The sequence below is a fragment of the Camelina sativa genome, chromosome 15, assembly GCF_030686135.1.
Source record: "Camelina sativa cultivar CO46 ecotype springtype chromosome 15, ASM3068613v1".
NCBI classification, from domain to species: Eukaryota; Viridiplantae; Streptophyta; class Magnoliopsida; order Brassicales; family Brassicaceae; genus Camelina; species Camelina sativa.
This window is the reverse complement of record NC_141894.1, coordinates 32223793-32291093: the sequence shown is the minus strand read 5'-3', so window position 1 is coordinate 32291093 and position 67301 is coordinate 32223793. Positions and strand designations below refer to the sequence as shown.

At 39.3% G+C, this 67301-nt stretch overlaps 9 protein-coding genes, 1 long non-coding RNA gene, 2 other non-coding genes and 2 pseudogenes across 20 annotated transcripts; 8 read left to right on the top strand and 6 right to left on the bottom strand.

Annotated features, from left to right (window-relative positions):
• Positions 1–5930: 5930 nt before the first annotated feature.
• Positions 5931–6037, top strand: LOC147927445 (small nucleolar RNA R71). Its single transcript, XR_015583051.1, has one exon. It is a non-coding gene; the product is annotated as a small nucleolar RNA R71 (small nucleolar RNA).
• Positions 6038–7890: 1853 nt separating this feature from the next.
• On the top strand, positions 7891–21713 carry LOC109129239 (uncharacterized). 2 transcript variants are annotated; one of them, XR_015582929.1, is made up of 7 exons: positions 7891–7954; positions 8047–8087; positions 8204–8257; positions 20002–20168; positions 20671–20725; positions 21301–21339; positions 21454–21713. It is a non-coding gene; the product is annotated as an uncharacterized LOC109129239 (long non-coding RNA). The 2 variants fall into 2 exon arrangements; XR_002035425.2 differs by lacking the exon at positions 7891–7954 and having other exon boundaries at positions 7966–8087.
• On the bottom strand, positions 14392–18893 carry LOC147927444 (uncharacterized; annotated as a pseudogene). The gene is made up of 2 exons (XR_015582928.1): positions 15362–18893; positions 14392–14857 (listed from the first exon to the last, which is right to left on the bottom strand). The product of XR_015582928.1 is annotated as an uncharacterized LOC147927444 (transcript).
• Positions 21714–26745: 5032 nt separating the features above from the next.
• LOC104747778 (clathrin light chain 1) lies at positions 26746–29402 on the top strand. The gene is made up of 3 exons (XM_010469467.3): positions 26746–27524; positions 28339–28492; positions 28589–29402. Exons 1-3 carry the CDS (start codon positions 27154–27156, stop codon positions 29069–29071), a joined length of 1008 nt encoding a protein of 335 aa, XP_010467769.2. The 5' UTR covers positions 26746–27153; the 3' UTR covers positions 29072–29402.
• A 268-nt stretch (positions 29403–29670) lies between these two features.
• On the bottom strand, positions 29671–31657 carry LOC104766751 (expansin-B1). 2 transcript variants are annotated; one of them, XM_010490693.2, is made up of 4 exons: positions 31138–31657; positions 30695–31004; positions 30303–30432; positions 29671–30196 (listed from the first exon to the last, which is right to left on the bottom strand). In XM_010490693.2, the coding sequence occupies exons 1-4, from the start codon at positions 31310–31312 to the stop codon at positions 29993–29995; spliced, it is 819 nt and encodes a 272-aa protein (XP_010488995.2). In that variant the 5' UTR covers positions 31313–31657; the 3' UTR covers positions 29671–29992. The 2 variants fall into 2 exon arrangements, with proteins under 2 accessions (XP_010488995.2, XP_087344632.1); XM_087488506.1 differs by having other exon boundaries at positions 29671–30220; positions 31138–31421.
• Positions 31658–45006: 13349 nt separating this feature from the next.
• Positions 45007–46295, top strand: LOC147927443 (putative transcription factor At1g61730). The gene has a single exon (XM_087486780.1). The coding sequence runs from the start codon at positions 45164–45166 to the stop codon at positions 46037–46039; it is 876 nt and encodes a 291-aa protein (XP_087342906.1). The 5' UTR covers positions 45007–45163; the 3' UTR covers positions 46040–46295.
• Positions 46296–46494: 199 nt separating this feature from the next.
• Positions 46495–47749, bottom strand: LOC104747781 (tetraspanin-19-like; annotated as a pseudogene). Its single transcript, XR_015582637.1, has 4 exons — positions 47433–47749; positions 47130–47294; positions 46954–47058; positions 46495–46864 (listed from the first exon to the last, which is right to left on the bottom strand). The product of XR_015582637.1 is annotated as a tetraspanin-19-like (transcript).
• LOC104748907 (uncharacterized) lies at positions 47677–49657 on the top strand. Of its 3 annotated transcripts, none has more exons than XM_087489258.1 (4): positions 47868–48140; positions 48258–48443; positions 48835–49056; positions 49153–49657. In XM_087489258.1, the coding sequence occupies exons 1-4, from the start codon at positions 47979–47981 to the stop codon at positions 49504–49506; spliced, it is 924 nt and encodes a 307-aa protein (XP_087345384.1). In that variant the 5' UTR covers positions 47868–47978; the 3' UTR covers positions 49507–49657. The 3 variants fall into 3 exon arrangements, with proteins under 3 accessions (XP_087345383.1, XP_087345384.1, XP_087345385.1); XM_087489259.1 differs by having other exon boundaries at positions 47876–48140; positions 49131–49657; XM_087489257.1 differs by having other exon boundaries at positions 47677–48140; positions 48835–49657.
• A 3959-nt stretch (positions 49658–53616) lies between these two features.
• Positions 53617–53703, top strand: LOC147927442 (small nucleolar RNA SNORD34). Its single transcript, XR_015583046.1, has one exon. It is a non-coding gene; the product is annotated as a small nucleolar RNA SNORD34 (small nucleolar RNA).
• Positions 53704–54165: 462 nt separating this feature from the next.
• On the top strand, positions 54166–57418 carry LOC104747784 (pentatricopeptide repeat-containing protein At2g20710, mitochondrial). The gene is made up of 2 exons (XM_010469476.3): positions 54166–55957; positions 56080–57418. Exons 1-2 carry the CDS (start codon positions 55697–55699, stop codon positions 57250–57252), a joined length of 1434 nt encoding a protein of 477 aa, XP_010467778.1. The 5' UTR covers positions 54166–55696; the 3' UTR covers positions 57253–57418.
• Positions 57419–57448: 30 nt separating this feature from the next.
• Positions 57449–59465, bottom strand: LOC147927441 (pentatricopeptide repeat-containing protein At2g20710, mitochondrial). Its single transcript, XM_087489131.1, has 2 exons — positions 58956–59465; positions 57449–58778 (listed from the first exon to the last, which is right to left on the bottom strand). The coding sequence occupies exons 1-2, from the start codon at positions 59229–59231 to the stop codon at positions 57600–57602; spliced, it is 1455 nt and encodes a 484-aa protein (XP_087345257.1). The 5' UTR covers positions 59232–59465; the 3' UTR covers positions 57449–57599.
• A 155-nt stretch (positions 59466–59620) lies between these two features.
• On the top strand, positions 59621–60560 carry LOC104747786 (GPI-anchored protein LLG2). Its single transcript, XM_010469479.2, has 3 exons — positions 59621–59771; positions 59915–59971; positions 60068–60560. Exons 1-3 carry the CDS (start codon positions 59702–59704, stop codon positions 60433–60435), a joined length of 495 nt encoding a protein of 164 aa, XP_010467781.2. The 5' UTR covers positions 59621–59701; the 3' UTR covers positions 60436–60560.
• Positions 60531–62184, bottom strand: LOC104747785 (riboflavin synthase). Its single transcript, XM_010469478.3, has 2 exons — positions 61075–62184; positions 60531–60884 (listed from the first exon to the last, which is right to left on the bottom strand). The coding sequence occupies exons 1-2, from the start codon at positions 61873–61875 to the stop codon at positions 60870–60872; spliced, it is 816 nt and encodes a 271-aa protein (XP_010467780.2). The 5' UTR covers positions 61876–62184; the 3' UTR covers positions 60531–60869.
• LOC104748908 (mannan endo-1,4-beta-mannosidase 2) lies at positions 62065–64940 on the bottom strand. Of its 3 annotated transcripts, none has more exons than XR_015582578.1 (5): positions 64063–64940; positions 63367–63564; positions 63035–63157; positions 62680–62827; positions 62065–62599 (listed from the first exon to the last, which is right to left on the bottom strand). XR_015582578.1 is itself a non-coding variant. In XM_087489133.1 (5 exons), the coding sequence occupies exons 1-5, from the start codon at positions 64426–64428 to the stop codon at positions 62191–62193; spliced, it is 1308 nt and encodes a 435-aa protein (XP_087345259.1). In that variant the 5' UTR covers positions 64429–64940; the 3' UTR covers positions 62065–62190. The 3 variants fall into 3 exon arrangements, 1 of the variants encoding a protein (XP_087345259.1); XR_015582579.1 differs by having other exon boundaries at positions 62680–62854; positions 64063–64937; XM_087489133.1 differs by having other exon boundaries at positions 62680–62891.
• Between the last annotated feature and the right edge of the window lie 2361 nt (positions 64941–67301).

Here is a 67301-nt window from a genome sequence, read left to right as displayed (position 1 = left end):
CATATCGTCAATGTAGACTTCCATCATTTTCCCTAAGAGGTCGGCGAACATCGTGTTGACCACGCATTGGTAAGTCGCCCCCGCGTTTTTCAGGCCGAATGGCATCACCTTGTAGCAATAGGTCCCTCTATCCGTGATGAACGCGGTTTTTTCGCGATCGGCCGGGCTCATTGCGATCTGGTTGTAGCCGGAGAACACGTCCATGAACGAGAGGAGTTGGTTACCTGCTGTGGCTTCTACGAGTCGGTCGATGTGAGGTAGCGGGAAACAGTCTTTGGGGCATGCCTTATTGAGGTCGGTGAAATCGACGCATACTCACCATTTGCCGTTCTTTTTCTTGACCACCACCGGATTTGCCAGCCAGTCGGGGTATTGCACTTCCATTATTTGTTCGGCTTTCAGGAGTCGCTCGACTTTGTCTTGTATCGCCTTTGCTCGATCGATGCCGAGACGCCGACGTTTCTGCCGAACTGGTTTGAAAGTGATGTAGTCACTTTCAGTATCAATTATTATCAATCCACAATTTGCATTAACCAACACACCAAGAATACACAAAGATGCTTAATCTATTCTTAATCAAGGAAAAGTTCTTTTATCACAATCTTAGCTAACAAAATGACTCAGACAAATGAAAACAAGACAATGCAAACTCAAGGCAATAGAACACAACTAGCAACAATACTGAAAATCAAGAATTAACAAGAGAACCTTGGGCAAGGTAATTGACTTGGGAGATAGCTAATCAATCCTAGATGTCTAAGTAACAATCAAGAACAATCCTATGGCTAGAACACTTATGCAAATCAATTCATTTCCATGATAGAGATCCTATGCTAATCAAGTGATAATCAACAATTTCCAAAGGATCACAAGAAAAACATGCATTAAGAACAAGTTCATATACCACTAAGCACCCTACTCATCAATTTCCATTGGCTAGGAATGCAAAGCTCTTGAAAAGATTGGTTCAGGAATTTCATCAAACACCTTGTGGCCATGGAAATCCTAAAGTCTAGATTTAAGCTTGATCAAGGCTATCTAGCATTATTATCACTAATCAAGATAGGAAATGCATAAATAAAGCCCTAGACATCAAAGATCAACCATCTATCTCCCTAATCTACCAAGCCCAAAGTTCTTAAAAGATCTACTCACTAATCATCATGATCACACAAAGGGAAGAGTTTTATCTTTGTGAAATCATAACAAAAGCTTGTAGATTAAGATATTTGAAAGACAAACTGATATTAAAACTGGAAAATCCACCAAAGATTCAACAAAACCAAGTATGGAAAATCTTAAGAACCCTAGGTGGCTACTTAACAAAAGCTAATACAAGAGATAATAGATAAGATAAGAGATAAGAGATCTGAGATAAGTCTCCACAATTAGGGTTGGAGTATTTATAGGAAAACATATACTAAACCGGAACAAACCGGATTAAAATTAAACAATTCAGAGAAAACCGGAACAAACCGGGTTTTGGTCTCAAAATGGCACACGATCGACCACTTGATCGACCATTTGGTCGATTGGTCCTCCTTCGTGATCGACCATTTGGTCGATCGGTTGGTCGATCGGCTGAAGTCCCGAAGTCTCGCACCTTGAAGTCTGAAGTCTCGCATGTGTCTCGATCGACCATTTGGTCGATTGCTCGATCGATCGTTCTGGTCTTCGAAGTCTCGGCTCGCGTCACGATCGACCATTTGGTCGATCGCATTGGTCGATCGTTTTGTCCTGTGTCATGTCCGAAGGATCCGATAGAGTTTTGATCGACCAAATGGTCGATCGGTTGCTCGATTGTTTGGCCTTCTTGCCTTCATTTCCATTTCCTTGCAAATCCTTGACTTATTTGGCTCCAAAGCACACTTTCCTTGCATATCTCCATTCCAATACCTGAAATACCAACTTGATGCACAATGCAGCCTAAACAACCTAAATGCTCATGAATATGCACAAAACAATGAAGAATTAAGCTTTAAAAACTCATAAAAACACAAGATATCAACTCCCCCAAACTTATACTTTGCTAGTCCTTTAGCAAAAACCAAGTGAAAAACAAGGGAGAGAGGATTAAAGATGGGACTCAGAGCCACAAGGCATGAGACAAAGGATTCAAACCAAAGTCCTAAGATGTAATTCAATGGTGCTAAAATTTATCAAAGTCCTTACAAATATTTTTCTATGCTTAAAACAATGCATCACTCTAGTTCATCTTCTATCTATTGGCAAAGACTTGCAATCCTATTGAACATCTCTTTCACATCCATTAAAGTGTTTGGTGTGATCTTGCAAATAGAAAATAAATCAAGCTCAATTGGTTTAAGGGAAAGGCTGTTTATAAAGTGGTTGGATAATGGTGTTTTTGGGTGGTTAACTCTCAAACAAAGAGGAATGCTAGACAGTCATGAAATCTATCTAAGACCAAGAATAATTTGGGCATACAAAGCTTAGCTCTTGATGTTCTACCCACCTAAAAGCTTTTCTACCCCTTATTCTCATCTTTCTTATCTTCCTTTAAAACCCAAAACTCAACCTTATTCAACTTAACCCTTTTTTCTTCTTTACTTATGGTCTTATTCCTTTATTTTTATTGAATCTCTAAGGCTATTCTTGCTTTAAACACTAGCTCTTTTTCTTTCTTATTCAATTTTTTACTATACTCCCAATCTTGTTTGATTTTTATTTACTCTTTTTATTTTGATTCTAGGAGACTATAACAATACTTTCTATCCTTTTTCTTTGAGACTTAGAGCTTATAATTAACTCAACCTTAGAGATTTTTCTTTTCTTTTGACCAAGTAAACCTTTATTCCCCTTCTTATTCTCTCTTGTTCCCAAACTTGAACCCAAATCATCATTCTAACCATCTATTTCTTTCAAAACCAGTCCTATTAGCTAGCTATAAAGATTCCAAGCCTAGCTAAAACAAGAGACAGTTCTTTGTCATTCTCAATACTCTCAAGATTTCACAACCTATAGCATTATCAAGAAGAGGCCTCACTCAACAAATCAATACAAGGCTTGAAAGAAAAGGCTGGGGTTCAAAGGTGTGGCAAGAGATTGGGTTAAACGAAATAGAGTGGCAAAAAGAGATAGTTAACCCAAATGAAAGTTCCATGAGCAAGCATTCATAGTCCATATGCAAGATGATTTTAAGATCAAATTAAAGTCCAAATAATATAGAGATGTAACAATTATCAAGCAAGCTTTACACTAGATGAAAATGCTTTCAAGTGACACAATGCTTTTAAGCCTAGATTCTTCATTTTTTCCCAAAGATTAAACAAGCACCAATGAACTATAAATGAGGGCTTTGGGTTCAATCCTAAAACTCAACCTTTACAAGGAAATTTCATTATTATCCCAAATGCAGATGAAAATGCATACTAAATGCTTCTAGACTCAATCATAAACACAAGAATGAATATGCAAAGCTACATGCATTTGTTTTTGGTTTTTTTAAATTTTCAAAAAAAATTTTGATTTTTCTCAAAACATAGCTATTAACAATGCATCACACAAAACATGAAAATCAAAACAGAACACAATGTTAGATGGCTAGTCTCTCCCCCAAACTTAATTCACACAGTCCCTGTGTGAGAAAAGTCCAAGAGAAAGACTAATAAATAAAGAAAACAAGACTCAAATGATATATACAATGGGAAGTGAGGACCATACCTTGGCCCTAGTTGTGAACTTTAGGGAATGGAGTTATAGGAGGAGCTTTAGTGCTCCCTTGAGATCTTGTTGAATTGGTGGAAGGAGATTGGAGGTTGAAAGTAATGTCACTTGAGAGAAGTTCATGAAGCTTATCCTTGTCATAATGATAGTTGGGAGCTAGCTTGGCTTTGACACTTGCAAAGGGTGAAGAAGAACCTTTGTGCTTCACTTTGTACTCTATTGCTCCATCAACAAGCCCCAAGGGATGCAAACACAAAGTCAATGGAGAAGAAACAATGGTGGGAAGGTGGTTTTGTTTCTTCTTCCTCTTCTTCTTGTCAACAACTTTATGTGCTTGACCCAAATCCCCTTCTCTTGAATCTCATTTGAGGTCATCAAATAAAGAGTCTAAACACTCACCATCCAAAATGTCATCATCAAGCGTTGTAGTCTCTTTAATCCCCACTTTATCAACTTGGAGCTCTTGATGTTGATCATTCAAGTCTCTATGCTCTTCCTTAGTTGCCACTTCTTCACTAGTGATTGTTCCACAAAACATTGTAGAGGAAGGCTTGATAGGATATGATAGGTTGGGGTTCACATGAATAAGAGTTACTCTCTTATTTGGGAAATCAATGCTTGCACCCACAGTGTTGAGAAATGGAATTCCTAGTATGAGAGGGAGCATGTTGGTTTCTTTCATCTTAACTACCATGAAGTCTGTTGGAATTGTGCAATCACCAACCTTGAGTGGATAGTTCTCAATCAAACCAAGTGGAGATTTTGAGGAGGCATCTCCAAATGTGATGGAAGAAGAGGGTTGCTTTATATCTTTGATCCCAAGACTCTTTACCATCTCAAGTGACATCACATTAACACTTGCTCCTGAATCACACAAGGCATCATCAAGTTGTAAAGCACCAAGTGAGCAAGGTATAGTGAATCTGCCTGGATCTTCAAGTTTGGAAAGTGTTTTTGGACTTGGTTGTTCTTCACTTGGTGAATCAAAAATTCCCATGATCTCTTCCACCTTCTCTCTGTTTGCTAGAATAGCTTTGATGAACCCTATATGGCTAGGAACTTGAGACAAGCTATCCACATGAGGCAAAGGTGCTCCAACTCTATTCATATTAGCTTTGAAACTTGAGAGAACTTTCTTTTTGGCCTTTGTAAGAACCCTTTGGGGAAATAGAATTGGAGGACTATAAAGAGGAAGAGCAACACTTGGTTCATCTTTTTTTTTAACCTTCTTGGCAACTATCTCCTTACCCCTTGATCCCTTCTCAGATTTTTCAACTTTAGCAACCACCAAACTCTCAGCAGCAGAACCATATAGGAGAGAAGAGATCTCTTCAATAGACCTTTCATTCTCATCAGCATGGCTATCCATTTTTGATTTTTCGAAACTCATACTACTAACCCTGTTCACTTCTTCCTTGAAGATGGCATTGCAAAACGCCTTTGGGTTTTGTTCTGATTTTCCCGGTAGATAACCCATTTGTTTTGTTGAAGAGGAAGAAGCTTGTCCCTGGACCTGTGTTTGCAACCTTTCAAACTTATCATTTAACTCACCATAGACATTGTCAACCTTGTTGTGTATGGCTTTCATTTGTGTAGCAAGTTCAATGGCTCCTCTTCCTTGTCCTTCTAGGAGTTGTCTAAGTAGAGCATTTGTGTCATCTACTTGACCTTGAGGATGTGGTGCAGTCAATTGTTGTTGAGGTTGGGAATAGCTTTGAGGCTTGGCTTGGTAGTTTCCTTGAGGTTGAGGCTGATAGTTGGGTTGGGAAGGGAAACCAGGTGGTTTTTTGGGTGGATAAGACTGATCTTGTGGGTTCTCCACATTGGTGCTGCGGTAAGAGAGGTTAGGGTGGTTGCGGTAATTAGGATTGAACTTGTTATAGCCTTGGCCACCAACATAATTGACCTCTTCTTGTCTCTCAACACAAGCTGCCATACCTTCTTGATAAAGTTCACATTCATTGACAAAGTGGACTGGCTTTTGAGTGGCAAGAAGCATCTTATCCATCTTTTCATTCAATGCTTTGATCTCCTTGCGGTGATGCTCATTCATATCAGAATGATCTCTTGTAGTTCGATCATAATCCTCCCCATAGTTACCATCACTTTGAGCAAGATTCTCCACCAAAGTCATACCAATATCAACATCTTGGCCAAGAAAGTTTCCATTACTTGCTGTGTCAAGCAACATCCTTATCTTTGGTAGCACTCCTCTATACAATATGCTAAGAAGAGACTCCTTGGAGAAACCATGATGAGGACATTGCATAGTATAGCCCTTGAATCTCTCCCATGCTTCACAAAAACTCTCATTTCCTTTTTGTGCAAAGCTTGATATCTCATTTCTCAATCTTGCTGTTCTTGTAGTTGAGAAGAACTTGGAGAGGAAGGCTCTCTTGCATTGATCCCACGAAGTAATGGATCCAACTGGTAGGTTCTTCTCCCATGTCCTAGCTCTATCTCCAAGAGAAAACGGAAAGAGGCGGAGTTTGAATGCATCGTCCGAGATACCATTGATTTTAACTGTCCCACACATTATGTCAAACTGATCCAAGTGGTCAAGAGGGTCTTCCATAGGCAGACCATGAAACTTTGAGCTTTGCACCATGTTGATAAGACTGACTTGATTTCGTAGTTGTTGTTCTCAACAGCGGGTGCTCTGATTCCTTGGCGGTTCCCATGAATGTTCGGTTGATCAAAGGCTCCAATGACTCGAGGTTGTCTTGGAGGATGGATAGGAGCTTGGTTTTGGTTGGGCTGCTCATTTCCATTATGAGCAGCGGCTGGAGGAGGGTTGTTCTCCATGGCTTGGCGGGCTAAACGGCGGTTCTCTCGTTCAAGTAAGTGAATGTCGTCCACAGGCTGAAACAAGTTGGCTAGGCCGTGGCTTCTCAAGTTCATACAACCTGAAAATCAAAGACAACCCACCAATCCAATCCAAGTAACAAACAGTGCAAAGTAAATGAATAGTCTCAAGCAAAGTTGAAATCCTAATGGTCAATTCAAATGCAAACGGGCAACGGCGCCAAATTGATGTAGTATCTTTCAGTATCAATTATTTATCAATCCACAATTTGCAATCAACCAACACACCAAGAATACACAAATATGCTTAATCTATTCTTAACAAGGAAAAGTTCTTTTGTCATTACTTAACTATCAAAATGACTCAAATAAAGCAAACACTAGTAAAACATGTTCATATAGCTACAGGTTCTTGCTACAGAAAGAGTAGTAGTAAATTATAACCACAGATAATTACAAATTAGTGACAAAGTATTAATTAATATAATTTGTAGCTAATTAGTTACTAAGTGTAACTATATAGTAACAAATAACAACATATATAATTTGTAGAAAAATGCTACATACGTAGTGACATTAAATATTGTAACACTATGATACACAACACTAAATGTAGCAAGTTTGTAGGATTTTCCTCTTGAAACATTTTTTTTTCTTTAAGCATTAGTGACCTAAATTTTTTTCTTACCCCAAATTAAAATTAGAAGAGTAGCGAAGAATTGGAAGAGGTGGATCTGGATGAGATGATGGTCTGGAACTCCTATGCAAAAATTCGTTCAACAACGGAGTGGAAGAGGCGGATCTGGATGAACACGACGGTCCGTCCTACTGCAATCCCGCCGGTCTCCATCGTTCTTCGTCACGTGCCAAAGTTCTCTCCATCGCTCGGGGCCGTGTCTCGTGCTCCGTCATCGTAACACCAGACATAGACGTAATCTTCTTCTTCTTCTCTCTGGTTTTCAATTAATTAAAAAATATGGGTTTCGTAAAGTCTTGATCTTTCATTTGTAAATTTTCTTTGATGGGTTACATGGAGGAGCAGTCACATCAATTGCAGAGAGATTATCGATTAGGTTAATTTACTTAAGCCATATCTTTCTCTTTCTTTCTTCTTCTTCTCCGACTTGAGTATATCGGCGATGGAGACGAGAACCCGGCGATTGCAGTGGCCAATCGTGAAAGAGATCGAGAGCTTTTGACTCCCGTCGCTGATTTCGGCTACAAAGACGATGGTTTTTCTTCAAGCCTTCTTCGTCTACGCATCAATCCAGCCACAAGGTGAAGTTTTTCTTTTCACCTGATCTATATGAAGTATTGTTATATGTTTTCTCATCTCAAGTTTCATGTGAAATTAAAAGTAGAACCGGATTGATATTAAGCTCTTAGTTCCTTTGAAGATTAGGATACCAAACCAATCGATTCTAGAAAACAGCTTGAGAAGGGGTATATTGACCTCGAAGCTAAGGTAAATGGCTTTTAAAAAAAAGAGACATCTAGACAACTTTTCTGAGTTTGCATAATAAAACAGAACATTCCTAAGCTTGATTCCAACTGCAGAGCCAAAAGCCATTCTATTCACAGACATAAGGTATCTCCAGGTAAAGTTACAAAATGCATGCCTGTTCGCTTTTAGAAGTTGAAGTTGAGATTATAAATGCACTTTTATTATGAGTAACACTTATTTACTCTGTCCTTGTTTGGTGTTCGGATCCAGGAAAGACGATAAAAGAGTGAAAGAACTATTTGAGGCATTGGACAAATAGGCATTGTGGATGATAGACTCCTGGTAAGGAATCTGCTCCCAAGAACACACTCGCACGGCTTTGAAGGAGATGGATCAGATAGATGAAGATCAAGAGACCGAAGATGCAATGGATCAACGAAATGGAAGGTGAAAGGGTGGTTTATGCAGCGGATTGAAGATGATGAAATGGGGGGGGGGGGGGAAATGATGCAGCGGGTAGAAAGGTGGATTGAAGTGAACTTCCAAGAGAGATGAAAATCTCTTAGACTTCAGGCTCGAGTTCAACTTAGATATGACTCACTAAGAAGAAAACAAGTTGAGAAGATATTACACACTTCTCAGATCAAACAAGTAAAAGAAAGGTTTTTGATTAAAATGTTTGATGAGAAATAAAAGAGAGATACATGGTCTTTAAATAGGAGAAGGGGAACGAAGGAGAAGAGTCTAGAAGGAGAAGAGGTCGAGCTCATGCAAGAGTCCACACTCATGCAAGCTCATGCACAAAGTCTTGGAAATTACAAAGCAATAAATGCAAAGAGATAGAAAGAAAATAGGCCAAGGCCTTTGTGGGGAACCTTGGACCACGAATTGGGCTGGCAAAGGGGCTTGAAAATGTTACTTAGGCCTCATTAAAATCCTTGTCAAGAAAACCCAATGGGACAAAACTTGACCAAGGGAAAAAGAGCACCAAAGCAACATTTTACCCTTTACCGAGCACCTTGAGCTGTGAGCAACGTCCGAGTGGTTTGAGTCACGTCTTCTAGCTTCTTGTCCAGCTCCTTGAGTAGTCCAGTGATGGCTTGGTTGAACCTCTTGGACCGTGACCTTGTTATAGGACCCGTCGGAACGGTTAATGCTTCCTTCGCTGCTTCCGCTAGTACAAGCTGTTCCTCTGGTGCTTCCTCTGGTTCAAGCTGGTCCTCCGGTGCTTCCTCAGGTTCGAGCTGCTCCTTAGGTTCGTGTGGTTTGGTTGAGCCGTCCATGATCTCATCATCCTCTCCCACTTGAAAAGGATTTGACCTCAAATCCGAATTATCTGCACAATAAGGAAGAAGATCAGAAACGTTGAAACTGCCACTAACTTTGTACTTACCTTGGAGGTCGAGTTGGTAGGCATTGTTGTTGATTCTTTTGAGCACGGTGAATGGTCCATCAATCCTTGGCATTAGCTTGGATGCTCGCTCCTCCGGGAAACGCTCCTTCCGAAGATGAACCCACACTTGATCACCCTCATTGAAGATGACCTCTCTACGCCCTTTGTTTGCATATTTCTCATACAGCTTCGTCCGGGCCTCCAAATTCTCCTTAGCCTTTTTGTGAACCTGTTTAACTAAATCGGTCTTTTTCTTGCCATCAAGACTTGTTCTCACACTCAAAGGTAAAGGCATTAGATCCAAAGGAGAAGTGGGGTTGAACCCATAAAAAATTTCAAATGGAGAAAACTTAGTCGCAGAATGCATAGAATGATTATAAGCAAATTCTACATGCGGCAAGCAATCCTCCCAAGTCTTAAGGTTCTTCTTGATAAGCACACGCAACAATGTGGACAAGGTTCTATTGACAACCTCAGTTTGACCATCTGTTTGCGGATGACATGTAGTAGAGAAAAGCAATCTAGTTCCTAGCTTAGACCACAAAGTCTTCCAAAAATAACTAAGGAACTTAGTGTCACGATCAGAAACTATGGTCTTAGGAATGCCATGCAAACGAACAACTTCCTTAAAGAACAAGCTAGCAACATGAGATGCATCATCAGTTTTATGACAATGAATGAAATGCGCCATTTTAGAAAAGCGATCAACCACCACAAAAATAGAATCCTTACCAGCCCTAGTCCTAGGTAATCCAACCACAAAATCCATAGATATATCAGTCCAAGGATGCAAAGGAATAGGTAAAGGGGTATACAAACCATGGGATTGAACCTTAGCCTTAGCTTGCTTACAAGTCGCACACCGTTCGCAAAGTCGTTCAACATCTCGTTTCATGTGCGGCCAGTGGAAATGTTCTTGCATTACCTTATAAGTCTTAGCAACTCCAAAGTGTCCCATTAGACCACCTCCATGTGCTTCCCTTAGAAACAATTCTCTCAAAGAAGAGTGAGGCACACAAAGTTTATTTTCAAAGAACAGATAACCCTCATGGCGATAATATTTTCCAAAGGCAAACTTCTCACAAGATTGAAATATTTTGCTAAAATCAGAATCATTAGCATGCAAGTCTTTTATCTGCTCAAAACCTAGCAATCTTGCATCCAAAGAAGTAAGCAAAACATACCTCCGAGATAATGCGTCGGCAACGACATTATCCTTACCTTTTTTGTACTTGATCACATATGGAAAAGTTTCTATGAATTCGACCCACCGCGCATGACGTTTGTTGAGCTTTTGTTGACCCTTGAGGTGCTTAAGAGACTCGTGGTCAGTATGAATGACAAACTCCTTCGGCCAGAGATAGTGTTGCCATGTTTGTAGGGCTCGGACCAAAGCATAAAGCTCTTTGTCGTAGGTCGGATAATTGAGTGTAGCTCCTCCAAGTTTCTCACTGAAGAAAGCTATGGGCTTATGATCCTGCATTAAAACAGCTCCAATACCTATCCCTGAGGCATCACACTCAATCTCAAAAGTTTTCATAAAATTTGGAAGAATTAAAACAGGGGAATTAGTAAGCTTCTCTTTCAAAGCCTGGAAGGCATTTTCTTGTGCAGCTTCCCATTTGAAACCAACGTCCTTTTTAATCACTTCCGTAAGTGGGGCGGCAATAGTGCTGAAGTCCTTGACAAACCGTCGGTAGAACCCTGCTAGGCCATGAAAACTCCTCACCTCGCTCACATTTGTAGGACTCGGCCAATCTCTGATTGCCTTGACTTTTTCCTCATCAACCTTGATTCCATCTGCACTCACAACAAAGCCTAGGAAAACAAGATTATATGTGCAAAAGGTGCACTTCTTATAGTTCGCATAAAGCTTTTCCTTGCGAAGCAAATCCAAAACAAGTCTAAGATGCATGACATGATCTTCTAAGTTCTTGCTATAAACCAAAATGTCATCAAAATATACCACAACAAATACACCAATATGCTTCCTAAGGACATGATTCATCAATATCATGAAAGTGCTAGGCGCATTAGTTAACCCAAACGGCATGACTAACCATTCATATAACCCTTGTTTGGTTTTACAAGCCGTTTTCCACTCATCACCTTCTTTCATACGGATTTGATGATATCCACTTTTAAGATCAATCTTAGAAAAGATGCTAGAGCCATGCAATTCATCAAGCATATCATCTAATCTAGGGATAGGATGGCGATACTTAACCGTTATGTTGTTAATGGCTCGACAGTCCACACACATACGCCAACTCCCATCTTTCTTTGGTACTAGCAACACTGGAACGGCACATGGACTCATGCTTTCTCGAATATGTCCTTTGTCCATCAGCTCGTTCACTTGTCTTTCAACCTCCTTGCTTTCAGTTGGGTTGGTGCGATAAGCTGGTCGGTTTGGTAAAGCGGCTCCTAGTACAAAGTCGATTTGATGCTCGATCCCTCGGATTGGTGGCAGACCAATGGGATTATCCTCCGGAAATACATCACTATATTCTTGCAAAACCAACTCAACTTTACTCGGTAGCACCGGTTCGGGGTTAGTAGAACAAGCAAGAGTTTCTTTATAAACAAATAGCAAACTATTGTGACTTACCTTGCTCTTACCCTTGTTATCGGTTGGTTCAGTTTGTTTGGCGGTTCGCTGTTTCATGCTAAGCTGATCAAGATAGACCTCATGCGGCGTCATGGGAATGAGAGTCGTCTTGCGGCCATTGTGTTCAAAGGTGTGTCGGTTGGAGAAGCCATCATGGTGAACTTGTCGGTCTGACTGCCATGGACGTCCAAGAAGAATGTGGCTAGCGTCCATCGGAAGTATGCCACACATGATTTCGTCCTGATACTTACCAATTGAAAGTGGCACCTTGACTTGCTCCTTGACGGACATCTCACCTTTTTCGTTGAGCCATTGAAGCGCATATGGTTTTGGATGTTTGAGAACTTCTAAGCCAAGCTTTTCCACCATAGTCCTTCTTGCAACATTAGTACAACTACCACCATCGATAATCAAACTACATACCTTGTCTTTGACAACACATCGCGTGTGGAACAAGTTTTCTCTTTGCGCTTGCTCCTCTGACTTGGTTAGAACACTCAACGATCTCCTAGCAACAAGCAGCTCTCCTTTAGCTGGGGCTTCCAAACCCTCTTCCACAGAGTCGTTTTCCGAACGCTCTTCTTCAGATTCTACCTCGCCATTTTCTTTTAGGACCATGATCCTTTTGTTGACACATTCGCTTGCGTAATGTCCAAGTCCTTGACACTTAAAGCAACAAATATCCCTTGTCCTCGTGATCACTTCCTTACCCTTACCTTTCGGGTCTGATTCAAACGGTTTTGGCTTGACGAATGGCTTGTAGTCCTTCTGATAGCTGGGCTTGCCCTCCTTTTGATAACTTGACTTATCTGAGCTGTAGCTGGTCTTAGTGGTGCTGTAGCTACATCGAGAGTTCTTCCTCTTGATTTGCTGTTCGAACATGACTGCTTTGTGAAGCATCTCCTCAATTTCCACATAATGCTGGGTTTCTAGACGGTCTTGGATTTCGCGGTTGAGACCTCCCATGAATCGTGACATCATAGCTTCTCCATCTTCATGAACATCAGCTCTTAGCAATAGGGTTTCCATTTCCTTGAAGTACTCTTCGACAGTCTTGCTTCCTTGAACTAAGTTCCTCAAACGTTGATGAAGATCGCGGTGATAATAACTCGGCACAAATCTCCTTCGCATGACGGCTTTCAGCTGGTTCCATGTATCGACCGGCATGTCTCCGGTACGTCTGCGGCTGGTAACAAGCTGATCCCACCAACTTAGAGCATAGTCGTAGAACTCGGTTGCGGCAAGTTTAACTTTGTTGACCTCGGTGACCTCTTGACAAACAAACACTAATTCGATTTTCTGTTCCCACTCCTAGTAGGTATCCGGGTTGCTGGTTCCGTGAAAGGCTGGGATCTTGCACTTAAGTCCTCCCAACGGATCTCTTGGTACTGGACGTTCTCGTCGACGCCTCCGCTGACTGCTGTGTGAAGAACCGTGGCTATAGTACTGCCTGGTCTCGTCGTCTTGCCTTGGTTCCTCCTGGTTCTGCCTTTGTCGCTGATTTGGTTCCGGGTTGGGTTGATTCAAGTGTAGAGCGCCAAGTCTTGCATCAAGCATGGTTGACATAGCTGTGGTGACTGACTTAAGGATCTTCCTTTCAAGACTGGATGTAGATGACTCTTCCTCTTCCGACGTAACCATGGTACCTGCAAAGAAAAACAAAGATTCACAAGTAAATAGTTCCAAAAACACGTAAATGAAAACAGATCTGGGAAAATTATGAAAACGAATCCAAAAATTCTCAAATCAATTTTCAAAAAAACTAGACTCGTTCTTGGTTCTAAAACAGTTGAGTTTATAATTTTTGGACGAGTAAAACATTTTATAAAACTCTCGCAAGATGAACGACATATCTGAAAATAAGAGAAAGTGACGATTGGAATTCAAAACCTGATTGCAGAGCGGTTGCTCTGATACCACATGATAGACTCCTGGTAAGGAATCTGCTCCCAAGAACACACTCGCAAGGCTTTGAAGGAGATGGATCGGACTGATGAAGATCAAGAGACCGAAGATGCAATGGATCAACGAAATGGAAGGTGAAAGGGTGGTTTATGCAGCGGATTGAAGATGATGAAAGGGGGGGGAAATGATGCAGCGGGTAGAAAGGTGGATTGAAGTGAACTTCCAAGAGAGATGAAAATCTCTTAGACTTCAGGCTCGAGTTCAACTTAGATATGACTCACTAAGAAGAAAACAAGTTGAGAAGATATTACACACTTCTCAGATCAAACAAGTAAAAGAAAGGTTTTTGATTAAAATGTTTGATGAGAAATAAAAGAGAGATACATGGTCTTTAAATAGGAGAAGGGGAACGAAGGAGAAGAGTCTAGAAGGAGAAGAGGTCGAGCTCATGCAAGAGTCCACACTCATGCAAGCTCATGCACAAAGTCTTGGAAATTACAAAGCAATAAATGCAAAGAGATAGAAAGAAAATAGGCTAAGGCCTTTGTGGGGAACCTTGACCACGAATTGGGCTGGCAAAGGGGCTTGAAAATGTTACTTAGGCCTCATTAAAAACCTTGTCAAGAAAACCCAATGGGACAAAACTTGACCAAGGGAAAAAGAGCACCAAAGCAACATTTTACCCTTTACCGAGCACCTTGAGCTGTGAGCAACGTCCGAGTGGTTTGAGTCACGTCTTCTAGCTTCTTGTCCAGCTCCTTGAGTAGTCCAGTGATGGCTTGGTTGAACCTCTTGGACCGTGACCTTGTTATAGGACCCGCCGGAACGGTTAATGCTTCCTCCGCTGCTTCCGCTGGTACAAGCTGTTCCTCTGGTGCTTCCTCTGGTTCAAGCTGGTCCTCCGGTGCTTCCTCAGGTTCGAGCTGCTCCTTAGGTTCGTGTGGTTTGGTTGAGCCGTCCATGATCTCATCATCCTCTCCCACTTGAAAAGGATTTGACCTCAAATCCGAATTATCTGCACAATAAGGATGCATAGAATGATTATAAGCAAATTCTACATGCGGCAAGCAATCCTCCCAAGTCTTAAGGTTCTTCTTGATAAGCACACGCAACAATGTGGACAAGGTTCTATTGACAACTTCAGTTTGACCATCTGTTTGCGGATGACATGTAGTAGAGAAAAGCAATCTAGTTCCTAGCTTAGACCACAAAGTCTTCCAAAAATAACTAAGGAACTTAGTGTCACGATCAGAAACTATGGTCTTAGGAATGCCATGCAAACGAACAACTTCCTTAAAGAACAAGCTAGCAACATGAGATGCATCATCAGTTTTATGACAATGAATGAAATGCGCCATTTTAGAAAAGCGATCAACCACCACAAAAATAGAATCCTTACCAGCCCTAGTCCTAGGTAATCCAACCACAAAATCCATAGATATATCAGTCCAAGTATGCAAAGGAATAGGTAAAGGGGTATACAAACCATGGGATTGAACCTTAGCCTTAGCTTACTTACAAGTCGCACACCGTTCGCAAAGTCGTTCAACATCTCGTTTCATGTGCGGCCAGTGGAAATGTTCTTGCATTACCTTATAAGTCTTAGCAACTCCAAAGTGTCCCATTAGACCACCTCCATGTGCTTCCCTTAGAAACAATTCTCTCAAAGAAGAGTGAGGCACACAAAGTTTATTTTCAAAGAACAGATAACCCTCATGGCGATAATATTTTCCAAAGGCAAACTTCTCACAAGATTGAAATATTTTGCTAAAATCAGAATCATTAGCATGCAAGTCTTTTATCTGCTCAAAACCTAGCAATCTTGCATCCAAAGAAGTAAGCAAAACATACCTCCGAGATAATGCGTCGGCAACGACATTATCCTTACCTTTTTGTACTTGATCACATATGAAAAAGTTTCTATGAATTCGACCCACCGCGCATGACGTTTGTTGAGCTTTTGTTGACCTTTGAGGTGCTTAAGAGACTCGTGGTCAGTATGAATGACAAACTCCTTCGGCCAGAGATAGTGTTGCCATGTTTGTAGGGCTCGGACCAAAGCATAAAGCTCTTTGTCGTAGGTCGGATAATTGAGTGTAGCTCCTCCAAGTTTCTCACTGAAGAAAGCTATGGGCTTATGATCCTGCATTAAAACAGCTCCAATACCTATCCCTGAGGCATCACACTCAATCTCAAAAGTTTTCATAAAATTTGGAAGAATTAAAACAGGGGAATTAGTAAGCTTCTCTTTCAAAGCCTGGAAGGCATTTTCTTGTGCAGCTTCCCATTTGAAACCAACGTCCTTTTTAATCACTTCCGTAAGTGGGGCGGCAATAGTGCTGAAGTCCTTGACAAACCGTCGGTAGAACCCTGCTAGGCCATGAAAACTCCTCACCTCGCTCACATTTGTAGGACTCGGCCAATCTCTGATTGCCTTGACTTTTTCCTCATCAACCTTGATTCCATCTGCACTCACAACAAAGCCTAGGAAAACAAGATTATCTGTGCAAAAGGTGCACTTCTTATAGTTCGCATAAAGCTTTTCCTTGCGAAGCAAATCCAAAACAAGTCTAAGATGCATGACATGATCTTCTAAGTTCTTGCTATAAACCAAAATGTCATCAAAATATACCACAACAAATACACCAATATGCTTCCTACGGACATGATTCATCAATATCATGAAAGTGCTAGGCGCATTAGTTAACCCAAACGGCATGACTAACCATTCATATAACCCTTGTTTGGTTTTACAAGCCGTTTTCCACTCATCACCTTCTTTCATACGGATTTGATGATATCCACTTTTAAGATCAATCTTAGAAAAGATGCTAGAGCCATGCAATTCATCAAGCATATCATCTAATCTAGGGATAGGATGGCGATACTTAACCGTTATGTTGTTAATGGCTCGACAGTCCAAACACATACGCCAACTCCCATCTTTCTTTGGTACTAGCAACACTGGAACGGCACATGGACTCATGCTTTCTCGAATATGTCCTTTGTCCATCAGCTTGTTCACTTGTCTTTCAACCTCCTTGCTTTCGGTTGGGTTGGTGCGATAAGCTGGTCGGTTTGGTAAAGCGGCTCCCAGCACAAAGTCGATTTGATGCTCGATCCCTCGGATTGGTGGCAGACCAATGGGATTATCCTCCGGAAATACATCACTATATTCTTGCAAAACCAACTCAACTTTACTCGGTAGCACCGGTTCGGGGTTAGTAGAATAAGCAAGAGTTTCTTTATAAACAAATAGCAAACTATTGTGACTTACCTTGCTCTTACCCTTGTTATCGGTTGGTTCAGTTTGTTTGGCGGTTCGCTGTTTCATGCTAAGCTGATCAAGATAGACCTCATGCGGCGTCATGGGAATGAGAGTCGTCTTGCGGCCATTGTGTTCAAAGGTGTGTCGGTTGGAGAAGCCATCATGGTGAACTTGTCGGTCTGATTGCCATGGACGTCCAAGAAGAATGTGGCTAGCGTCCATCGGAAGTATGTCACACATGATTTCGTCCTGATACTTACCAATTGAAAGTGGCACCTTGACTTGCTCCTTGACGGACATCTCACCTTTTTCGTTGAGCCATTGAAGCGCATATGGTTTTGGATGTTTGAGAACTTCTAAGCCAAGCTTTTCCACCATAGTCCTTCTTGCAACATTAGTACAACTACCACCATCGATAATCAAACTACATACCTTGTCTTTGACAACACATCGCGTGTGGAACAAGTTTTCTCTTTGCGCTTGCTCCTCTGACTTGGTTAGAACACTCAACGATCTCCTAGCAACAAGCAGCTCTCCTTTAGCTGGGGCTTCCAAACCCTCTTCCACAGAGTCGTTTTCCGAACGCTTTTCTTCAGATTCTACCTCGCCATTTTCTTTTAGGACCATGATCCTTTTGTTGACACATTCGCTTGCGTAATGTCCAAGTCCTTGACACTTAAAGCAACAAATATCCCTTGTCCTCGTGATCACTTCCTTACCCTTACCTTTCGGGTCTAATTCAAACGGTTTTGGCTTGACGAATGGCTTGTAGTCCTTCTGATAGCTGGGCTTGCCCTCCTTTTGATAACTTGACTTACCTGAGCTGTAGCTGGTCTTAGTGGTGCTGTAGCTACATCGAGAGTTCTTCCTCTTGATTTGCTGTTCGAACATGACTGCTTTGTGAAGCATCTCCTCAATTTCCACATAATGTTGGGTTTCTAGACGGTCTTGGATTTCGCGGTTGAGACCTCCCATGAATCGCGACATCATAGCTTCTCCATCTTCATGAACATCAGCTCTTAGCAATAGGGTTTCCATTTCCTTGAAGTACTCTTCGACAGTCTTGCTTCCTTGAACTAAGTTCCTCAAACGTTGATGAAGATCGCGGTGATAATAACTCGGCACAAATCTCCTTCGCATGACGGCTTTCAGCTGGTTCCATGTATCGACCGGCATGTCTCCGGTACGTCTGCGGCTGGTAACAAGCTGATCCCACCAACTTAGAGCATAGTCGTAGAACTCGGTTGCGGCAAGTTTAACTTTGTTGACCTCGGTGACCTCTTGACAAACAAACACTAATTCGATTTTCTGTTCCCACTCCTAGTAGGTATCCGGGTTGCTGGTTCCGTGAAAGGCTGGGATCTTGCACTTAAGTCCTCCCAACGGATCTCTTGGTACTGGACGTTCTCGTCGACGCCTCCGCTGACTGCTGTGTGAAGAACCGTGGCTATAGTACTGCCTGGTCTCGTCGTCTTGCCTTGGTTCTTCCTGGTTCTGCCTTTGTCGCTGATTTGCTTCCGGGTTGGGTTGATTCAAGTGTAGAGCGCCAAGTCTTGCATCAAGCATGGTTGACATAGCTGCGGTGACTGACTTAAGGATCTTCCTTTCAAGACTGGATGTAGATGACTCTTCCTCTTCCGACGTAACCATGGTACCTGCAAAGAAAAACAAAGATTCACAAGTAAATAGTTCCAAAAACACGTAAATGAAAACAGATCTGGGAAAATTATGAAAACGAATCCAAAAATTCTCAAATCAATTTTCAAGAATACTAGACTCGTTCTTGGTTCTAAAACAGTTGAATTTATAATTTTTGGACGAGTAAAACATTTTATAAAACTCTCGCAAGATGAACAACATATCTGAAAATAAGAGAAAGTGACGATTGGAATTCAAAACCTGATTGCAGAGCGGTTGCTCTGATACCACATGATAGACTCCTGGTAAGGAATCTGCTCCCAAGAACACACTCGCAAGGCTTTGAAGGAGATGGATCGGACTGATGAAGATCAAGAGACCGAAGATGCAATGGATCAACGAAATGGAAGGTGAAAGGGTGGTTTATGCAGCGGATTGAAGATGATGAAAGGGGGGGGGGGAAATGATGCAGCGGGTAGAAAGGTGGATTGAAGTGAACTTCCAAGAGAGATGAAAATCTCTTAGACTTCAGGCTCGAGTTCAACTTAGATATGACTCACTAAGAAGAAAACAAGTTGAGAAGATATTACACACTTCTCAGATCAAACAAGTAAAAGAAAGGTTTTTGATTAAAATGTTTGATGAGAAATAAAAGAGAGATACATGGTCTTTAAATAGGAGAAGGGGAACGAAGGAGAAGAGTCTAGAAGGAGAAGAGGTCGAGCTCATGCAAGAGTCCACACTCATGCAAGCTCATGCACAAAGTCTTGGAAATTACAAAGCAATAAATGCAAAGAGATAGAAAGAAAATGGGCCAAGGCCTTTGTGGGGAACCTTGGACCACGAATTGGGCTGGCAAAAGGGCTTGAAAATGTTACTTAGGCCTCATTAAAAACCTTGTCAAGAAAATCCAATGGGACAAAACTTGACCAAGGGAAAAAGAGCACCAAAGCAACATTTTACCCTTTACCGAGCACCTTGAGCTGTGAGCAACGTCCGAGTGGTTTGAGTCACGTCTTCTAGCTTCTTGTCCAGCTCCTTGAGTAGTCCAGTGATGGCTTGGTTGAACCTCTTGGACCGTGACCTTGTTATAGGACCCGCCGGAACGGTTAATGCTTTCTCCGCTGCTTCCGCTGGTACAAGCTGTTCCTCCGGTGCTTCCTCTGGTTCAAGCTGGTCCTCCGGTGCTTCCTCATGTTCGAGCTGCTCCTTAGGTCCGTGTGGTTTTGTTGAGCCGTCCATGGTCTCATCAGTGGATATGTCAGAACAGTTAATCTCGGGTATAATTAATCTCAAGTTAATATTAAATTTTGTTATGTTGTTGGTGTAGGAGCTGATGCAGGAAGAGGAGAGTATATCTTATTTACTACTATCTAACAAAAATGTGTCCGAGTTCCAGAGTATACCATAAAAGGATATTGTAAGTTAATTTTCTTTCTTCTTTTTGAATTTCTAATATGAAATATGATCAAGTGTAGATAATTTTACGGCCACCCAATAAGTTTTGTATATACTCTTTCCTGGCAACATTTTTTTGGTTTTTCTTCGCCGGAGATTAGAATTACTTATATATTTATTTTATTTTTCATTCTTGTTCCTATGTGATAACTATGTTTTTTTAAGTAGAGGATTACCATCAATGCATGATGACTGTTATTCATGCTCTGCCTTGAAATATTTTCCTAGACAAAAGAAAATTATGAGTGCAATTGTTCTTGTGCATGTTATATTGGTTCAAAATTTGAATGGGATGTGCATTCACTCTGTCAGTACGTTCAATATGGATATAAGTGCATTTGTTGCCTCACACAAAACAATGTGTTTATTGCTTCTTATTGAACGCACTAAGAAAAAAGTGTTTGAAACTTTTTTCTTAGATAGAATTCTCAAGTCATGACCATTTTCCTCTTTCTCTCTCTCAGATCACTGGCAGCTCCAACTCGATGAATTCACAGGCTTGTGTACTTCAGCTCAAAGGTATACACAAAACCACACAAATCTTTAACAAATCTGTTTGGTGTTGTTCTTTGTTATTGAATTCGATTTGTTTTGGATTTGTTCAGATCTTTGTAAGCATCCTGTAGATCCTAATTTGATTCTCCGAAAAAAATTATATATTTTTTCGAAAGGGTTTCTCCAGGCCCGGCCCGGAGCTAAAGCTGGTAAAGCTAGGGCTTTAGGCAGCAGATACTTATAATTTAATTTAGGAGCATCATATCATTAATGACTCGTGTGGTACAGTGGTATAAACATCCATATACCTTTAGAAGTTGAGGGGTTCGATTCTACCCGGTGCATTTTTTATAAAAATATTTTGTTTTCTTTGTTTAGCAATGGAAAAAAAAATTCTTTGCTTCAGGCAGCAATATAACTTGCGCCGGCCCTGGGTTTCTCTGAATCTGTCTAAGTAGTAGTTTTGATGATGTATAAGGATTTACTTCATGTGTGTCATTTATCCTCTTTAACTATTCTCTGTAACTATTCTCTGTAACTATTATTGTATTATGTTCTAACGCTGGTACTTTTGGTCATTTTGCTTTTGTGCGGTTTAGGTCTTGAGATAAGCAGAGGAAAGATGCGTTGAAAATTTGGTTAGTGAATATCTTCCTTTACTTTACCACAAAATCACCTTAGTATTGTATTAATGAGTTGAAAGTATTGTATTATTTTTGATCAACTTCACATTCTTGTGGATTTTATCTCAGTTTGTCAAGTGGAATCCAAGAAGATAACAACATACAAAGACATAAAACTCTCTTTTCCATTGAGGTAAACAATGCTTAACCTTGAAGGAGCTTCTTCAACAAAGGTTTATCACAGTGCATGTTGGTGTTATTCTTGTATAATCTAAAACCTTAGGTTATGAAGATTAGATATTTCATTAAATGTAATATATGTTATGTATGTTTTGTGTAATGGATATTTTTAATGATTTATGCAATAAAAATAGTTACATATAAATAAATTTTGCAAAACAGGATTTTAATATGCAAATTATATACAAATTCAATTTAATACAGCAAAAAAAAATTATGTGAATACTATGACAAATTAAAGACGTCGCAATTAGTATCAAAGTAATGACGATTATCCTTGTTGCTTTTTATCAGTCATTTATCCACAACAACCTTGTTACCTTTAGTAGATATTATCTATTAATATGTTTGAAACTGTTTATAACAAAACCTTGTAAATAATTGTAACATGTAGTAGCAATTAGCTTTATTATTTTTTGTATCAGATTTGTAGCAACTTGCTACGAATTGCTAGAATGGGGAACATTGCGACGACCAAATAGTTACAAATTTTATTGGTGTCAAATATGTAGCAAATTGTTTTTTCCTACGGATTTGTTGTTATTCATACAAATTTATTCGTAACTATACAAATTTTTTTTACTAGTGAAACAAGAAAATGCAAACTCAAGGCAAACAAACACAAATAGCAATAATACTGAAAATCAAGAATTAACTAGAGAACCTTAGGCAAGGTAATTGACTTGGGAGATAGCTAATCAATCCTAGATGTCTAAGTAACAATCAAGAACAATCCTATGGCTAGAACACTAATGCAAATCAATTCATTTCCATGATAGAGATCCTATGCTAGTCAAATGATAATCAACAATTTCCTAAGGTAATCACAAGACAAGCATGCATTAAGAACAAGTTCAAATACCACTAAGCACCCTAATCATCAATTTCCATTGGCTAGGAATGCAAAGCTCTTAAAAAGTTTGGTTCAGGAATTTCATCAAACACCTTATGGGCATGGAAATCCTAAAGTCTAGATTTAAGCTTGATCAAGGCTATCTAGCAATATTATCACTAATCAAGATAGGAAATGCATAAAATAAACCCTAGACATCAAAAATCAATCATCTATCTCCCAAATCTACCAAGCCCAAAGTTCTAAAAAGATCTACTCACTAATCATCATGCTCACACAAAGGAAAGAGGTTTGTCTTTGTGAAATCATAATAAAAGCTTGTAGATTAAGAGATTTGAAAGACAAATTACTATTAAAACTATAAATCCACACAAAGATTCAACAAAACCAAGTATGGAAATGCTTAAGAACCCTAGGTGGCTACTTAACAAAAACTAATACAAGAGATAAATGATAAGATAAGAGATAAGAGATAAGAGATAAGTCTCCACAATTAGGGTTGGAGTATTTATAGGAAAACATAAACTAAACCGGAACAAACCGGATTAAAATTAAACAATTCAGAGAAAACCGGAACAAATCGGGTTTTGGTCTCAAAATGGCACACGATCGACCACTTAATCGACCATTTGGTCGATTGGTCTTCCTTCGTGATCGACCATTTGGTCGATCGGTTGGTCGATCGGCTGAAGTCCCGAAGTCTCGCACCTTGAAGTCTGAAGTCTCGCATGCGTCTCGATCGACCATTTGGTCGATTGCTCGATCGATCGTTCTGGTCTCCAAAGTCTCTGCTCGCGTCACGATCGACCATTTGGTCGATCGCATTGGTCGATCGTTTTGTCTTGTGTCATGTCCGAAGGATCCGATAGAGTTTTGATCGACCAAATGGTCGATCGGTTGCTCGATTGTTTGGCCTTCTTGCCTTCATTTCCATTTCCTTGCAAATCCTTGACTTATTTGGCTCCAAAGCACACTTTCTTTGCATATCTCCATTCCAATACCTTAAATACCAACTTGGTGCACAATGCAGCCTAAACAACCTAAATGCTCATGAATATGCACAAAACAATGAAGAATTAAGCTTTAAAAACTCATAAAAACACAAGATATCAGAAAGTGGGGTCGACATTTAGCTTATGACAGGTAACTGATGGATCAATACCGACCATATCTTTAGTGGACCAGGCGAACGTCGAGGATCGCGATTTCAGAAACGCTACCAGTTCGGTTTTGATTCTTTCATCGAGTTTGGCCCCAATTCTGACTGTTCGAGAGGGGTCTACTCCGTCGATGTTGACTTGTATGATTCGGAATCCTGTGGCCTTTAGCCGATCTCGCTCTGGCTTATGAGGATCACCAAAGTGATCCTTGCCCTGTAATTGCTATGCGTCGTCCTTCCGCCTTTGCTTTTTCTCGAGAACGGAGCAGGTCCTGGCCATCTTTTGATCGCCGTATAGCGTATAAATTCCTGCAACAGTCGGAAACTTAACGCAAAGATGATAGGTAGAAGGGACCGCCCGCATCGAGTAGATCCAAGGTGATCCTAAGATGGCGTTGTAGATTGGTGGGGCGTCTATGACTACGAACTTGGTTTTATGCGTTACACCACCAGACTGGACTTGCAGCTTCACGTTGCCCATCGATGTTTTGGCTACACCATCGTCTCTAGTCAGTGTTCTGGCTCCTGGTTTGATTTGCTCCGGTGTGACACCCATCTTTTCCAACGTCTGTAAGAACAGGACGTTAACCGTGCTGCCGGTATCTACTAAGACTCGTTCTACGTCGAACTCGCCCATCAAGACTTCCACGACTATGGGGTCGTTATGAGGGTGGTGGATCCCCTTGGCGTCCTCTGTCGTGAATATGATGGGATCAGTGCTTAGTGTCTCCTCTTCGGAGATCGCCTGAACACTACAAATCTGGTGCGCTCGCTTTTTCAGGGCTTGGACATAATCCGTGCATTCATCGGTCTGACCGATAATCATAGAGATACGACCCCGAGGTGCCGCTTGTTCATTCTGCTGTCCTTTTTGATGTTTGGACGGAGTTGGAAGGACCTCCGCTGGCGCTGGATTCGGCTTCTCGACGAGGGGTGGTTGTTGCGGATCACTTGGTGCGTTACTTGATTGGTTGGCGCCCTTCTGGCCTCGACCAGGATTGAATCGTCCGAACCTTCCTCCTCGACCTTTACCTCCGCGACCGCTGCGAGAAGCTTTAGGTTGATGGACAGCTTTGATTTCGCCAGACAGGTACTTCTCGAATAAGTGATTAGACAAGTGCTTACACTCAGCTGTTGAATGGCCGCCGAACATATGGAAATCGCAGTAGAGTTCCTCTTGTGTGTTGGGAGAGGCGGCACTCTGTCCTTCATCCTTGGATATTACGTTGATCACTTCGCGCTTGGGATCTCTCGGATCGTGATGCTTCCGGGGCTCCTGATAGGTTTCTCGATTTTTTTCTTTTGCCACGGCTGGGCGAGGAGGAGGGAGCTTGGTGGCCCGTTTCTCCTCGTCTTCTTTGACGTAAGCGACGCGAGACCCCCAATGAAGGGCTTCGTCCAGGTCCTTGGCTTCTCAGATATTGAGGTCCACATGCAGTCTGGAGCCGAGAATGAGTCCTTTCGTGAAGGCGGCAATTGCGACGTCTTCAGCAATTGTTACGGTGGCGTACTTTTCCTTGAATCGGGTGAGGTACTGCCGCAGGGGTTCGCCGGGCTCTTGGACTATCTCCCATAGTCCGGCACTGGAAATGTTGCGTTCTATGAAGACCCGGTAATTTCGTAGGAAGACCGTCGACAGCTGGGTGAAACTGTCGATTGTCTCTGCAGGGAGCCGGGAAAACCATGTTAGTGCGTTTCCTATAAAACTGTCGACGAACAGTTGACACTGACCGGCATCCTTCTGCTCCTCGGTGAATCTGGCCTTGGAGACGGTAGCCATGAACGAGGTCAAGTGCTGCATTGGATCCTTCGTCCCATCGTAGGTTAGAAGTCTTATCTTCACATTTGGAACGTATGTTTCCAAGACGCGCTTGGTGAATGGAGTTTGCTGTGTGGCCTCAAACATTCTATCGATCTCAGGTGCCGAGCTTACAGCTCGGTGGAGGAGGGATCCCATAGCCTTGATCTTGAGGTAGATTTCCTCCAGCTCGGGACAGGAAGGAGTGACCGGATCTCCTTGAGAGGGCTGCCCGACATGGGGTTGTGCTCTCGAGGCGAGTACCGATGGTGCGCGCTGGCTTGGAAACCGGAAAGCCGAAGATGGCTGGTCGCTAAACAGGCGGCGGTTTAGAGGATCACTCCTCTGAACCTCCTGTGATGGTGCCTCGCTCTGTTGAAGTGGCAGGGGCGCGCTGCGCTCTATCGTGTCCAACCGTTGATTTGTTGCGGAGATCGCCTGAAAGAGATCCTTGGAGATTGTTCCGAACATGTGACGGAGGTCGTCCATGGAGACAAGCTGGGAAGGTTGGGCGATTTGCGCGGACGAAGTTTGTCTATCGACAGATCCGTCAACGGGTGGAACTTCGTCAGGTTCCTGGGTCCCGAGGTGGGGTATCTCAGCGTCCTCCACTCCGTCGGAGGGTGCCGCTGAATCATATGCTTGGTTGTCCGAAGTGCAGCGGATGCCCGTCCGGACGTAGACACGCGTGGTGGGCGCGCCGACAGGTGGATTCGCGGCGACATCCTGCGAGGTTGTGGCTCTAATGACTGGGTCATCTTGTTGCGGGGCGGTTGCGTTGGTGACACCGTTGTCGGAGGCCAGAGACATGGTATTGGCTCTTGCTTGTTTGTGAAGAAATCTAAAAGATAAGTGACTTTGAGAACTTAGGTCCCCTCCTTCTAGCGCCAATTGTAGAAACTGGTGTTTCACACAATGAAATTGTAGAAACTGGTGTTTCACACAATGAATTTGTTTAGAGGAGAAACAAATTCAATAACACTTTCTCTTTAAGAACTCGGATCAAAGTAAACAAGAAAAGAAGAATTGAAATCTCTTGGAAAACAAGTTAGGTTTTACTTAAGAACAAAGAGGAATTAGGGTTTTGTATTGATTGCTGGATGATCTTACAATGAGAGGATTGCCCTCTATTTATAGGTTTTCGAAGATCTATTGAATATATTCAGTTTCCTAATTATGGCCGAGCTGATTAGGCTAGTCCTTCTTTTCTTGCTAGGTCAGCCGCAGGGCGAGTTGAGACGTCGGTTTGTCACCTCGGCACTGGGCTTCTCGGTACTATTGGGCCTTCAGAAATGAAGTCCAAATTAAGGTCGAGCTCCTGGTTTAGATAACCGGTTCCTTTAATCGGGTTTAGATCGGTATGTTAGGGGTGCTAATTCCCGCACCAACATTTGCCAACGTATTTGTTTGTTGATGAACAGAAGCAATATTCCCCACAGATTACTAAGCGAATCACGTTTGTTTTCGAAGAACCGATCCGCCATTGTCGTCTCGCCTCCCTCCCTCCCTCCCTCTTTCGTTAAAAGCTCAGAATCGAAATTTTTTTTTTTGATCTTTTCAAGAAGATCGGTTTGAGACATCGTTTAGATCAAAAGACGATCTGTTCGGTTCAGTTCGGTTCGGTGAGTTGGTTACACGTTTTGGTCAACGTGTGCTTTTTTTTTTTTTTTTTTTTTGAAGAAAATAATAATGCGAGTCAGATCTACGCCTAACGTCAAAAGCGTAGTCCCCCAAGACGAGAGACGAGGATCTGTGGTGATCTGAAAAGCTCCTTTAACCATGGCGACTTTTGACGACGGAGACTTCCCACCTCAAACCCATTCTCCGTCCGAGCACGATGACTTTGGCTACGATAGTTTCTCCGAAGCTCAGCCACCTCCCCCGACTCAACATCAACATCAACATCAACATCCCTCCGGTGGATTCTCCTCTTCTTTTAATGGTGGTGATGGAGCTTATGGATCTGACAATCCTGCTTCCCCCAACGGCTACGGATTTGGTGCTTCCTCACCTAACCACGAGTTTTCCTCTCCGTTCGAGTCTGACGCTAACGGCAACGGCGGCGACGCGATCTTCTCTTCCGATGGTCCGGTTCTTCCAGATCCGAATGAGATGAGGGAGGAGGGTTTTCAACGCCGTGAGTGGCGCCGGTTAGTGTTCTATCTGATTCATTCTATCTCTCTTATACGGAAATTACACGTCTAGATAGAGATCTCTCTCAAGCTTCTTGTGACTACTATGCTGGATTACGACTAGATCTTATTGTCTTCTTAGTTAGATAGATTTATTGGATTCGATTTATGCCATCTTCCAATATCCATAATAATTTCAAGAATGGTATTATCATTGTTTCCTCTCATTTGGGAGAGCGACTAGTTAGTTACTGATAAGTAATGTGTGTTTTGAAGAGTAGTAGCTAAGTGAATATTTGAAGTAGATCACGGTTGGTTTGCTCGATCGGAGTTCTATTGCAATCCCTCTGTCTTCTTATTTGGACAAAGAAAAGAACCTGTGTTTTTTTACCTATGATCTTCATCTGTGATGTCTCAATTCTGTGTATCAGATTAGACTTGAACTACCTTGTTTTCTTTTTGTTCATCATATACGAAGGAATCTCTGTGACCTGAACTGGAATCTAATCTCGGATAGAATCCGATTAGTATGCGTTGTGGCTATCATCTTCTTTTTCTTCTGTAATGTGTCAATTTTGATATCAGATTCTTACCTGTATGAAAGAATGGAACCACCATGCTTTTTTTTTTGTTTTACCTGTATGAAAGAATCTCTGTCATCTGATTTCGAATAAGAAACAACCCGAAATAGTATATGTTTCCATAGCTTTCATCTTCTTCAGTGGTGTCTCAATTCTGTATCAGATTAGACTGGAAAGTGGAACCACCATGCTTTTCTTCTCTTGTTCAACATTGTATATGAAGCTGATATTTTGGCACGCATTTGTTGCAGTCTAAACGCCATTCACCTTGAGGAGAAGGAAAAGAAAGAGAAGGAGATGCGGAACCAGATCATAACTGAAGCAGAAGATTTCAAGAAAGCCTTCAATGAGAAAAGAGACAAGACTATTGAGACCAACAAGACTGATAACCGCGAAAAGGAAAAAGTAAGCAGTGATAAGAGAATTCCCAGTTCCCAGTTGCAGCCATTTAAGACTCTTTAGGTGTATTGGAAACTTGTATGATTTTTGTCTCTCTTACAGCTATACTGGGCTAACCAAGAGAAGTTCCACAAAGATGTTGACAAGCATTACTGGAAAGCTATTGCAGAGCTAATCCCGCGTGAGGTTCCCAACATCGAGAAGAAGAGAGGGAAAAAGGATCCGGACAAGAAACCATCAGTGAATGTTATCCAAGGTCCTAAACCTGGGAAACCAACTGATCTTGGTAGAATGAGGCAGATATTCTTGAAGCTCAAGACAAATCCCCCACCCCACATGATGCCACCTCCTCCTCCAGCCAAAGATGCCAAAGATGCCAAAGATGCAAAAGATGGGAAGGATGCAAAAGGAGGGAAAGACGCCAAGGACCTAAAAGATGGGAAACCTGTGGATCCAAAGGCCACAGAGGAAAAACCTGCTTCACCTGCCAAAGACGCAAGTGTTGAAACAGCTAAACCTGAGGTTGCTGCCTCAGGAGAGGGAGAGAAACCTGTGGCTGAGGCTGAGGGAGCCAAGGCGGAGTGAAAAAGGTCTTTAGTATTACTGTTGTGGGGATTATTTGATATTGAAGTCACAATAGCTGCGGGCGAAATAAGAAGGGGTAAGTTATGTGCACATAGACGCTCTATTGGGGGCTATCTGTGGGCACACCATTTCCTCTTCTGGAGAGAGAATTTTAGTCCTTTTGTTTTGGTTATTATTATTTTTTTTTACCATTATATTTGTTCTGCAAAATTTGGTTTTTTTGTCTTGGATGATGTTCACTTTAAAATCATTTTGGTTCCACGTATTTCATTTGTAAGACTTCAAGAACTAAAGTTTGTTGGATGAATCATGAATCATTGGATTGTATGAAGAATGTGGGCATAATGTGGTTGAGATGGTCGTGGCATGTGAACCATCTTAACATTATTTACGTAGTGACTTGATAATGGGGCACGTGGTTGTCAGGTCCAGTTGTTTCGTCTCTTTCCAGGCACGGACACCATGTATGTATAATGTATGTAGGAACGAGCATGTTAGAAAGTGAATGAGAACTGAACACACTTAAATTTGAGATACAATTATGTTGAAAGAGTTTCCAAGTGGCGTTGTCGTTAGAGAAAGTGGGGCAGACAGAAGAGTTGGATGAAAAAAGTAATGAGATTGCATATTACATTATTACAGTTTTTTTTTTACCGAGTAAATTCTTATATAGTAATGTCCCACAAACAAAATTATAGATGACACACACATCCCTATATGGACAAGGAAAACAAGAAAAGGGACAACATAGAAAGTTAGTAGTCACACATACATTGCAAGCTCTTCTTCCCCTAACTTTGGAGATGGCTACAGTTGATCTCTGGTATTACTTACTGTTTGCTCTCTCTCTCTTCACTCATTGTCCTCTTTGTGTTACTCTCTCCCACAACAACAAAAAATTAAATAATGAGGAGAGGCTAATTAGAGAACAGGGGAGAAGTTGAGCCGGGAGGTGTAAGTAGCTTTGGGAACCCAGTTACTGGGGATGACGTCGGTGGCGGAGAGTGTCTTGTTGTTGGACAAAGTGGTGAGCTTGACGGAGAATGGTCCCTTGAGTGGTCCTGCCACGATGCACCAGTTTGCTCCCCATATGTGCTTCATCGCTATCCACTCCTTAGACCCGGCCTTGATAATTCAACATATACGAATCTAAGTAAAATTATAGAACAATGTGACATTTTAAGGCAATGGTGGAGGGAGATCAAATAACGAACGAGAAAATATATATTACTTGACGAATGTGCATAGAGCCAATGTCTCCTTCACCATCTTCATACTCAATTAGAAGAGATAGCCAATAATCAGTTGATCCTGCGTTCACATGGAACGCTATGTTCTTCCCTCTGTATTTGCATGCCGTTCTGTTTTTTTTTACAAAACAAATTACAAGTGTAAGTGTTTTGTGTCAGAGATCCATAGATGTGTGTTGTGTAGTCAATGGTCAAACTACGGGACCATCGAAAAAAACAGAACGCCGTTAAAGTTTATTTGTTTTGTTTACTCCTCCCATTCCCAATGTAAGAAAAAACCAAAACATGTACACATTTAATTTGTTGGTTAGCATTTGGAACTTGGGAAGTCAAATAAAATAATAAGTTGGTTATTTAGAGCGCGAAAAGGTACCGGCGGTAGAGGATGTTTAATAGACCACGGTTGCGGATGACGCCGTTATGGCCGGGAATAGCCATATGGCCAAAGGCTGCACCACTGAGGTCGAAGTGAGTGTGTTTTGCTTTAGCAGATGGTCCTGACGGTGACTGGTCGGTAACAATAATGGTGACCGCTCTCTTAGAGCAAATGGTCTTGTCGAGACACCTGACCTTGTAACATGCACCACAGCCTTCGCCGCTCTTGAACAGAATCGGACTCACCGCTCCAACTCTAGCCTTGAAGGGCTTCACATCCACTAGCGACCCGTAACCACAAGCTCCTCCTGCGCGGTTTCATTAATTTACAAGCCCTTAACATTAATTATTAATTGCTGATTGAGTTCGCAGTAAATTTTGATTTGTTACATCAAAACCCAATCACCAAAAAGAAAATTATGTAAAGAGATGTATAATTACCGCTGCTGCCGTCGCCCTCGGGACTTCCGTACCAGGTGGCGGTAGCGGGAAGCCAATGAGAGGCTGGCACGTGTTGACTGGAATGAGCCAATGGCGGAACAGAGGCAGAGCCGCCTCTTAAAAGGTGGAGGAAGACGTATAGTACTGTCGGGAAGATGACCGGAAGGAGCTGCATTTTGACCGACCGGGGTGAGAGACTAACCCAAGAAAAAAAAAAGTGGGGAGGAGTGAGGGAGAGAGTGTGGAGAAATCGTTGGTTAGTTGGTTAAATATAGAGAAGAAGGATGATTTAAGAAGTCTGCAAAAACGGAAAAGTCTTTGGCATCAAATAGAAAAATGACGATGATGTCCTTGAAACATTTTACTGAGGGGAGATGCGGACCTACACTGACCAGTTAGGGCCTTGATATAGCACGATCCCGTAGGGTAAAGGTTGTTTGTGCTATTATTAGCTCTCTCTCATTTCCCTTTTTTTAAAGCCAATCTTGGTTGGTTGGGACAAGATTCTTCCGTTACTCTTACACTTCTACTAGTTCCTTCTCTCTTTTGTATGGCTATGTAAAACTATATATGACGCATTGACAATGGTATATTATTGTTATCGGTTGGTTCTTTGGGTTTAGTTGATGACATAAAACAGTAACATTAGGTTTTACTGTTTGTTTGTGGTATAGCTAAATTTTTGTCGTTTTTGTAATTGGTAACTATAGGAGGTAACATTCGAACCAATCAAAGTCTATGTATTTGTTTCAATGTGAACTGATCACATAACAAGTTTGATTAGTATATATAGTAGAATATCATAGATTGTTTGAAGATATGAGGAGGATATATATTTAGATGTAGATATAAAAAAAATGGTAGATTTTTTTTTTTTTGGTTATATGCAGTAGATAGTAGTACCATTTAAAATTAAGGAACTACCATTTGACCAAACAGTCAAAAATACTACAAATCTGTTCTTGTCCATCTTCATCCCTTATTTTTTTCCTTCTCTCTTTCTCACCACTGATTCAAAAACTCTAATTAAGCTTTTAACCACCGTCATCAAGACCAATACCCACCATCATTGCCTCTTTCTTCATTCTCCACCTTCTTTATATCCTCCGACATCGGGCCAAACCTCTTTGATACCATCAACGATAGTGTCATCATGTTTCTCTGCATATTTATGTGTTTGTTCTCCCTTCAACAGCCAAACATTTTCATCTTTATTTCACAGAATCTTAATTTTTCTTGGAATCTCCGTCAGTCATTTGTTTTCAAACACATTTTTTTGTATTACACATTATTTATTAAGATCACACTTAATTTTTTCGAAATACATATTTTTTTTTTGTCAAAAGCACAATACGTTTATGATTTTACTACGACATACTATTTTGTATTAAGTATTTTTACAGAATACAGTACGCTGCTACATCTTTTGTCTTTTGTTTGAAGACAGTTTTGATTTTTTTATATCACTAAAAAAAATATTAGTTTCTAAAATTTTCCGACTTAATACTATTTTCTTAATTCTTTTTGAGTCAAGTGCTAGTTACTAATATTATCATTCTTGTTTTCAGTCAATTCACATATATATATATATACATTTTACCAATTTATTTTGACGTCTCTAATAACTTAACTACAAAGTCTACAATATGTGTGTACTATTTTTCCAAAGAAAAAGAAGAAGATTAACAATAACACCCCATATTTTCATGCTTATGAAACATATCTCATATGGTGAATCATCTTCTAACAAAACTCTTTCTCTCCCAGGCGATAGAATCGAGGAACCCTTACCGCTTCTCTCTTCCGACGCCGGTGAAGTTTTACTTTGCCGGCGTCGGGACTTAATCCGGCTCCCTTCTCCCCGCTCTCGCTCTCTTTGTTTTGTTGTCTCTTTAGTTTTACTTAAGTTTTTATTCCCCTTTAATCCCTTTATAACCCCACCCACTCACCCACCTTCAACCACCAATCTGAATTCCAAAGAGACCAACTGCTGGCCGGAGCTTCCCAGCCCTTACCTGCTAAAGGACTCTTTCCCGGAGATGGTATTTGATGACCTAGCTATTGTCAGATCTGGAACTTCGATTCACCAAAAGGAGACCCCATACCAGGCTTCAGAGATGGCGGAAGTAGATCTTCTTGAACCATCGGTTGCGCCGTACCTGGTGGGGATGTCGACGGCGCACGACGGTCCTCCCACCCTGGAATCGAGTTCCTGTACCGGAGATCTAAAGCTCCTAGGGTTCCATTCTGTTACCTTAAGCTCCGCTTTAATCCTCCAACCACCATCCCTCTCCTCGCCGGAGATGACTGAGCCCATGAATCCGACATCCGCTCAACCTGGCCGCCGCTTGAACTGTCCGATACACCTGCTTGAGAAACTAGGTTTCCCACTGTTGGGCTCAACAACTCTCGGCCCGTTAAGGTTTTGGAGCCCATTATCAATAGATGTCGCAATCGTTCCTCCTCTACTTTTATCCAGGTTTGATCGGAATTCAAATCTTTTCCACCCTAGGCAATTAGTGTGTAGACCTATGGAACCATTTGTTCGAAGACTGCATTTGGAAAGTAGTTCACCATTGTTGCTAGTTTGGCTAAGGATTTCTTTAGGGAACCTGTTTTTAGATATACTCATTGATTCGGCTCTTGAAGACAAAAGCCTGAATGAACTCAGCATTATTATCCAGACCATATGGCGCTGTGATTACCGACGTATCTTCACGCTCCCTTCACCATCTCGACTGCTTACTATAAACTCTAAAATGCAATATTTTAACTTTGTGAAGTATCCTCCTAAAACTCTAAAGATCAGTGGCATTATGATCCCAACTCCAAGGAGTGGGAGTTACCACTACTTCTTCCTGAGTTGCACACAGAACCCAACTACCCTGTCCATCGCTCTTTTTACCCTCAACCAGAGCACTTGCAACCCTGCTCATACCTTTGCCAAGGTTCTCCTTCGGGTAGACATCCTCATTACGGTGAGGCTTCAAAACTTGGTTTCCTTAACGCTGCTTGGTCTTAGATCCAAGACAGTGGCCACCTTCTCTTCCACCGACTTGTTCTTGGAAGTTACATTGATATTGCTTGACCTCACAGGTTCTATAACCCTTGACAGGATTTGGTCCATAGCTCTCAAGACTACAATCTCGATGACCATATTTATCTATGTATCTTTGTTATTTTGGCTTTGGGAATGGCCTTTCTTTGTTGTTTCTTTAAACTATGGTTCTTAATTATCTTGTATGTGGTGTTCTATTTTAATGGAATGAAGCATATGATTGTTCAAAAAAAAAAAATGGAAACCTATCTCAACCCAACCCTTCACAAATATAATCTATAAGAGATTGATGAATGTCGTTATTAGGAGATCCAGGAATAATAATAATAATATTAAGTGTATCTGATCTTTTTCTTTTATATGATAAGATTGAAAATACGGAATCTTGATGGCCAATCTCTTGTCCACAACGCATATTTATCATTCCAGCACTCAATTGAAGATACTATTATTATTCTTTTTAACTGTTTCCAAGTTTCGTATTTTTTTAAAGTCAACGACCAACCCATAGGCCATAAACTCAGTGCTGCCATTATTTGTACTTGATTTTCTTACATACCGCACATGACTCCCCCACAGTCCTTACTTTTGATTATTCGACCTTATACTTTACTTATCTTTCTAAAAGCTTACAAGAATGATATAGTTCTCTTAGATACAAAATTCGAAAGGAAATTTTTTTAGCAGTGGATCAATTACAAACTCCAGCTTACAAAGTTTGAGTGTGACATAATAATATTAATTGGTGGTTTAAGCGTAGTCACAAAATTATTATTATTATTATCATTATAAATATGACTGATCATGTTTTGCCAGTCATTGCATGACCCATATAAAACTTTGCAGTTCTAGGGTGAGTTGCCGGTCGATAACTCACGTTTTTTGCCCTTATAAACCTAACAAATCCATGGTGCTACTGGTTAGGCTTTCTTAGGTCCTGACATGAGATCAGTTGAGTTCTTTACCTCCAAAATCGTCCTACAACTTAAATTGTTAATGTCCCTTGGGTCTCTAACTCTCTATGTTGTTCACGTCAAACCATGTACGTATGACATTACTTCAAGGTGAACTCCACTTTTGACTGAGGTTAGTGGTCAATCTCATTAAAGAGTTTATCATCAATTCACATCTTTCAATATATATCATGCATGAGTGTCCACAGGACTACATGTAGCATATATATTGCTATATGTATACAACTTAACTATATTTAAGCATCTACATTGGATATGAACGTACATCTAGAAAATGTGAATGTCCGACTTACACGGATAATATATAAGTTAATTTCTTAACAACCAGTATGAATACTGACTGGATACATGTATGCATACGCATGTGTGCATTATGAAAGTCTAGCTAGTGAAATATATTATTGACAAATTATAACTTCATTACAAAAAAAAAAAAAAAAAAAAAAACCCAAAACAAATGAGAATGCTTTAGTTAAAGTGGAAAAGTCAAAATCGAATTATTGAGAATGACAACAAGAAAAAGATGTTACGTAATTCACGAAATTACAAAGTCACATGAGCTGATGAGAGCATCAATAAAAACAGTTCATATGGAATCTTACAGTTCACATCACATTCTCAATTAATTACTTCCTTGACATAATTTACACAATAAGACTTTTATCCGATATCTTCCCATGTGCCCAGTACCACTGCTCATGGTCTTCAATTATTTTATTTGCTTTATTTAATCCCATTTTTGTTTAATTTTAAATCGAATATTATTATGTGAACAACACCTTCATACGAATCCATCCTTAATTAGTAACGATGATTAGTTATTCTATGGTTGGTTAATAAGTTAATAGTATAAGAGTTTTCAGATTTTTGATAATTAAATAAGGCAACCAAGAAGATTTGACTAAACCAGAACCTGATCATACCGACTAGCATGCAGGATTGAAATCTTGGTTAGACCAAACAACGCATCGTGATTGTCAAAATCAATTTTGAACTAGTTGCTATATATATATATATATATATATAGAACCGGTAACAACAGGACCAAACCAACCAACCCATCATAATGATATATCATGGGTTTTGTGGTTTTTAACCATGATATAAGAAGTCTTTTAGAGTCTTTTGATTTGTTTTCTAAATTGTTTTTGAGTCTTTACAGGTTTTTAGCATGGAAGGAGCAAAATGGAACAATTTGGATGTTTTGGAGCATAAATCTTGAAGAATCAATTTGGTCTCGGATGAAAGCAGGAGCATCGACCGACACCAAGATAGGAGGCATCGATCGACACTCATCTCTGCCGACTCAAGACCCAAGTTTTGGAAAATTTACAAATCTGCCCCAAAGTTTTCCATATTTGCAACATAAGTCCCTGACGTGTTTTAGGACATATAAATAGTGTTTTTAGGTTTTCCAAACCCTTAGTTTTATTCTAGAGAATTTTATTTTTTTGCAACCCTGTGAGATTTTGAGAGCTTTTGGGAGAGAGATCTGAACTGCTTTGAGAGAAGAATTCTTAAACTCCTTCCTTACTCTTTTAATTTCAATTGCTTATTATTCAGAATCATGTTTTGTTCTTCATTGATTATGTCTGAGTAGTTTGCTTGTTAGGTTTAGGGTTTTTCACAGGGATTTTATGAATTATTAGATCTGATTATTTAGGATTCTTTATCTTGCTAGATCTTCATCTTAGGTTGTTCTTCATATTAATCCTTGATTGGCCATCTAGAATTAATACTTTAGGAAATTAAATTGATATGAGAATATAATTAATTTTCCTGATAAAACCTTTTGATGAGCAAAATTATTTCTTGCAAAGAGATTTGATTTAATAATTTTGTGAACAATCTAAACCTGATTTTATTGCTGATTTTTAACCTAGAATTTTACAAAGAGATTTGGATTTTCTGGTTTTAAATTTAGATAATATTTGCAGTGAGAACTGATTTATTTTACAAAAGTGTTTAGAGTTCTAGATATGTTCTTAATTGTTTGAATCCTAATTTATTGATTGATTTATAATTCATAATTTCCTGAGAAATTCTCTAGACCTAGCTTTTTGATCTTCTGAATTTACAACAGCTTTTATTTAATATTTTGCATTGCTTTTCTTTATTTAAATCAATTTGTTTAGCATAATTGAAAAACTCTATAATTTATTGTGTAGTCTTGAGTCCTTGTGGAATTCGACCCCTAAGTACTGCAGTGATCTCTTAATTTGAGAGAGTAGCTCTAGGGTAAATTTGAGCATATCAAATTTTGGCGCCGTTGCTGGGGACTCTTTGATCTACCATTAGATTTGAGTTTTTGATTTTGTCTAGATTTTTTCTTTTTATTTTCAAACTAACACGCTTTTGTTTTCTTCTCCCTTGTGTGTTTCAGGTGTATGCCTAATAAGCCTAACACAAGGAGCAACAAGACTGGTCCAATTCTGAAGCTTTCAAACCAAGAGTTGGGAAAACTTGAGCGTGAGAACCGAAAAGCAGCCAAATCTCTGAAGATGGTTAACCCAATCATTCTGATGCGAGATGAGGATGGTGCTCTGAGGGATCAAGAGGGCCACTTGCGCAATGAGCAGGGCCAAAAGATTGATGCTGAGGGCAATGTGATTGCTGAAATTGCTGTTGTCGACGAACCAGCTGATGGTGTCGACGGTGTCGATCGACACCAACCAGGTGGCATCGATCGACACCCACCTGCAGACGTGCGTGGAGCTGCCAACCACGTACAGAACCCAGTTCGACGACAGGAGAACAACCGGGACTTGATCAGGACCATTGCTGACTACAATAGGGCTGATCTGGTGTATGAGAACCGGTCTGCTATTGTTCCTCCCCCTTTTCAGAGGAATGATTTTGAGCTGAAGCCTGCTTACTTTCAGCTAGTTGGACAGAGACCTTTCTCTGCTTTGCCTAATGAGAAGCCTCTGGACCATATTGAGCATTTTGAGGATCTTGTGACCAGTATCAAGGCTAATGGAGTGACTGAGGACTTCATATTCTGCAAGCTCTTCCCATACTCACTTGCAGGAGAGGCATCTCAGTGGTTGAAGCAGTTGCCAGCTGGATCTTTGACATCTTGGCAACAAGTCAAAGTGGCTTTCCTAAACCATTTCTATGATGATGCAATGTCAGATGAGTTGAGAGTCAAGCTATCCACTTTCAAGCAAAGACCAGATGAAGCTTTCAAGGCAGCTTGGGTGAGATTCAAAGCTTATCAGAGGGATTGTCCACACCATGGTTTTTCAAGGGTACAACTGTTGAGTATCTTCTTCAGAGGGTGTGACTGGAAGTATCAGTTAGCTTTGGATGCTGCAAGTCATGGGAACTTCAAGACAAGATTTCCAGAAGATACTGAAGTTTTGATTGAGAATTTGGCTTCTAGCAATAGCACTAAGGGAGCAGATGCTGAAAGGAAGAGATTGCATGGAGGATTTGATTCAAACCAGTTAGCTTCTGTTAATGCTAAGCTGGATTCAGTGCATAATCTCCTTATGGGTAAGAAATCTGTTCATTTTTCTGCTGAGGTTGAGACATATGAGCCAGAACCTGATCAAGGACACCAAGAGGAGGATGTGAACTATGTGTATGGAAATCAGGGACAGCGGTTTGGAACTCAGCAAGGCAATAGACCTTACAGTGGGAACTCTTCAGGCTACACTTCCAAGCCAGAGTATCAGCAGCAACAACAGAACAATGGCTATACAAGGACATATGGGAACTCATCTTATCAGTCTCCACCTCCTAAGAATTCTTCAGAGAGTAGAATGGAGGCCATGCTTGAGCAGCTTCTACAAGGACAAGATAATCTGACAGTGACATTCAATGGAAAGATTGACAATGTCTACACTGAGCTGAATGGGAAGATAGAAGCATTAAATGTTCATGTTAAGAAGCTGGAGGTTCAAGTTGCACAGACTGCTGGGTCTGTAAAACGGCAAGAGAATTATCTTCCAGCAAGAACTGAGTCAAACCCCAGACATGCTTGCAATGCCATATCTGTGAGGGATGAAGATGCTGTTGAAATTGCTTCTGCCGAGCTGGGTGAAAAATCGAAAAAATTCTCGGTTTCAGATGATGGTGTCGATCGACACCACCTAGGTATCGATCGACACTCATCTCAGACGGAACTAAAAGCTGCGAAATCTCAGGTTCCAGCTGCTGAAAGGGTCTACAAGCCTAAGGTTCCTTTTCCCAAGCCAAGAAAGTCTAAGCAGGAGATGGAGGAAGCTAGATGCAAGGCAATGATGGACAAGGTGATGATTGAGATGCCATTGATTGATGCAGTGAAGCTTTCACCACCACTAAAACGCTATGTAAAGAGAATGGTATCCAATGGTTTGAGCCCTGAAGAAGGAGCACTGCTTACTAAGGATGTCAGTGCAATTCTGTTAAACCAGCCTTCACAGAGGAAGAAGGAGAAGAACCAGGAGGTGGTTGTCTCTAAGGAAGTGAGTGCAATTATTCAATGTAGGACTGCAGAGAAGTTACCAGATCCTGGAAGCTTTGTCCTTGATTGCTCAATCTCAGCAGGAAGGTTTGCACACTCACTTTGTGACCTTGGCTCTAGCATCAACTTGATGCCACATTCTGTTGCTGTGAGACTTGGGATGACAGAATTCAAGCCAACTCAGATTTCTCTTATCTTGGCTGATCGCTCCCGAAGAATTCCTGAAGGTGTTTTAGAGGACATTCTAGTTAAGGTCGGAAACTTCATGATTCCCACTGACTTTGTGGTGCTGAAGTATGATATAGAGCCTAAAGATCCTCTCATCTTAGGAAGATCTTTCTTGGCTACAGCTGGTGCAGTCATTGATGTGCAGAAGGGACACATAACACTGAATGTGGATGGATTGAGTATGAATTTTGAGATGGATAAGCTGAGGAGGGCTCCTACTATTGATGGACAGACTTTTTCTCTTGAAAAAGTTTCTGCAACACGAGCATCAGGCTCAGTGTCGATCGATGCCACCAAGAGGGTATCGATCGACACCCCTCCACGACCGCGACAAAGCTTGTCCAAAGCTGATGCTCCAAGTCAGAAACCTGTTCCCAAACAGAAGAGTCATCAATCCACACTCCAAAGCCCTCAGGTAAGGCAAAGGTACACCTCTCCTTCTCCTAAACTTCCTCCTATCATCAACAAGAATTTCAAAGAGAGAAAAACTGTTTTGCAGTTAACCAAGCCACGAGATTATCGTAGAGCGCTTGTTTCTTCTGTTGATGATTTTGCAGGACATAAGAGAGGCAAACCAATCCCTAAATCCCATCCTGGTCCTGTTCCTCACATCCTTGGCAGACCTCATGCACCTAAAGCTTATACACCACCTTGGATGAAGAGGACTTCAATGCCATGTTCTGCTCCTCCAGGTGCCTGAGCTCCAGCACAGTCAAGCTAATGACTGAAAACAAGCGCTTAGTGGGAGGCGACCCACTGGTAGGTTTTTCTTTTTCTTTTGCTTTTGATTTTTATTTATTTTATTTTATTTTTGCTTTCCTCTTACTTGATAACACTGGGGACAGTGTTGTTTAAGTCTGGGGGAGGTTAGTTACTAACTATGTTTTCTGTTTTTGAGTTTCAGTTGTGTCAGTCAAAACTATAAAGTTTGAGTCAAATTTTTCAAAATTTTTCTTTTTATCTTTGGGAATTATGATCTTGACTAATGATTTCTCTTATTTGGCTAACACTCTAATGATTATTTGTTTATGCTTGATCTCAGAACTGAAGCTTAGAAAGACTATGAGCCTTATCAACAATCCTGAAAACCCTTATTCAATGGATATCTGATTGATCTAATGCTGTCTCAACTTTTATCAGGATTTTAACCGGACTTAATCTCTTACTTTGGGGTTGGAAATCAGTGGACTAGACTTCTTCTTCAGGCCATACAAGACAGTGCAATTTTTCAAAGTATGTCTCCCCTCTCTCTTCCCTTCAGTGCTTTAAAAAAAATATAAAGAGAATAAAATATGAGATGATTTTGATCAGTTTAGAGAGGTAGGTAAATTACCAGTGACCTCATTATTCTACTCTTGAGTCAAATGATCACACAAAGCTTGGAAGCGAGAGGTAGGTAAATTACCGATGACCCCGGTATTCGCTTACACCTTTGATTAGAAGAAAAAAATAAGAAAAGAGAGAAAAGAAAAAAAAATGGAAGTGAGAAAAGGGAGAGGAAAGGAGATGTAAGAAGAATGTCTTGGCCTGAAGAGAGTCCATGTGTCACTGATCAATACACCCAAGGTAAGAATTCACCTTATTTGTGCTTTAATATTGACTAATGAGATGACAATGGAGATTTCAGAGATTCCAAAGGATTGTGGGATTTGAGTAAGGAATGTCGATGCTTATCATGGTTAAGTATAAGTAGTAAGTTCTTGAGTCAGGTAAATGAAGAGTGCAAATAAGAATCATTATGCAGTTGAGTGAGTTCCCAGTTTTCAAACCTCTTTCACAGGTCTAAGTTTCTGTTTTGCTTGAGGGCAAGCAAAGGCTAAGTCTGGGGGAGTTGATATATCATGGTTTTTGTGGTTTTTAACCATGATATAAGAAGTCTTTTAGAGTCTTTTGATTTGTTTTCTAGATTGTTTTTGAGTCTTTACAGGTTTTTAGCATGGAAGGAGCAAAATGGAGCAATTTGGATGTTTTGGAGCATAAATCTTGAAGAATCAATTTGGTCTCGGATGAAAGCAGGAGCATTGACCGACACCAAGATAGGAGGCATCGATGGACACTCATCTCTGCCGACTCAAGACCCAAGTTTTGGAAAATTTACAAATCTGCCCCAAAGTTTTCCATATTTGCAACATAAGTCCCTGACGTGTTTTAGGTTAGTTACTAACTATGTTTTCTGTTTTTGAGTTTCAGTTGTGTCAGTCAAAACCATAAAGTTTGAGTCAAATTTTTCAAAATTTTTCTTTTTATCTTTGGGAATTATGATCTTGACTAATGATTTCTCTTATTTGGCTAACACTCTAATGATTATTTGTTTATGCTTGATCTCAGAACTGAAGCTTAGAAAGACTATGAGCCTTATCAACAATCCTGAAAACCCTTATTCAATGGATATCTGATTGATCTAATGCTGTCTCAACTTTTATCAGGATTTTAACCGGACTTAATCTCTTACTTTGGGGTTGGAAATCAGTGGACTAGACTTCTTCTTCAGGCCATACAAGACAGTGCAATTTTTCAAAGTATGTCTCCTCTCTCTCTTCCCTTCAGTGCTTTAAAAAAAATATAAAGAGAATAAAAGTTGAGATAATTTTGATCAGTTTAGAGAGGTAGGTAAATTACCAGTGACCTCATTATTCTACTCTTGAGTCAAATGATCACACAAAGCTTGGAAGCGAGAGGTAGGTAAATTACCGATGACCCCGGTATTCGCTTACATCTTTGATTAGAAGAAAAAAAATAAGAAAAGAGAGAAAAGAAAAAAAATGGAAGTGAGAAAAGGGAGAGGAAAGGAGATGTAAGAAGAATGTCTTGGCCTGAAGAGAGTCCATGTGTCACTGATCAATACACCCAAGGTAAGAATTCACCTTATTTGTGCTTTAATATTGACTAATGAGATGACAATGGAGATTTCAGAGATTCCAAAGGATTGTGGGATTTGAGTAAGGAATGTCGATGCTTATCATGGTTAAGTATAAGTAGTAAGTTCTTGAGTCAGGTAAATGAAGAGTGCAAATAAGAATCATTATGCAGTTGAGTGAGTTCCCAGTTTTCAAACCTCTTTCACAGGTCTAAGTTTCTGTTTTGCTTGATGGCAAGCAAAGGCTAAGTCTGGGGGAGTTGATATATCATGGTTTTTGTGGTTTTTAACCATGATATAAGAAGTCTTTTAGAGTCTTTTGATTTGTTTTCTAGATTGTTTTTGAGTCTTTACAGGTTTTTAGCATGGAATGAGCAAAATGGAGCAATTTGGATGTTTTGGAGCATAAATCTTGAAGAATCAATTTGGTCTCGGATGAAAGCAGGAGCATCGACCGACACCAAGATAGGAGGCATCGATCGACACTCATCTCTGCCGACTCAAGACCCAAGTTTTGGAAAATTTACAAATCTGCCCCAAAGTTTTCCATATTTGCAACATAAGTCCCTGACGTGTTTTAGGACATATAAATAGTGTTTTTAGGTTTTCCAAACCCTTAAGTTTTATTCTAGAGAGTTTTATTTTTCTGCAACCCTGTGAGATTTTGAGAGCTTTTGGGAGAGAGATCTGAACTGCTTTGAGAGAAGAATTCTTAAACTCCTTCCTTACTCTTTTAATTTCAATTGCTTATTATTCAGAATCATGTTTTGTTCTTCATTGATTATGTCTGAGTAGTTTGCTTGTTAGGTTTAGGGTTTTTCACATGGATTTTATGAATTATTAGATCTGATTATTTAGGATTCTTTATCTTGCTAGATCTTCATCTTAGGTTGTTCTTCATATTAATCCTTGATTGGCCATCTAGAATTAATACTTTAGGAAAATAAATTGATATGAGAATATAATTAATTTTCCTGATAAAACCTTTTGATGAGCAAAATTATTTCTTGCAAAGAGATTTGATTTAATAATTTTGTGAACAATCTAAACCTGATTTTATTGCTGATTTTTAACCTAGAATTTTACAAAGAGATTTGGATTTTCTGGTTTTAAATTTAGATAATATTTGCAGTGAGAACTGATTTATTTTACAAAAGTGTTTAGAGTTCTAGATATGTTCTTAATTGTTTGAATCCTAATTTATTGATTGATTTATAATTCATAATTTCCTGAGAAATTCTCTAGACCTAGCTTTTTGATCTTCTGAATTTACAACAGCTTTTATTTAATATTTTGCATTGCTTTTCTTTATTTAAATCAATTTGTTTAGCATAATTGAAAAACTCTATAATTTATTGTGTAGTCTTGAGTCCTTGTGGAATTCGACCCCTAAGTACTGCAGTGATCTCTTAATTTGAGAGAGTAGCTCTAGGGTAAATTTGAGCATATCACACAACATTTGAAATGTGGAGTGTTTTGTTACATTCATCCAACAACTTATGGACTATGGAGGCAGCTGACGAGATCCTGTGCGCACTACAAGAAATGAACGGGTTTTCTTCATCGAAAAGATTCCGACAAAAGTCCAACAAATTTCTGACGGAATACTTACGTCGGAAAGTCTGACAAGTTTTCGACGAAATTTGTCAACAATATTTTTGATAAAATATTTTCATCGGAAATATCAAGTAAAAGAAAAAGAAACAATTTCTTGATTTGTCAACAATATGTACTTGCAATGTTAAAATTGGCTAAAATTGATTAAGTACATGCATGAACCTAACTACTCCATTCGAAATGAGAAAACTTGTTAAATTGTTGAATTTACAAAAGACTAGTATTTCCACAATGTATACGATTTCTTTATACGTTTTGAAAATTTACATTAACTTTTTTGGTAATAAATGTCTTGCAGTAATTGTAAATTATTATGGTAACGATATACTCCATCCGTTTCAAAATATAAGATGTTTTGGAGAAGTTTTTGTTTCATAATATAGAATGTTTTCAAGCTTCTATGCAACTTTTAGATTAGTTTAGTATTTTATACTATACAGTATTATTTCTGATTGGTTGAACTTGTTAAAAGTAAAAATTTCTTAATCTGCATATTTTAGTTAAAACATCCTATATTTTGAAACGGCGGGAGTATATCTCTGAATTGAACAAGGAAATTTGATAATTAGGCCAAGAATTAGTACTAATTGTTATGTTAAAAAATTTGTAGACCTTACGTTAATTGTGTGTAGTAGACTAGAGTGATGATAAAACCTTTTAATTCTTCTTGCCAAAATCAAGAAAAGATAATAGTAGTAGTATTTGATTTTCAAAAATATTCACATTTCCAATAGTTAGGCAAACAAATCGCCATATGCTTTTTTGCGTCTTTAATACCATTTCTCTCATATCATTCATATCGCTAAGAATCTGAAACTTTCTTTGATAATTTTTCATTTCCAATGACGACTAAGCATCTCAGACGACTCAGACCATGGGAACCTTCAAGTTCCGACTCGTCTTCTTCTGAGAAAGAAGATGAACTCACCATGGACGAGAAGCTACAATCTCCTACCGCTTCTGATGTTGCTGCAGCCACGCCGAAGGCTTCGTCTGAGAAGAAGAAAACTGTTTCAGCTAAGAAGGCCAAGAAGAAGGAAGTTTGTGTTTCCGGCGAGGCTAAGAAGCGGGAAAGTGAAGAGACTTCAACCGAAGATGTGAATGCCGCAAAACGAGCCAAGAAAGATGTGAAGATGCCAAATAATCAACGATTTTGGAGTGAAGAAGATGAGATCCGTGTGTTGCAAGGAATCCTTGCTTTCAAATCTCTAACAGGAAAGACAACGACTGAAGACAAGAGTGGATTCTATGAATTCATCAAGGATTCTATCAGCGTTAAGGTTAGTTTGTCTCAGTGCATAGAGAAAATTAAGACAGTGAAGAGGAAGTTTATGAATAAATGGAAGAAGGATAAAAAACCTGCTTCTACGGAAGCTCATAATCTGAAATCTTTTGAATTGTCGAAAATGATTTGGGGTGTGGATGATGCTGAGGAGTCAAGGAAGAATGAGGGGATTAAGAAACTAGAAGAAGAAGAAGATGTGGTGATTCTTGAACAAAGACAAGATTGGTTCAACAACTCGTTTTTGTTTCGACAAGTTGCAAGTCTTGGCGTGAATGAAGATTCTCTGAAAAGAAGATGGAGTTCGGTGGACACAGAGAAGAAGAAGATGGTTGAAGATAAATGGAGAGTCTTGCAATCCAAGGAACTTGGACTTGTGTCGCAAAAGTCAGAGCTTTTGCATGAAGTGGTTGCTCTGATCGCTGAAGGAATCTAGCCATTAGATGCAAAATGTCTCTTTTTTTTGTTTGCAACTTTGGATTTTGTTTTTCTTGATTCATTGGAATTTTCCTATCTAAGTTTCTGGTTTATGTTATGACTCTGCTCTGGGTTGTTTCTTCTATGTTAAGGTTATTGGCTTGTCTTTACTAAGTTGAATCTTGTCTTTGGATTTTGATCCCTGTTCAAAGTGAAACTCAAGTGTATTGGTTTTACTTTATAATCTTGCGTTAGGTAAGAGACTTCTTTGTGCATGTGGTGATCAAAGGTGATTATGGCCGTATAATAACCCAAATATTTAAAACGGGTTTAACAAATGAAAGAGACTTCTTTTGTTGTCACTTAACAACCCAGAGAACATGTATGTATTATTATTTTTATTTTTTTCTTATATTTGCTTAATGAAGATTCAACATTTGAAATGATGCTTAAACCTAAAAGAGTGGAGAGAGATTTACATTGATCACATAATTTTTATAATCTAGGAACAATATCTCCAATATGTATATGTGAATTCAGGATTTACAAGAGATAATAGTGAAAGAGAAAGTGAAAGAAACAAGAAGCCAAAGTAAATGCACACATGGATAGGGAAGACTCGTTTGCCATATTCTTCTCACCGGTTTGCCCTTTCATTAATCCTAACGGTCCAAGCTCCCGGTTTGGGTCCATACATGGGTTCTCCAACAACGTATGGAGGCGGCTGTCGAGCGTCCTGCAGGAGTGCAACTGTGCTTACATTGTACTCGTCGTCACTTTCATAATGAAGGTGAGGGTGAGGTCCAAGAGCTTTGAGCAACATTGCCAATAAAACTGATAGGCCCTGCAGATAAAGCAAAGAAAAGGATGTGGAAACGAAGCAATTTTAGAAGCTAACGTAAAGTTGGATTTTGTTGCTAACAGTTAAGATACCTGGACACACACGATAGCGAGACCTATCCACTTGCAGATCTTGAAGTTCGACTCAATGAATTTAGAGAAATGGTGGAAAGCACCACTTGGATCCTCAGGAAAGTCCTGGTGAAAGCTTCCAACAGATTAGAACCATGGGCGTGACAATAGAGAGCCTCACAAGAAAAGAAAAATACCTCTTTCCAGTCACGGTTTAGAAAGATATCGGCAACCACACCGCCCTCAACCATAACTAGCAAGACAATGAATCCCATATACTGAAGCCAGTCGATGTGCCAACAAACAGATACACATAAAAAAGAGAAACACAGGAATATGGATAGGCAAATCTTACAAGAGTCCTAACTAAGTGATCTCTTCCCTACGAACTAGTCCATGCTTATTATATATATAGTTCAGTACCACTCAGAAGCTAAGCAAAACAAGAACCCACCCTCGAATAGCCAGAAACTGCTCAGATACATAAAGATTAAAAAAACAGACCAAGGAACAGGGTGATCAGAATCAGGCATCAGCAAAGGGAAGGTCTCCCATTTGTTCTTGCCATTGTCTAATAAGCCAAACAGCGTAGAGAATCATGGCGATCCCAACCATCCCAATTAGGGAATTCACGAGCTTCAACATGGACTGTAAACAACTTCTCACGATTCTCACCATCCTCTTTTTTTTTTTTTTTTTTTTTTTTTGTTAATAAATCACCCAAAAACCTTAGACCGAAGAAGAGACCGACAACCCAACAACAAATTCGAAGAGAAATCGAAAAAAGAAAGAGAAATTTGTGAATCCCTCTCTTGCTCCAGATGTTCTCTCTTTCTCCTTTCTAAATAAACACCAAAAATCGTAAAGTTTAGATTTTTATGAAAAAGATAGATTTTTTTATGAAAAATATGATATTTAAATCGTTTTTATTTTTTGAGATAAAGAAAAGAAAAAATAGAAAAAAAAAAAAAAAAAAAAAAAACCAGACCTGATAGAGAGACACAGAGTAGAATTGGTCTCCATGGTAACTTGAAAGCGGCTTGGCTATGAATATGATTCTAGGCCGATGGGTTTCCTTCAGTTGCGGAACCACGCCCGTGGCTAATGTTTCCGACCGAAGACATTCGGAGTTTCGTGGTCTCTCCTCTACTACCACTTGTCGCCCTTCTCTCAGATGCTCTTGTCTCGAAAGCAAAGAAGCTACTCAGGTGCGTTTCATCAGATTAGGATAAAGTTTCCCGTTTTTTTTTTTTTTTTTTGTTTACGACTGTCGTTTTTGGTGGCAATTCTAATTCCCAAGTCAAAAGGTGCTTTTTTTTTTTTAGATTGAACAGTTGGGGAATGAACAAGGTGGGTTCTCGGTTTTGGCATCAGAGATTCCATGGGAGCATAGCAGCATATGGAGCACGTTTGCTCTTTACATCTTCTCTCTTCATATTCCTCTCAGTTTTGGGGGTTTATCCATTGTTGCCAACATACTCCATCAGCAGGTTCTTCATCCTCAGACCCAAGTGAGTCTCTTTTCCTTTTTTTTTTCTTCCGGAAGCTTTTACATTTACTAGGTAGAGAAGAATGTCCGATATCTAGTTGAATTGTTCTACACTTTAGAGATGAGTTATATATTATGTACTTCTTTCTGTGGTTACATTTACAGCATGATTTCCTTTCAGAGAATCAGAGTAGTAAGAGCAGAATGTTCGATATCATGTTGAATTGAATTCTTAAGAAATGAGCAAACGGCAGAAAGATTATACCGCAGTTTAGTTTTCTACATATGTGAGATGCATTCATGAGTGGTGATCTGTATGGCCTTTTGATTCTGTATGGTGGTTACATTTCATGAGATGCATTTGGTTTTTTTTTTTCGTGTTTGATTCATGATGCTGTGGCTTCAATGTACAGGTGCTATCACTTGTGGCTCTCCAAATGGTAGAACTTGCAGGGACAGTGTTGCTGCTGAGGGCCACTGCGAGGCCTCAATTCAAATCAATCAACTTTCTTAAGGGTAATAATGACTCGAGGCAAGGAAGAAACTGGGTGGTTGGCTCAGCCTTGGGTTTGGGATGTCTTGTGGCTTTTATCTTCGTCACGTCGCTTGTTTCTGATCAACTCTTTGGTTCTATGGTATCCCCAATAATGGCCTTATCTCAGATCTCTACCATATCTCTGCGAAAAACCGTTTTTAACATAGCAGACAGAAGCAATGTGTTTGAATCTCAGGCTGCGCACGAATCAGAATTGGAGAACATAATGGTGAGCGGGGATGTATCAACAAGGAGCGGGTGTTTTGCTCTCTACTGCGTTGTCGCTCCCATCCTGGAGGAGACAGTGTACAGACGGTTTCTGTTAACCTCCTTAGCGTCGAGAATGGAATGGTGGAAGGCACTAGTGATCAGCTCAGGAGTATTTGCGGCAGCTCACTTGTCAGGTGAGGATTTTGTGCAGCTGTTTGGTATAGGGTGCGTCCTCGGGACATGTTACAGCTGGTCAGGGAACTTAGCATCGTCAGTGCTCGTCCACTCCTTGTATAATGCATTGACACTTGTCCCTTACGTTGTAGCCACCCACGTTTAGATGACGTAACTGAGAAGGAAAAAAAATAAAAAGGTTCCAACGCAATCTTATCTTTGTTAAGACGAAACAGCGTATAAATCGTGTCCGTGTGTGTGTGTTTGCAACAGCTGATCTGTTCCTTAAGAAGCTTTAAAGATAGAATCTTTCTGCCTTTTTTTTTGTTTGTTTTAAGTTTAATAAAAGTGTATTTGACTAAAACAACACAAACCAAAAAGGATTTGAGTGTATGCAATGCAAAGATGAGAGATCTACCTGTCTTGAGCTGTGTGACATATAAAAATCAGAACTTTTCAAACGTATTTTTTAAAAAATAGTTTGTTCTCTGATATCTAAAGGCCAAAGCCCAAAGGGGTGAAAACTGAAAACGAAAGAGAGAGGAGAGAGAGGACCAATGGAGGAGGTGGTCCTGCTGCCCTGATGAGGACTGCACAGCTGGCAATTTTCACCGCAAACATCAAACGGTTCTGTATCTGACACGTGTAATAACCTAATTTGGATGGACGCACCAGATGATTCAATTAACTGGCTAAAACACACAATTTACTAATAACTTAATAATTTATTTTGTTCAATTCAACATAGAAAAAAGGAAAAAAGATGGCTAACTACACGAAGTATTGGAGAATGCATGATCACACATACCAAGTATAATATTGTATCTTCAACTATACGAAGTATATGTATTGCATGATCATATGTATGAACTATATGACGTTATGTGGTCAACACCATAGACATATAATCTGGTACACCGGTCGAATAATTCCGGTTAAGACCGACGTTGACTCCGGCGTTGACCAACATTGACCAAAAAAATTGTATTTTAATTTTTTCTATGAAAAAACAAAATAATAAATTACTATATTAAATTATTTATGAATTTTCATGATTAGAAAACATTCTATTCAATATCTAAATATCTTAGGTATCTCTAATGTATTTATTTTTATGATTAATTAATTTTTTTTTAAAGCTAAAATAATAGTTAAATAAAAATAATTAATAATTATTTTCAAGATATTAATAGATTTTATCTTGATTTTAGGATATGTTTGCAAAAGGATATAGAATAAGAGGATTTTTGCAAATGCCCTTATGTTATATATTGAAAATAATTATGTATCATTATATTTTATCTATTAAAAGTAAATAATGTTAATTTTTTTGTTATTGTTTACATGTTATTAGGAGTATGTAAATTTTTTTTATACCAAAGAGTATCTAAAATTTTGTATACTCTTTACCATGCAAATTTTAAAGTAAAGAGTCATATACTCAAATCTTTTGCATATTATTTTCTAATGAAAATAGTTGAATTTGATTTTATTGATTCTTGTAGTATTTAAAATTTTAAATAATATGGTGATCAGAGATTTATATATATAAAATCATTAATAATTACATATGTTATATATATATATATATATATATATATTTCTTGAAAATAATTATTAATAATTTTATTTAACTATTAGTTTAGCTTCAAAAATAAAAATAACTAATTATAAGAATGAATACATTAGAGATATAGAAATAATTAGATATTGAATAGAATGTGTTTTCTAATCATGAAAACCCATATATAATTTAATATAATAATTTATGATTTTGTTTTTTAATAGAAAATATTAAAATACAATTTTTTTTGGTCAATGTTAGTCAACGCCGGAGTCAATGTCGGTCTTTGCCGGAATCATTCGACCGGTGTACCGGATTGTATGTCTATGTGTTGACCACATAACGTCATATAGTTCATGCATGTGGCCATGCAATACATATACTTCGTGTAGTTGATGATACAATATTATACTTGGCATGTGTGACCATGCATTCTCCAATATTTCAGGTAGCTAGCCATCTTTTTTCCTAGAAAAAAAGAAGACTTTATTTCTTTGGATATTAAAGCAATGACAAAATTAGACAAACGAGAATTATAGGAAGAAAAAATAGAAAACAGCAGAGATAGCTTTATTTTAGCTTAGGTGTAAGGCCTGCGACTTCGGATTCTTCGGGGCTTTCGGTTTCGGTTTTTCGGTTTTTCGGTTATTTTGGAAATTGAAAACTGTTCCGAATTGAACCGACTAAGATTTTGGTTCGGTTCAGTTCGGAATCAGTTATTTCGGTTCGGAGGTTCGGTTCACAATTGAGTTGTTTAAAAAAAAAAAAAAAACTTTTTTTTTAACTGTAAAGCGATGGATCGACATCCCGACGGCCAGTTCTGAATGGTGGAGGTCCTAAGCATTGATCTGAAAGGCGAAGATGATGATGATGATGATTATAAAGATGATAAATCGGAAAGAAGAAGAAGATGATTATGGTGATAAATCGAAGAAAGAGAAGATAACAGTGATGGATTGAAGAAGATTAGAAGAAGATGATGATGAATCGAAGAGGGAGGAGAAGATTATGGTGATGAATCGAAATAGAAGGAGAAGGAAAGAACAAGAAAAATAAGAATTATTTGTTTGCCCATAAGAAAAGAAGAATCGATAAGTTAGGAAGAAGAAGAGAAGAAAGAACGACGGCTGGATACAAATATTAGGTTAGGGTTTTTATTAATTCGGTTAACCGTTTGGTTCCAGCGAACCGAACCAAAAATTTCGGTTAACCGACCAAAATTAAAATCATTCCGATCGGTTATGTCAATTAATTTAAACCGAACCGATTTGCCCAAATCTCGGTTCGGTTCGGTTCGGACAAATCGGTTCGGTTCTAATTCCCAGGCCTATGTAAGTAATGTTCCAAATTAGTCTATTAATAACATTGACAGCTCCATATTATTTAAGAGTCATATATATATTAAGAGAGAGACGAGGGGCATAAACAAAAACTTTGATAAAAAGCCTTCCTCCTCCGTTACAAAAAAATATACTCCGTACATAACATCTCTCTCTCTCACCTCCGGAGAGAAAGAAAAAAGAAGGAAGATGGGAGCATTCGAGGAACAGGTGAAGGTAAGGGCGATGGAGCTGAAACATCTGTTCAAGAAAAGCATCAGAGTTGTCAGCAAATCTTGTAAGAAAGGATGGTCCAAAGTCAAGAACCTTCGTCGTTGATTCTTTCTATCGTATTATTAAGTTTTTTTTCTTCATTTATAATTATGAAGTCTTTATCTTAATTGTGTTGTTGTTGTTGTTGTTTTTTTTGTGTCTTTCATTCTTTTTATCAAATCGTTCGCCGTTGATCTCTAAGATGTTAATCTTGTTTTCTTTCTCCTCCCTTTGTTTTCAAGATTTGTGGGATGTTCACCAATTTCACACCTCCATAATGAGATCTATTAATTATGTATGATGCATGAATGAATTTACAAAATTGATCATCTTTGAATTAAAAAAGAAAAAGAAAAAAGAAAGACATTCCCTTGAGAAAGATTTCAAAAAGGTAACCTCTCTTTCAAATTTCAGCTGTAATTCAAAAAAATAAAGTCATAAAGATAAGCTTATACATTAATGAACCCAGATTTTTTTTTTAAAAAAAAACTTTAAACCCCAAAAAATAAAATTTAATATCAAAGAAAAGTAAAATTTGTAAAATGAAGATAATGATACCCAAAGGCCAAACCCAAGTTCCAAAAAACAGTGTTTCCCGTCGGGTGGATCCATATAAGGTTTAATGGGCCGAATATGGGCCTCTACACAGTTTGGAGATTCAGGTCCAACGCTATGAGCGTCCTTATATATAAAGAGAGATTCTAGGGTTTCAGAGAAGAAAGAAGAAACCAAACTTTGGTGGTGGCGGAGAGAAAATATAAGAGTAATTCAGATATTTATTCTATGAGCGTCCTTATAAGTTTTTTTCGCTCATTATTGCTATCAAAGATTAACACTTTTGTTTTCATCGCATCATGTGTTAATCTTTGTCTTCATGCTTTGCGAAGCCATAGGATAGCTTTTTTTATTATAATTATTCATCTAGTATGTGTTGTTATTAGTACGAATCTTGATATTTTGATGAGCTTTGGTGGTTGGTTTAGAATTTAGATAATGATATGATCCTGTGATGATTGATGTTATTTTGTCTACATTGTTTGATTTATCACTGAAATCAAATCTTTTAATAATCAGTCTGAGGCTCATTGTGATCTCTCTATCTTTCATTGTTGCTGCTTTAAAGGGCCTATGATGATTTAAATTTTGCCTACATTGTCTGAGTTAAGTCATGATATCAACTTTTTACAAAATGTTTTCTGAGGCCTATATATATGATAGTTTTGTTTTGTTTGTGAATGATCTTATTTTTGCAATATTGAGTATGGGGGCTGGTGATGATGTTTCATATCTTTGCCTACATTGCCTGATCAAAGTTATTTTTTGCTTTGAGCAAGTGAGTGAATGATTCTTTTCTGAAGCCTCCTCATGAGTCTGCTGTTATCTCTGTTACCCCATGAACCTTCTTATAATCTTAGAAAATGGTTTAGAATGAATCTTTGCTTGTAGAAAGATAGATTTGGTTTGGAATTCTCTTTCTGTTTTCTTAAATTAAAGAAAACGCTTCATATTGTTAAGCTCTCGTAATTAGAGCAAGGACTAATAAGGCTTCTTAACCATATGTAGAGGAAGGATCGTTAACTGAGAAATAAAGCATTAATTAGCCTTAACTAATTCATCTCGCTGCTGGAATTTTAATTTTGGGTGTGTCATGTTTCCATTTTACAAAATGCTTTTTTTTTTTTTTTTTTTTTTAAATTTGTGATTTGACTGAAACGTCTATAATCTTTGGACAGTTGGAGGAAAAATCTTCAACTTTCACTTAAGAGCCTTAACTAGTGAAGATTGAGGCAGAAACAGATCAAAGCAATTCTTTTTCTAGAAATTTGTCAAAAGAATAAGAATATGAGTGGCGCTAGATATAAAAATCCGTCAAGCTAATAAGAGAAGAGAAAGGGCCCTCAATATAATCAGAACATGGACAATCTTCTTCAAAAGGTTTATTAATTTTATCTAAAGGAGATTGTTTGCTTCTCCCTACCAACTCTATCTGCATTTCCAACTACTTGCACTAAAGGAGATTGTGAGAATTATTGTTATTTTAACAAAGAGAATTGTGAAATCGAATCACCGGTTGAAGCACTGATTAAAGGCATTAAACCGATCGATCGATGAACAGGAAGGAGTTGGTTTAGGTTTAGTTTGTTAACAGCTGTTATGATCAATTGATTTTTTTTTTTTGTTATAATCAATTGCGTTATGATCGATCGATGAATGCAGATAGAGTTGGTCCTATCTGTTATAATCAATTGCGTTATGATCAATCTCGATCGATCGATGAACCGGAGTTGGTTTAGGTTTATTTCCGCCTACTCGTATTGATTTTTTTTTTGACAACACGCTAACTAGTATGATCTTGCTGCTGAATTAAAAGGACCATTCGAATTTTGCCTACATCGTCTGAGAAACATATTTTGTAGTACTAATACGAGTAGGCTCGTGATGTTCTGATCAAAGCTGTACTACTATAAGTTAGTGATCTAACAACACTTTTTTACTTGCCTTAGGGGTGGTATTGGTTTGAGATTTATGAAGATTTTTGAAGAGTTCAACAAAATCATTAAAAATGAATAAGTGAAAGATTGTTAAAGATTGCTAAAGAGTTTTGTTGATTAGTTTTCTAAAATCTTGTAAAGTCCTCCAAACAATCCCTGTATTTTTATGATACTTTCCATGACTTTATTTTGTAAAGAAAGTGTCTAAAATCATGAACCAATAACATAATAATTGAACTCATTAACAATCCTAGACTCTTTTGTTTTAATTGAATAACACAAAAAATTTAATGATTTTATAAAAGTCTGAATCCAATAACTCAGATTTGTTAAGATTTTAAATGACTTTTTACAAATCACAAACTAATAACACTAAATTTTAACAGAGTTTAACAAAATCTTGATCTAATAACAACAGATTCTACATAACATTTAAAGTCTTTAAAACTCTTTTCAAATCTTAAACTAATAACCCCCACTTAATCATATGAGAATTCTGGATTTAACTATTATCAATTTCAGGACCGGGAGATTCAAACCGGATTTTGTCTAATTGGAAGTTAATTGTATTTTTCCGGTTAAGGAATATAAAATACAGTATATAACAAAAACAAAAAAATTGAAAAAAGTATGAAGTGCCGTCGTATCTTTCTGGCGGACGAGAAAAGCTAGGGATTTGGGTCGGGTGAGAGAGTGAGTGTGAGGAGTATGAAGCATCTTCTCCGACAACAGTTCCGTTATTTCTTCTGGAACATTCCTTGCAGGCGCTCCTTCGTTCGATCCCCGAGAACCATACCTTCGCCGGAGATCATTAACGAGACTCTCAGGCGTCGGATCGAGAGAGTTCAAGATTCGACGGTCTCCATCACCCCTTTGCTCCGAGAAGGCGGGAATCAAACGGCACTTGCAGAACTCAGAAGCATCATCTCCTCGCTTCACAGATCCAATCGCTTCTCCCATGCCCTCCAGGTTATTTTTTTTTTTTTGTGTGGATTGATTGATTGATTTTTTCAATTTGTTTGTTTGATTGTACTGTATTGTATTGTATTGTATTGTGTTGTTGTTAATTTATGGATACAATATTATTTTAGGTATCGGAATGGATGAGTGACCAAAAAGCCTACAAGCTGACTTCGATGGATCTTGAGAGTCGACTTCTCTTGATTGCTAAAGTTCGTGGCGTGGAAGAAGCGGCCAAGTTCTTGGAGACTGTTCCTGTAGAAAAGAGGGATCTTTACTTGCACACCGCTCTCCTCAACTGCTGCACAACACAGGGAGGCTCATTGAGTCTAGCCGAGATCACCTTTCAGAAGATGAGAGACCTTGGTTTTGCTGACCACAACGCTCAACTCTTCAGCACCATGCTCTCCCTCTACCACCAGGCTGATGATCACGACATGGTGGTGAACCTCCTGCGCGAGATGGACGACCAAAACATCAAACCCCAGGGCCTCTCCTTTGATAAGCTCCTAACTTCCTACTCCATAGCCTCCGTTTTAGACATCCAAGGAATGGAGCGGTTTTTGAGCAAGTGGGAGGGTATGATTCAGGAAAAATGGGTCACATTCTTCTTTCCTGGCTTGGCCTACATTCAAGCTGGCTCTAAGGAAAAGGGTCTTGCTTTGCTTCGTAGGTCAGAAGAGCCTTTGCTTGGTGCTGCCTGCAGAGATTCCATCTACGCGGGTCTCATCCTTGCTTATTGCTCAGAGAACCTCACTGATGACGTTTCCCGTCTCTGGAACTTGGCCAAGGCCTACGGGATTTCCTTTGACAGCTCCACTTGTTCTCGCATCATCTCTTCATTTACAAAGTCTGGCAATCTCGATGAGATTCTCCAAGAGTGGGATGACTGTCCCAGTCTTGATCTCAAGGACTTTGGTTTCCAGAACAGATGCGCCAAGGAGGAGGCCGAGAAGGTTGTGAATATGCTTGGGAAGAAGCAGACCAAATGGGAGAGTTTGGCTCACAAGGTACCTAATTTAGTGGAGGATGAAGATGATAAAGAAGAAGAGAGGATGAAGAGTGTGGCAGAGGCCATGGAGGGGAGGCTACATGACCGCTGGAACCCAAAGAGCAGCATGGCTCTTTCCGCTTATGCCTGCGTGCAATATGTGGAGGGTCGGAGAGACATTGAGAGTACAGCCGACATTCTGAGACTCCTGAACAAGCGAGAGCAAGTGTTGCATGCAATGGACAAAGACCGACTGAGCCTGAAGATGGTGGAGGCAATCAGAGGAGGAGGATACGTTGGTGGAGAAGATTGACCACAACAATATTTGTAACTCTGTTATCTAGTTTGACTTCAATTTATTAGGCGTTCGTTTCTCATTAGTTAACTCATTCTTCTCAACTTATATTTAGTCTATATGATAGATGAAACAGAAAATGTACGTATAAATCCAATTGGTCTCTCAAGACTGTTGTTTGGAATGAGTCTTACTCCTCAATGTACCGTTAATCTAGTATAAGTTAACTCCATTCTTGAGACAAGCATTGCATAACCCACAAAAATGTTTGTAGATAAAACATAACTGCATAGTATATCAAAATGGTATCAAGACTTCATTGTTTGGGATGCGTCACTGGCTAGATTCTTCTTACTTCAGCTCCATCAACGTATCAAGTTTTCCCCCATAGCATCAACGATCTTCCAACTCAGTCCAGCTCCATTCATATCGTACAGTAGTTGATCATATGAAATGTGTCCTCGCTCGCTTAACAGTCTCAAAATATTTCTCAAACTCTCCATGTCTCTTTGACCCTCCAGATAGTCCACACAGCTCATCAGCACAACCTGATGTGGTCTCCACCCTGGCTGGCTCACCTCAATCGCTCTCTTCCATTTCTCCACCGCCTTGTCCATTTCACCCGCCATCTTGTATCCGAGAGCCAAACGCTCCCATGTGCTTGTATCCTCCACTCTCCACTTGTGGACCAACATCTGTGCTACTTCCTCTGCCTTGTCCAACATCCCCTTCTTGCAGTAACCCGTAATCAACAAGTGTGGGATCCGAATATCGAAAAGGGAGTGTCCAGCTTCCCACTCTCCGATAATCCTCTCAGCCTCGTCAATGTCATCCATCTTCAAGAGGGCGCTGATCACGCTTATGTATCCAGTGTTATAGAACCCGTCCAGTTCCTTGTACAAGCTCCAGAGACGGTACACCTCTTGTTTCTTACCTGCAGCACCATAGAATGACATGAGAACCTCATAAGCGTGCTTTCTCTTGTGAGGATTCATCAACTGCTCTGATTTACGGAGCATATCTAGCGCCTTATCAGTTAATCCAGCCTTTAAGTAGCCGTTTGCTACATCGGCGTATGTGCGCCAGTCAAGATGGAGTCCAGGGTCAGCCTCGCAACGCATCAGAAACTTCTCCATCCCGTGTACATCAGATACAACCGAATAGGCATGCAGCCTCGTGTTGACTGTGAAGATGTCAGGCTTGACAGTCGAATCCTCCATCTCAAGCAGCAGCTTCTCAACCATTGCGTATTTCCCAGTCCGGACGTAGAGGTTTAGCATGACATTGTAGGGAAGACAACCTTTGAGGAAGCCAAGGTCTTTCATCTCCTGAAACACTTGCTGAGCTTTGTGCAACGCCTTGTTGCTCGCGTAGCAGTTCAAGAGGGCACCGTAAAGATGGTAGCTCCTCCTCTCCACAGGAATCGTTTCGAAAAACTTGTCAGCTTCTACCAAGCCACCAACTTTGGCAATCAAATCAAGCCGAATCGCAACATCTCCCTCAGAGATCTCATGAACTCTATGCTCACTCATCCAATCCGATATCTAAACATCATGAACAACAACAACAAAAAAAAGATGAATTTTTGGATGTCCTGTGTGTTGAGTAATCATCATCATCATCATCAATTCATCATCATCACATAGTGACAACAAAAAAGATTCTATTGTTGTTGTTGTTGTTGTTGTTGTTGTATCAAGAAATCAAGAAATGAGAGAGACCTGAAGGGCGTGGGAGAAACGGCTGAATTTGCGAAGCATCTTGATGATGCTATGGAGCTCCGAAGTCTTAACCAGGTTCCCCTGATCAAGCCATCCATCCAACACTCGGACAATCGAAGCAGAGGGATCTCCGGCTCTCGCGACACGACGCTGTAGAGTGTCGTAAGGGTCCAACGCCGAGGGTGTGGTCTTGCCGCCGGAGTGAAAGAGGAAGCTCCTGAGAACGTAATTTGGCTTTGGACGAACAACAAGACGAAGAAGAAGAAGATGCTTCATACTTTGGCGGTGATACAGAATTCAAACAGAGAGAGAGAGAGAGACCTAAGGGTTTAGTAAAGGTTTAAAAGAATTTGCAAATTTGGATTTTGATTTTGAAACGAATCACTCGACTCGAGTAATTTGTTAATAGGGTTTTTAGTCGCTGAAATCAAGAATACTGGAATTTTGATTTAATTGTATCGACACGTCGTCGTTTAGACATGGGTTTGGTTCAATGTCAACTTCAATGATAGATACTCAATGTTGTAATGGAAATATGATGCAATGGGTTTCTTTCTTTCTTTCTTCTATTACATTTCCGAAAATGTCTCTCGTCCTTAAACTTTCATTTTACTAAAAAAGAAACAATGCATAATTTATTAACAGAAAATTTACCCAAATAACATAATTAATCTTAATGGATAAAAATAATAATAAGCAAAAAAGAAAAAAGAGAAGAGAAGAGAGGAAGAAACAGAGAAACAAGAATGGAGATTTCTCCTTACTGTCTGCTTTCTCTTCTTCCCATTTTCCTCCTCTCTGGTTTCTCCCTTTCATGTATGTGTGAATCTCCTTATTTTCTTCCGATGTTTTTTTTTTTCCTAATAGGATGTATAAATTCATTTCTTTGTTTCTATTTTCATGTTCAATAAAACAAAAACAAAAAAAAAAATACTAAGAAAAGTTATGGATGTGTGCAGATGATGAATTTGATCATCATGCGGCAACAAGCAGAGCTCTTCTTCAGGCAAGGACAAGTAAAGATCATCCCTCCTAATTGAATATTAGCAATTTATTCTTATGTCTAGACACATTAATCCAAATATAAATCTTCTTTTCTTAATTGGAAACAGCCTGCAAAGAAGATTTTGCGAGCAAGAACTACACAATCATAACAAGCAAATGCAAAGGTCCAAATTATCCCGCAACTGTGTGTTGCTCTGCCTTCAAGGACTTTGCTTGCCCTTTTGCAGAAGTTCTTAACGACGAAAAGAACGATTGTGCCTCTACTATGTTCAGCTACATCAACATCTACGGTCGTTATCCTCCTGGAATCTTTGCTAACATGTGTAAAGAGGGTAAAGAAGGTCTCGACTGCACCAACGTCACCCAGCCCGCATCCGCAACTTCTGATTCTATCCCTCAAGCCTCCTCAACTGCATCTCTCACTCTTCTTTCCACCTTCCTCGTTCTCTGTCTTTTCTTCTTGTCTTCTTCGTAAAGTCTTTTAACAACACATCTCAGATCATGTTCCATGGGTAAACAGCACATCATATGTATGCATGCATCTTGGTGTTATGTATTAAACTCCTTGTCTTTTAAACTTGTCTTGTTTTACCATTTTAATCGTGGAGTTTTAAAACTCAACAAGTATACATACATACATACATATGAAGGCCAAACAAGAAGCAAAACAGAATCTAAGTTTTAACATAGGCAATGCCATATTACACAATTTGATTCTTTGGTTTATAAGATGAATGAATTGATAAATTACTGGATGATGAGGTTCATCGATTTCTGTCACCGCGCCTCTAAGTACGTGGATTGTTCACTACCGTCATTACAAAGAAACAGAGACATCTTACATAGAAACCAAGGGCAACACAGGTCAAAGCTCCACTCACCAAACTCTCCCAGGTCCCCATGAAATCATCACACCTTCTTTTCCTGCAACCCACATAACAACATACGCTCCTTACCTCAACAACAGAAACATACTCACAGAAATCATCAAAGGACACACCCGCATACATAGAACACCAAATGCAATTCTCGACTCTCCACCAAATCAAACCTACTACTACTACTAGTAATAAAGAAAAAAAGACCCTAGTACAAGTTTGAGTTGTGTAGTTACCTCTGACGTGTAGCCAGCAGTGGAGAGAAGCCTCTCAACATATTTGCCCATGATGTCAACCTCAAGGTTGACTTTCTGGCCAACCCTCTTAGTCGGGATGACGACGTTCTGCTGCGTATAAGCAACCAACATGAAACTAAAGCAGCTGTCTTGATCAAAGACATCAACGACGGTCAAGCTCGTCCCATCAACAGCAACAAATCCCTTAGGCACAATGTATTTCAACAAAGCCTTGTCAGCTTTGACCTTCACCCACAAGGAATCGCCTTCCACCTCCATCGATTCGATCACTCCCGTCCCATCCACGTGTCCCTGCACCACGTGACCACCCATCCGGCTCACCGGCTGCAACGCACGCTCCAGATTCACCCGAGACCCTTTCTCTAGCTCCTCCAACGATGTCTTTCGCAGCGTCTCCGGTGCTAACCCGACGGTGAACTCCTCTGCGTTGAACTCCGTCACCGTCAAGCAAGTCCCGTTCACCGCGATGCTGTCGCCGAGCTTCACGTCCTCCAGAACCACTCTCGCCCCGATTTTGAGGTCGAACCCTCCGTGATCCGCCATTCCCAAGTTCTTGACTTCTCCCATTTCCTCCACGATTCCCGTAAACACAGAACAGACGCTCCTCCGGTGATGGGTTCTTGATCTTCCCCATGACGTTGACGATGACTTGAGAGAAAGCTTCGATGAGTCAGAGACGCAATCGAATCTGAGATTCGTAATTGACTCGCCACCATTTCTGCTTAAGATTCTCGATTGAGCTTTGGGGATGAGATTGAGCCAGTGAGTCAGAGTCGCCATCACCTCTGACAAAAATCTCTCTACTAAAAAAGTATCAAACTTTGTTAGGTTGTAAAATTAGGATTTAGAGGATCAATTTAATAATAGGTTTTTTTTTCTGTGTAACTAGAGGTCTTTGATTCGAATCTTCTATTGATCCTCACCAGACTATATTACATAGCTCAATCAACCAAAAACAAAAACACAAGGTTTAACTTAACTACTTTTACTATAAAAATATTTGCGTTTGCATATAATGTATGTATGTCCACATGAAGAGTGGCAAGAACAAAAAAAAAAAAAAAAAAAGAGAAAAAAAGCAACGTGTATTCATTCTCATGGTCTCTGGGAACACATATCTATGGACTTCTTGTCTTGAAGAAGATGGCGTCCAGTGACCCGACCCAATCTACAAGATTGTCCCATCATTAATCTCTGAAACGAATCTTGTTCCCATGGGACTATACCAAAGTCATCGTTGAACCCTTCCATGCCTTGTATCAAGAACTGCCACATGAGTGTTCCTGCACCAGACCGCCTCCGCTTGGCTGATTTGTATATAATATCAAAGATGGTTCTGTAGAACCGATCTCGCTGCGATGGATCATAGTCCTTGTTCAGATTTGAGAGCCCAAACTCGGTGAACAAAACAGGCTTCTTTAGTTCCTTGTCCCCATCTTCAATATGAGATAGCATCCATTTCACCACAAACTTGAGTTTTTCTTCAAAACCCTTATCGTGAAACCTGCCAGCCAACAAAAGGGTTACAAATAAGAATTCCACGCACTTGTTGGCACAGCTGTCAAAGAGCAGCAGAGGGCTTACCAGTGATCAGGGTAGATATGAACCGATGCAAAATCGATGTTTGGAGAATCAGAGTTTCGTACAAAGTCTGAACCAAGCTCAGATGCCCACCGTTCTGGGTTAACTGTCAGCCGTTTGGGGCTATTAGGACCGTAGAACCCTTCCAAGCCTACGGTTAGAAGATGCTTGTTGTCAACTGATTTAATGAACGCTGTCATTTCGTTAATCCAGTCCTTTTGAATTCACATACCAGACAAAATGAAGAGAACCACAACGAGTAGTAGCAGCATTACTAAAATTATTTCAACAATTTACTTATGAATCTAATAAAGAAACCACCATACTACTACTAATTAAGAAGAAGAAGAACTCTCACTTGTAGGGTATCCCCAGAGACATCAGACATGCAGCGAGGCTCGTTTATCAACTCCCATGCAAAAATTGTAGGGTCGTTTCTGTACTCGATCCCAGTTAAAGAGTTTTTGCGGGTGAGCAGCACCTGCCAAATTGATAAATTACACAGAGCTGCTTATCCCAGGGTGTAAGGTAGGAGTAAACTGATTGTAGCATCTCTAGTTATATATATATATATATATATATATATATATATATATATATATATATAGCTATAGTGAACTATAGAGTAACACATCCATTTTAAAAAATCAAGAAGAAGAGATGAGGATTATAAATAAAATAAAAACATACCGTGAGATAGTTCTTGAAGTATCTGCGGATAGATGGGTCAAAGAAGAAAGAATCATTGGACGAGCTGAGGCCTACACCTTCTTGCCATGCCCAATTGACGTACTGAGTCTTCCCTCCATAAGCTTGTAAGTTGTTCACTAAGCTAAGAAGCAACCTAACACCGTGTGTTTTTGCCTCTGCGATTACATGATCCAAGGCCTGACCACGTTATAAAAAAAAAAAAAAGGAACTTTGTTAAGAGAGAGAAGAAGAGATCAGTTTAGAAGGACACTAAGAGGCTGAAGTTGAACATTTGGGACTGAGAACAGGACAAGTAAACATAAAAAACTCTGAATGCGAAAGAAGGTGTAAATCCTGAAACCAGTTAGCCTTGAAATAATGCATTGCTAACGATAACAAATGCAGCAGATTCTTCCAATTTCCAAGCTATAATAAGAAAAGAAACATATGGAATTGATCAATGAAAAGAGATTATGTAAAATGGATGCTGCATTGCCCTAGTCTTATGACCATCTCCGTTGACATTGTGATTAAAATAAGTTGAACAAAGACTAATGTCGACAAACCTTTAAAATTAAAACAAAGATTTTGTAACGCTCTGCCAAAACAAATATATATATGCAGAAGCTTGATTAAAGGAATGTATGTTGAAAGTGAAGAGAGTTGAGAGATGAGAGAGAGAGGAAAGAAAGAAACCTTGAAGACTCGTTCATCGAATCTGCCAGGAGAGATCTGAAGAGCATTGTAGGCTCCATCATTGAATGCCCAAGTTCTACAAACAGTGAGACCCATTTTGGCTCCAGCTTCAAGCATAGCACCGACACGGTGTCTGCTATGATCATTGACGGCATGGTCCATGAACCAGTAAGAGTTCCAGCCATTCACATAGAGAGCCTTGCCGTCGACCACGAACTGTGTCCCGTTCCGTTTCACGAATCCTCCAGACTGGGGATCATCCCATTTGGAATCAAACCACAAATCTCCAAAGGAGAGGTAGATAAAAGCCACACAAGTAACGAAACCTAGAATTGGTATCACTGGGCCGTTCCCACTAGGACCCATGATGCCTCCTCTTCTTCCTCTTATTATTAGCTTCAGATTTTTCACAATCGCTTGTAATCTCGCCAGTTTCTTCCTCACCACCCCACAATGTATCCAAATCTCGTCCTGGGAAATTAAAAAATCACTCCTTTTCGAGAGAAACGCAATCAAACTTTTATTGAAACCCAAAACGATCAAATGTTTCGGAAACCCAGATGAAATATGCAACAAAGATTAACACTTTGAGCACAGAAATGTGAACTTGATCATCAACGCACACATTACAGATCTCTCAATCGCTCTGTGTAGACTCGGTTAAGGTCCGGTCCTAATACAGATCTACTAGCATTTTTTTACAATTTACATGTAGATAGATATTTGCCAAAATCAAGAAAAATTTGTTGGGAGAAGAAGAGAGGGAGGTGTGTGTCAGAGAATGAGTGAGGAGGAGGAAGAAGAAAAAGGTAGCAAAGTAAGAATCAGATTTCAAGCACTTTTCTTTTGTTTTAATGTCTGTCTCTGTGGACAACTATGCTTTAATTTCGGTACAAAGGGCCTTTTTTACGGTGGTGACACGTTGGTGTCATTAACCTATTTCTCATTTTTGTCTTATTTTTTATTTTTTTTAGATTTACAAAACCATCGAGTATGTCTAATTGTTTATCATACATAGAACAATATTTCAGCGTGTATGTCTAATTGTTTACCATACATAGAACTAAAGAATATTTCAGCGTGTATGTCTAATTGTTTATCATACATAGAACTTATTGTGACAAAAAAAGATTTGTTGAATCAGTCTTTTGTTTACGTAACAGTGATGATGATAGACAATTAGACATACACGCACCAAAGTGACCAGAATCCAAAAGAAAACAAATTTGGACCGACCAAAGTGAATTTCAACGAGGTCAAGTAAGGGAGTTGGGTTTGGTTTCACAATGAAATATGTTCTACTTCTAGTACATGTTTGTTTTATTTGAATTGAAACCGTGACTAAGTTATCTAGATTTCTCCACAATATTGTGTAATTTTTTTGGTAACAAATCTTGGTATTCGCCGTCTGCGATTCTTCTGTGTACATGTAATCATTGTATTCTTCATACCTGGTAAGAGAGATTCAATTTCAAACCATAGTTTTCACGTTAATCGTTAAACATTCAACTAATCACATTCGAAACATAACAAATCTAGAAATTATAATAAGACGGTTTCATACCTTTTTCATCTCTATTCCGATACTTCGTTTTAAGTGATGCAATCTTTGACATGCATTGTGAAAAACTAACTTCAACAGTGAAAGACTCCTTGATGAAGTGGTAGAATCCATCCTTGTCTTGGACGTATGTTTTACCTGTTGGAGATCGGAATTCAAGAATTCCTTCAAGCAATCTTAACCCATCTTCCTTCGTCCAAAACTGTTGAGAGACAACCTTTTTTCCACTTTCTTTGCAGCATTCATGTCTTCAGACGAAGGACATTCACTCACACGCTTAACTACCCATAAAAAAGTTCCCAACATTTATTTGGTTTTTAATATTTCTACTATTTTTCTTACAACTATATGCATTCTAAACATAATTAAATTAAATTATGTTGGTAACATTTTCTCCACTATGTTGATGGTTGACTAATCAATTAACACACTTAAATGTGAATTACCTACATAAATAACATATAAGTTGTGACAACCCGTCCCGTGGACCCCACTAGCCTCACTGCTAGCCGCCCAAACAAACCCTAAGCTGGCCCTGCAGGGCATCGATCCTAACCCCTCACTGGGCAAATGAAACTATTCATCCAAATCTACAGTAGGTTATTAGTTTTGTAACTTACTCTCAATTGTACATGACCTACACATATGTTATCAACAATTTCCCTATAAATAGCAAACACCTTATTAATCACCATCATATAACAAATTTCTCATAAAAATTAAAATTCTATAACATCATTTCTCAATATAACTAATAGTGTTTCAAATATTTTATGTATGTCACTTTTGAAGGTTTGAAAGCAAACGTTGGTTTTAGTTTGTATAGATTTCATGTTAGTATGTTTATAAGAAGTTCACGTGATTTCATGTCCCTTCATTTTACATGTGTATTATTTCTTAATTCTAAATACATTTTTTTCTTTAATTGAATTTAATCATATCATTACTAAGGAAAATAAATATCAAATTTAACATTATAGTACAAAAAGATAAAAATGTATTGACTTATTAAATCATACATAATAGATTGAAAAACTATATCATGAGAAATGTTTTTGCTAATTGTTAAAGCTCGCATTAATTAAACCGTATGTAACTCCACATACAACTCTTCTATTTATGAAGAAAACATACAAAAAATATAAAAAGAAAATAAAATAACTAAATCATTATCATAAAGTATCTTACATATATATAAATTAAAAAAAAACTATTACGATAAAAGAACAAATTTGTATATAATAGAAAATGGTCTCTCTTACCAACAAATCAAAAAAAAAACTCTATCATCATATTAGATAGAGTTTGCTTGCCCTTTTCCAGAAGTTCTTAACGACGAAAAGAACGATTGTGCCTCTACTATGTTCAGCTACATCAACATCTACGGTCGTTATCCTCATGGAATCTTTGCTAACATGTGTAAAGAGGGTAAAGAAGGTCTCGACTGCACCAACGTCACCCAGTCCGCATCCGCAACTTCTGATTCTATCCCTCAAGCCTCCTCAACTGCATCTCTCGCTCTTCTTTCCACCTTCCTCGTTCTCTGTCTTTTCTTCTTGCCTTCTTCGTAAAGTATTTTAACAACACATCTCAGATCATGTTCCATGGGTAAACAGCACATCATATTATATGCATGCATCTTGGTGTTATGTATTAAACTCCTTGTCTTTTAAACTTG

What these genes read in the sequence shown, in the direction of transcription:
- LOC104747778 (XM_010469467.3), top strand. Translation starts at nt 27,154, where the DNA reads ATGGCGACTTTTGACGACGGAGACTTCCCACCTCAAACCCATTCTCCG. An exon ending in CAACGCCGTGAGTGGCGCCG is followed by an intron (nt 27,525 to 28,338) that starts GTTAGTGTTCTA and finishes CATTTGTTGCAG; the next exon opens with TCTAAACGCCATTCACCTTG. An exon ending in ATAACCGCGAAAAGGAAAAA is followed by an intron (nt 28,493 to 28,588) that starts GTAAGCAGTGAT and finishes TCTCTCTTACAG; the next exon opens with CTATACTGGGCTAACCAAGA.
- LOC104766751 (XM_010490693.2), bottom strand. Translation starts at nt 31,312, where the DNA reads ATGCAGCTCCTTCCGGTCATCTTCCCGACAGTACTATACGTCTTCCTC. An exon ending in CGAGGGCGACGGCAGCAGCG is followed by an intron (nt 31,005 to 31,137) that starts GTAATTATACAT and finishes GAAACCGCGCAG; the next exon opens with GAGGAGCTTGTGGTTACGGG. An exon ending in GCTCTATGCACATTCGTCAA is followed by an intron (nt 30,197 to 30,302) that starts GTAATATATATT and finishes TGAATTATCAAG; the next exon opens with GCCGGGTCTAAGGAGTGGAT.
- LOC147927443 (XM_087486780.1), top strand. Translation starts at nt 45,164, where the DNA reads ATGACGACTAAGCATCTCAGACGACTCAGACCATGGGAACCTTCAAGT.
- LOC104748907 (XM_087489257.1), top strand. Translation starts at nt 47,979, where the DNA reads ATGAATATGATTCTAGGCCGATGGGTTTCCTTCAGTTGCGGAACCACG. An exon ending in AAAGCAAAGAAGCTACTCAG is followed by an intron (nt 48,141 to 48,257) that starts GTGCGTTTCATC and finishes TTTTTTTTTTAG; the next exon opens with ATTGAACAGTTGGGGAATGA. An exon ending in TTCTTCATCCTCAGACCCAA is followed by an intron (nt 48,444 to 48,834) that starts GTGAGTCTCTTT and finishes TTCAATGTACAG; the next exon opens with GTGCTATCACTTGTGGCTCT.
- LOC104747784 (XM_010469476.3), top strand. Translation starts at nt 55,697, where the DNA reads ATGAAGCATCTTCTCCGACAACAGTTCCGTTATTTCTTCTGGAACATT. An exon ending in GCTTCTCCCATGCCCTCCAG is followed by an intron (nt 55,958 to 56,079) that starts GTTATTTTTTTT and finishes ATATTATTTTAG; the next exon opens with GTATCGGAATGGATGAGTGA.
- LOC147927441 (XM_087489131.1), bottom strand. Translation starts at nt 59,231, where the DNA reads ATGAAGCATCTTCTTCTTCTTCGTCTTGTTGTTCGTCCAAAGCCAAAT. An exon ending in GTTTCTCCCACGCCCTTCAG is followed by an intron (nt 58,779 to 58,955) that starts GTCTCTCTCATT and finishes CATGATGTTTAG; the next exon opens with ATATCGGATTGGATGAGTGA.
- LOC104747786 (XM_010469479.2), top strand. Translation starts at nt 59,702, where the DNA reads ATGGAGATTTCTCCTTACTGTCTGCTTTCTCTTCTTCCCATTTTCCTC. An exon ending in CTCTGGTTTCTCCCTTTCAT is followed by an intron (nt 59,772 to 59,914) that starts GTATGTGTGAAT and finishes GGATGTGTGCAG; the next exon opens with ATGATGAATTTGATCATCAT. An exon ending in TCTTCTTCAGGCAAGGACAA is followed by an intron (nt 59,972 to 60,067) that starts GTAAAGATCATC and finishes AATTGGAAACAG; the next exon opens with CCTGCAAAGAAGATTTTGCG.
- LOC104747785 (XM_010469478.3), bottom strand. Translation starts at nt 61,875, where the DNA reads ATGGCGACTCTGACTCACTGGCTCAATCTCATCCCCAAAGCTCAATCG.
- LOC104748908 (XM_087489133.1), bottom strand. Translation starts at nt 64,428, where the DNA reads ATGGGTCCTAGTGGGAACGGCCCAGTGATACCAATTCTAGGTTTCGTT. An exon ending in TCTCTGGGGATACCCTACAA is followed by an intron (nt 62,892 to 63,034) that starts GTGAGAGTTCTT and finishes TGAATTCAAAAG; the next exon opens with GACTGGATTAACGAAATGAC. An exon ending in CATATCTACCCTGATCACTG is followed by an intron (nt 62,600 to 62,679) that starts GTAAGCCCTCTG and finishes GTTGGCTGGCAG; the next exon opens with GTTTCACGATAAGGGTTTTG.